The sequence below is a fragment of the Aplidium turbinatum genome, chromosome 10, assembly GCF_918807975.1.
Source record: "Aplidium turbinatum chromosome 10, kaAplTurb1.1, whole genome shotgun sequence".
NCBI classification, from domain to species: Eukaryota; Metazoa; Chordata; class Ascidiacea; order Aplousobranchia; family Polyclinidae; genus Aplidium; species Aplidium turbinatum.
This window is the reverse complement of record NC_137481.1, coordinates 978,749-1,039,696: the sequence shown is the minus strand read 5'-3', so window position 1 is coordinate 1,039,696 and position 60,948 is coordinate 978,749. Positions and strand designations below refer to the sequence as shown.

The 60,948-nt window shown below is 39.5% G+C and overlaps 1 protein-coding gene across 1 annotated transcript; it reads left to right on the top strand.

Moving 5' to 3' along the window:
- Positions 1 to 3,951: 3,951 nt before the first annotated feature.
- Positions 3,952 to 36,865, top strand: LOC145778074 (cell adhesion molecule 3-like). Its single transcript, XM_082589484.1, has 6 exons — positions 3,952 to 4,136; positions 10,700 to 10,901; positions 14,546 to 14,771; positions 15,037 to 15,271; positions 18,453 to 18,530; positions 35,641 to 36,865. The coding sequence occupies exons 1-6, from the start codon at positions 4,034 to 4,036 to the stop codon at positions 36,012 to 36,014; spliced, it is 1,218 nt and encodes a 405-aa protein (XP_082445610.1). The 5' UTR covers positions 3,952 to 4,033; the 3' UTR covers positions 36,015 to 36,865.
- The last annotated feature ends 24,083 nt before the right edge of the window (positions 36,866 to 60,948 follow it).

The window sequence follows — 60,948 nt, the reverse complement described above, 5'->3', positions numbered from 1 at the left end:
ATTCACTTTTTTGGTTAGATCTATGCTTGTGCTTTTCAACGGTAGCAAATCTGTTGAAATTGAGCAAGAAATGAATAAATGGGAGACAATTAATTATCGTGAACACGCAGGGCGTGAACTGAAAGACGATCGATTCGCCATTGAAATGCATTGGGAAAAAGCTTCGTTGGGGGGCTGTCTTCGAACAACGATTGCTCGCATATTAAGTAAGATATAAAAATGAAAGTTAGCCCTTCAATAAACAGTAATATGATCTTTTAATTGGTTGTCGTTAAATGTTTTTATCATTGCAAATAAACTTTTGATAATGGTTTGAATTTGGTCAAGTTTAGGTGGCCACTAGATGGAGCTAGTAGTATTTTGGGACTTGATATTAACTTAGTTGGTTAGATCTATGCTTGTGCTTTTCAACGATAGCAAATCTGTTGAAATTGAGCAAGAAATGAATAAATGGGAGACAATTAATTATCGTGAACACGCAGGGCGTGAACTGAAAGACGATCGATTCGCCATTGAAATGCATTGGGAAAAAGCTTCGTTGGGGGGCTGTCTTCGAACAACGATTGCTCGCATATTAAATAAGAATTAAATAAGATATAAAAATGAAAGTTAGCCCTTCAATAAACAGTGACATGTTCTTTTAATTGGATTTGATTTAGATTGTTTATCATTTAAAATGAAGTTTTGGTGATGGTTTGCATTTGGTCAAGTTTAGGTGGCCACTAGATGGAGCTAGTAGTTTTTTGGGACTTGATATTAACTTAGTTGGTTAGATCTATACTTGTGCTTTTCAACGATAGCAAATCTGTTGAAATTGAGCAAGAAATGAACAAATGGGAGACAATTAATTATCGTGAACACGCAGGGCGTGAACTGAAAGACGATCGATTCGCCATTGAAATGCATTGGGAAAAAGCTTCGTTGGGGGGCTGTCTTCGAACAACGATTGCTCCTATATTAAATAAGATAAAAAAATGAAGGTTAGCCCTTCAATAAACAGTGACATGTTCTTTTAATTGGATTTGATTTAGATTGTTTATCATTTAAAATGAAGTTTTGGTGATGGTTTGCATTTGGTCAAGTTTAGGTGGCCACTAGATGGAGCTAGTAGTATTTTGGGACTTGATATTAACTTAGTTGGTTAGATCTATGCCTGTGCTTTTCAACGATAGCAAATCTGTTGCAATTGAGCAAGAAATGAATAAATGGGAGACAATTAATTATCGTGAACACGCAGGGCGTGAACTGAAAGACGATCGATTCGCCATTGAAATGCATTGGGCAAAAGCTTCGTTGGGGGGCTGTCTTCGAACAACGATTGCTCGCATATTAAATAAGATATAAAAATGAAAGTTAGTACTTCAATACACAGTAACATGTTCTTTTAATTGGATTTGATTTAGATTGTTTATGATTTAAAATGAAGTTTTGGTGAAGTTTTGGTTGAAGTTTTGATGGTCAAGTTTAGGTGACCACTAGATGGAGCTGGTAGTATTTTGGGACTTGGTATTAACTTAGTTGGTTAGATCTATGCTTGTGCTTTCCTACGATAGCAAATTTGTTGAAATTGAACAACAAATCAATAAATGGGAGACAATTTCTTTCCGGTGTGTTTCAGTGCATTTCCACCCCGCTCTTCCTCTTTCATAATAGTCTATTCCAATATGTGTGACGTCATCATTTTTTCCGGTTGACCAACAGGGCGTCTTGTGCAAGAGCACCGAAATTTTTACATACCGAGTGACAATGCCCTTCCTTAAATGAGTGGAACGAGCAAACCAGGATTTGTTAATTGACATCTTTTTTCAGCTCTGCAGTGACTTTGCTGAAAAAAGACACATACCCTCCGGGACTACCATGTAGAATGGACGCATGTGAAAATGGAAGACAATGCTCTACAAAGCGATCTTGATCATCTTCTTCTTGGAGAGATGCGCATCCAGGCTGGAAAAGGAGTAGAACTGCAGTGCAAGCGTGAGTGTTGGGATGTTGATCTTAATGCGGCTTGAGCAACCACTCTCCATACACTGGTATCAGACAAACGAAAAAACCTGCCGACAAACAACTTGAATGCAGAGAGGTACTTGGCCAAGTTTGGTTATCTTGCTTCACAATCAGCCAAACACTCAAACAAGATGTTCAAGGCAAAGAGGATCAAAGATTATCTTAAGCTATCAGAAAGACAAATCAATGAAGTTGAGCAGTCAACCACTACTATTCGCAAACAACTAAATTTAATGGAGGTGACCTAGAGCAACAAGCAGAAACAGAAGAAAAAGCAAAGGTTGAAAGAAAATTTGCAAAAGAAAGCGAGAGCCAGTGATTTATTGACCAACTCCTTGTGAAATGTAAACAACATGGGGGGTTTATATCTGTCCATGAAGTAAAAACTCTTGCTTCTAAAAAGCCACCTGAGCTAACGACATTCTTAAGGCAAGAAATCCAATATCAGAAAGTCACCCACCAACATGATGCAGATGTCCCCAGAGATCTTTACCAGGTCAACAAGGTATCCCAAGAGGAGATGATTGAGAACCTCAATGTACTCCTTGGAGATGATTTCCAAGTTGAGGAAGCAGTGGTCTTCCCTTGTGAAGAAGAAATAATACAAACACTTGTAACAGGAGCTAAACAGACAGAGGGTTAGGATAAGGTAGGCATAGTGTTCCAGCCAAACCAGTCACTTGCCGTCATATGGGATGTGGGAGAAAACAAAAGTTGGTACATTGGGTTTTACCTCAATGATGGGGATGAATGGAACATTTCGAGTGGACCATCTGACGTGTGCTGGCAGAGGAGATAAAACTTGGCCGCGACCACCTGGCCCTGATGACAATCAGGACACTATAGAGCAACAGATTGTCCCTGTGACAGTTTCAGGAACTTGGGTCTTTTATCGGAGAAAACGATGTTACATTTTAAACAATGCTCTGGAAATTGAAACTGTGTTTAAAGAAATATAATAACCCAATAAAGGTGAAAGTTCAGTTCAGTTGTTTTTATTTCTGACCATCATATCAAAACAATACACGTCAACATAGCAAAGGTCGAGAAAAAGGTAGAAGCGACAAAACGTGAACGTTAAAACGTGCTTGAGACCGAAGTAAGTTATTGATTTGAAAGAAATTTGGCACGGTCGCAACACCTTCAGAAAAATTTAAGATATAAAGGGAAAATAAAAAAAGAAAAATGTTACAAAAAAACAATTAAACAACATATATTTAGGCTATAGCTTTATTAGCCCACATACGTAGCTTTAGCTGATATATTTAAGATTTGTATGGACAGTTGCTATGAAGATCGGCCATGGTGCGTTACTGCGTTATCAAGAGTGCTGATGGGATGTTGATCTATTTGGTTGATATATTTGGTAACAATTAGTATTAAGTCAACCTCCAATTGTCAGGGACTTTTCTAATATGCACTAACAGATTGCCTGACCCCACAAACATAGGGTTGGACACCAGAACCAGTGAAAACAACCCCAAAATAGTAAAGTTATTGCTAAAAATGTGATTTTTCATAGAAAATAGCGGCCATTTTGGATTTTTGCTCTGCACACTTTTTTCTTGGGTACAAGATTAAAAATTTTGTCATTTTATGTTGAGATAGGTTAAATGGAATAGAAAAAAACTGTCCCGAGTGGAAAATAACAAAAAAAGTATTTTTGGCCCATGTATAGCCCACTCCTACTAGTAGCATGTTACTTTTCATTGATTGGTAGGAGGTAGCAGTAGTGATAGCATGCTACTTTCAAAGTAGAAAATGTCCACCTCTACTGCCAATAATGACTTGCTATGCCACCTTTTGCAATGTATATACTCCATAACTACAGATTGTCCAGGTAGCAATTGAGGGAACAGCCAGTTCGCTAATATCTTAAGCACCCTGTAAATAGGTTTGAAATGTAGTGTTGCTCTGGTTTATCATATTAACATTTGTTTTAGGTTGATCGCTTGGCTTTATATGAAATTTATATATACATATGAAATAATGAAATTTTAGTGTAAGCACATAAAAAGAATAAATCTGTATGCCTTTAAATTTCCCAAATTATTTCAACTTGACTTTCAGTGCCATGAGTTGGGGGATCTGTGTTTTCAAACTGGTCCTATTGGTTACTTTGTGGAAAGGAGGTAAGAGTTTTGTTTGTTTGGTGTTTTGAAAAAGTTTTTGTTTAATGTCAGTGGTTGCTTTTTGCATTGCAATCAACCCGGCTTAATTGGGCCATTTTGTTTTGTTTCCAATGTGGTTCATTTAAGTCTGGAGCACAAATTTCTATTAATTTTGTTTTATTTTTTGTACGTAACTATTTATATATCATAATATTTAATTGGTTAGCGCCATTTAATGTCAGTTACCATACTGTTAGATTCTCGTCTACATTGTTAAGTGCTAAGCTAGTCAGAAGTACCGTACTGTGCAGTTTTTTCTTTCTTTTTTGATGAATCAAATATTTAATGGCATGCTAAATGAAATTTTTAAACAAGAATTAAGCATTAAAATGTGTATCATAAACTGAACATTCAAGAATACATTTAAAAAAAAATTACAGAACAAAATTTGTTTTCAATGGCACTGGCAAGGCCCAAAGTCCAATGTCTCATTTATTTTTAGTTTTTTCAAAATGACCAAAAATTGGAAACACTGCTACTGCTCGAGAATATGTCACTATCGACAGCAATAACAAAAGCCACGTTGCCACATCTGATGTTTTAACATGATACCAGTACACTGATACCAGTGTACATACATAGCTTACAGTTAAATCGCCCGCAGTAACAACTATTGCTCGATCAGCTGATTGCTAGTCTTTAGTGACGTAGACTGTACAGTCACACGCTTCGCTGCTCATGCCCATTCTCGTTTTCAAAACACTGACAAAAGCACGCACGTAATGTTGATCAGACCGCAATGGGGCAAAATTCTATTGAAAATGGTTTTATGGTAGCATGTTAAATACAAAAAACGTGTACAATCGCCAAGTCAGGTTTTTCCTTTAGTATCCCTTTAACCGCTGTATTTTGTTCAGATGTTGATATAATTAAGTATGTGATATTATTGTTATTCTTGAAGAGGACATCTTGTGATGTCGGAAACGTTTGATGTGAAATTTGTTTCAATGTAATTTTTGTTTTCTGAAAATGTTAAAATGCAAGTAAATGTGATACACCTGGCTATTTTACTCGGCTTCATGTGTTTAAGGTACATTATTATGATCAATTGATAATATTCCATAAGGATTGCAGGACTGCACGACTGCACGTCATTAACATCTTGCTTACATGCCTCCAATTAATATTTCACTGTTTGTGGGTGGGACAATGTCAGGAAGTTATTGACTTGATAGCTTCCTGAATACTTATTTTTATTCTCTATATAGATGTATTGGCAATGTACAAACAAAAAGAAAAATGCAACTGTTTTAATTTGTACATAATACATTTCTTGTACTCGCTAAAGTCACTAATTTTCACAGTATCGTGTAAGTAGGCTAAATAGGTTATACAGCGATCCCTTTTCAGTTCGACTCGAGGCTACAGTTTTTGTTTTATTTAAGTTAGGGCTTGCAATCCAAAAACATAGTTTTGTTTTTCTTTCACTTCTTTGTTTGAACCTTATTTGCTACTCCCAGGGTCGAGGAGCTCTGCCTTTACTACCCTTGGGCAGTGGCAGAGACTATGTCTAGATGTTTGGGCAGGTGCCGAGCAGCCACTAAATTGATTCGTCATCCGGTTCACGCAGACCACTCACACCATTTGGCGCAGTTACAGATGGTGTGTAGGCCTCGAAATTCCGGTGGTCATGGCGGACATGACCTCCGGAATGACCTCGAATGTCTGCCGAAGCCGACTCATTGGTCGGTCATAAATGACCGCCGCAAAATTCTTGACAAAAATAGAGCTAATGCAGCAAAAATATATTTTAAATTTGAATTGTTATAATTGTTTGTTTAACGCGAACAAATACGGAGCTGAAGCAATAATAGTACAAGCAATTGCTTTAAAGATCACATTATTTAGAGTGACGAGGTTAACAAGCTGATGGCAAAAGTAGCCATTTTTACATCATTTCAACGCCTTGCAATGTTGCCTTGAAATAAAGTTGTCTGAACTTTTCGGCAGGATATGTATTCTAATTTTAACAATGAGGATTATTGCGTTACATTGATCGTTTGTTAAAAAGAAACGTCACAGAGAAGCAAGTCTCAGCTGGGTTCCGCACGTGCTTAGGCGAATGTGGCGACCTTATTCACGCTGATACTGATAGAAATAGAATTTCTGCACAGAAGGGAGGGTGTTAGACTAAAACACTATTGTGTTAGTTAGTTAACACTAACACTATTGAGGGCTAACACTATTGAGTCACTAATACGCATTTGTCTCGACGGTCCTGAGCTGTAGATTTACGACCCCGCGCCGGCAGTAATCGCTTGGCACAATGATTCTATAACGCGAAAACCACGGAATAAGTGATCGTAGTTGCTTTTGTAATAAGGAAATTTGGATTGTTGTTTTCAATTGTGTTTATTGCGTCATTACACGACTGTCATTAACGCACTGATTTATTTGCAAGCGATATACTTCAGGGTCGGTTAATTTAGCCATCAACCATTGCAGAGTTATTCTGTTGTAGAAAATCTTCTACAAACACGACTACACAATACTGTAGTGTGATGTTGTGCAAAATCTACATGCAAAAAATATGTCCGGTTGAGATATTAAATGTCCGCTGAAAGGGCCAGTCCGGTAGGACATGCTTGACCGCCGGAAAAAAGTACAAATTTTGAGGCTAGGGTGTGGTCTGCGGTTTTTTCTTTCGTGCCACCCTCACAGATCGCGGATGGAGCCATCTCCATATTTGTGCATAGAGTGGAATAGTTTGAAGCCAGTACGCCGGCGGTTGAGTTGCACCCAGGGAAAATGCATTCCGGTTGAGTGGGTGCTGGTGTGAGAGATGAAACTTTGGAGTCTTGAGTTCTTTTTCCACCTCGAGCTCCATTGGTGGTCTGCCCACTGCCCAGGTAGCCGCACTGATGGATCGGTCTTCAGCGGTTTTCATTAGAAGTTATGCAGCAGTAGCCGGGTTTGCTCGCTTACAGGCTCATAGAGACTTGAGTGGAGAAAGTGCTTGGGGTTCGTAGCATGGCGAGAAAGAGACAGGATGGCTTCTTCGCGACGAAGCTCAGCTGGTTGGATGCCTGCAAGGATAGGGAGATTGTCTGATGGTATTGATCACAGGCATCCTGTTTATGGCAGTGTCAATTTGATGGCAGTGGGCACTGCGGCTCGACAGGGGCACGGTTCCTTTCACTTGTCTTAGTATATAGTGATATTGACCACGACAATTACAAAATGAAAACTTTGTGACATCGTAGATTGGTAGTTGGAGAAGTTACTGTATAAGTGTATAGCCTCGTATGGAACAGAAACCCTAAGAATGTTATTAAACCATCGCATAGTTTTGGTTGAAATTCTATACATTGTGACAACTCCAGTGTAGCTGATCATTCTGTTCTAAGTTTATGGCAAAACCATGCACCTGCAATATGCATTTTAACAAACTTTGTCACTTTTATAAGCCGTTTCTTTTATTAACTTTAAGAATTCACTCACTGACTAATTGCAAACATTGGAATTTGACCCATCTGTCACTTTGTGCATATGTGTAGCGTTTATTTTTGTGATTGTTTTATCCGTTCATTGACGTTTTTTTCCACAAACCTTTCACTTCAGCTAAAGAAGTGCAAAAATATTTTAACTTGAAAAGTTCGGTTTTTACAGGGTTGATAGATTTAAACTGGGCAGTTTTGACCACCTATTCAGCCCTCGAAATTAGCTTCCATCTACTACGGCAAAAACATTGCCGTCGCCAAATGAAAAAACCTTGGATTGCGGCGGCAATTGCCGTATGCTTTAATCAAACAAATTTGTTTTTGCCCTTTTCCATCGTGTTACATGGCAGTAACCCAGAGCATTATGCAAGCTATTTAAGCTATTTTATGCGCTGACAATGCTCTTGTGAACTGTAAACAGTTTGCAACCTTATAAATAGGCTACTGGCTTAATTGTTACGCAAAAGTTATTCTTTCATCGAATGCTTATTTTTTACCGGTGTTGTTGCGAATATAAAAAGTGATACAAAATTAGATAAATGGTTCTTCGGTAGTAAAGAAAAATAATCCGTCCGATCATATGGCATCGCGCGTTCATGAACAGGCAGTTTTGCGTCTTCAAGTATTCCAGTGACGACGCGACAACCTCTTCCTCCGATACAGCATCCGATGATTCCGACTAGTTCTTTATCCAACAGACTTCGTGTTGCTCGCAGTATCCTAATTGTGCCGAAATTATGTTAGTGTACTGTATACGTAAATCGAGGCAATCTTCTATTGATGTGTTACTGGTGTCTGATTGAGCAATTAACGTTATTTCATGATAATTCAACATCGCTAGATGTCGAATTAATGTAAAAGAAACATAAATTTCTTATTCGGCATTGTTGTTACGCGATATAACCCGCCGGGAAAATTAAATCGATTTGTGCTGACTCGAACGTTGAATCAACCCAAAATTAACTTACTTTCCCCCCCCCAATGAGTTATTTAACGTGAATCACCGTAACAGCGTGCGTATCGCGTTGATCACTTTATCGCTACTTTTGGTATTATTACATCACAACAAATCAAACAGTGCGGTCGTGATAGACTATTCGATTATATTTTTCTCTTCTCGTTTAACATGTTTTGGTACAATTTTTTCGTAATAAACGTTCACAGCAATGTATCCAGCATATCCACTCTCAATGTCCCAATCATACAACGCCTACCATCACGGTGCCCATTTGTAAGACATGCTGCAAAACTCCAGCTCGCTGATTTCAGCACGTCAGATGCCTGGTCCGAGGAATTGAGCACTGTGCCAAAAATAAAGTCTCGCCTCGTTCTATTAGATGTCTCTCCTGCCTCTTCACTCGTACTTGATTCTGAACTTCAGAGAAGGGAGTGGGTGACACTGAACCGAATAAGAACAGGAGAACAGGAGAACCGCTTCAATGCTTGCTTGACACGCTGGGGCATAAGGGACTCTGCTGCTTGTCAGTGAGGTGCGACGGAGCAAACAGCCAACCAAATCATCTTTGGGTGTCCCATCTATTCCCCTCCCAATGGAATAACAGGCCTCCGCACATTTGACGATCTGACGAAAAGTTGGCTCCAAGTCCTTCCATTCGGCTGACCACAAACTTTCTGCTTCATACGAACGACGACGACAGCAATTTCAACTTTTGCCGTTTGGCCTTGTCAACGTTTTTGCGAAGTAAAAATATGCTAATTTTGAAGACTGCGTGAGTGCTCACAGCAAGTAAAATAGTCCGAGGTGAGGCCTTGGTGCGATGTTTTTGCTGATTAAACTCCCGCTGCGAGTAAACAAAACAGGAAAAAATTTTGAACAATTTTTGTCCAAATTAAGTGCTCATTTTGCAACGGCATTTTTATTGCCGTAGCAGAATGACCATTATGACGTTAGCAGCGGCATTTACCACGGCCATTGCCGTGTGCCGCCGCTAATTTCGAGGACTGTCTATTACTGGTCAAAACTCCTTTAGTGTATGAATCAAGTTGCTTTTCAATTGAACTAAAAATATTACCCTCCATGTTTAGTATTGATGTTCAACTATATTTTGTTTTGATCAACAATAACCTAAATGTTGGATTTGGAACAAAAAATATTCAATTTCTCTGTTTATTTTTGATATTTCAACCAGTTGGTTATTTTAATAATTGAGAAAATTCAAATCTAAAAATAAGATTCTGATGAACCAAAAAATGCTTGGTAGAACGATGAACAATTTGCACAGCCAACTGAAGTACAAGAATTTATTACAACAAATTTTTTTTTATGAAAAACATTTGCCATCAAATTTTGCCTGACAGGTCGGTATTGGCGGCCATTAATGAAAGTTCAGGCGGCCATGGCTGCCAGCTATTTCGAGGCCTGCATATCAAAATGGTCACAACTCACAACTGCTTTTATATTTCCTAAATAGCCCATAGCCCAGGTAGCCGACCATTCACAACATAAAAATATTTTTCTGGGTTTTGACCGGTTTAAACCTAGTTTTCACCGGTTAAAACCAGGTTTAAACCGCTTAGTGGTCAAAACCAGTTTTGACCACTTAGAGATCAACCCTGGGTTTTTACAACATGACATGTCACTAGTCACTACCAACCATGCGATGGCGTTAGTCACTTTTAGTATTTGTCTCCGCTGGCAATGACATAATAATAATAATGTTTGTTTTTATATAGCACTGTATCCATCGCGGAATATGTTTCTCCTCAGTGCTTTACAAAGCAGGCAGTGCAAATGCAGCCGTATAGAGGTGCAACTGATTACATTATTACCCGAATCCATTCCATTGCTCAGCGCCAAGCAAGAACTAGATTCAGTACCATTTTTAAAAAGTCTTTGGTATGACCCGACAAGGTATCGAACCCATGCCTACCGATTCAGAGGCTGACGCACTGACCACTAAGCCACCGAGACATGACTGAAATGAATTGCTGAGTTTGTAAAACACCTCGCCAATGACTAGAGGTTAACATCGAAAGAATTCTGATTATAATTTTATTTTTAGTGCTTTTTTAGAAAGCCTTAGATCTTGCAGTGGGTGACCATCAACCAATCTCCTATTTCAGGACATTGCGGCCGAGAACAGCAGGTACTGGCACCCAAGTACATCGTGTCAGGGGAGTCTGTCGAGCTCCCTTGCACCCTTCCTGCCATCAACGATCTCTTGAAGTGGAAGTTTCAAGCGAACGGATCAAATATTGTTGTTGATGTTGCCATGTACTTCCCGGGAGGTCTCACCACCATATTTGGCCAATTCGATGTCCCACCGTAAGCACGAGATTGTTTTTTCCTCAAGGCTTGATAGCCTTTTGGTTTTGTTTGTTTTGCAGTCATGGTTAGTGGTTACAGACAGTCACTGTCGCACTTCATTGATGGCTACGATCGTCTTCAGCATGGAGCATTATGACGCTTTGGTGAATGCTAAACTTTAGTTCAGTGGTTCCCAACCTGGGGTTTGCGGACCCCTTGGGGTCCGTGAGAAGGCATTTGGGGGTCCGTGATTACCTTGATGAATTTTGGAAAAAAAAACTTTGTTCTATATGCACGGATGGAGCACCAGCTATGCTCGGGAACAAATCCAGATTTGCTGGTTTAGTAAAAAACGAAGCTCCTCGGGTGGTTGTTACCCATTGCTTCTTGCACAGGTAGGCCACGCCTTAGCAGCAAAAACTTTACTAGCAAGTCTCAAAGAAATTCTGACGAATTGTGTGAAAGTCGTTAATTTCATCAAAAGCAGAGCTGTAAACCACCGTACTTTTAAAGTGCTCTGTCAAGAAGTGGGGTCAGATTACGGAGTACTTTTGTATCATTCTGAGGTAGCCTACGTTGGTTATCTAGAGAAGTTTTAAAACGACTGCAGCAGCTAAAAATGAGGTATCCACTCTTTTGAAAGGAAAAGGAAGTCCCCTCTCAACTTTGTTCAAGAGTAAAAGTTTTCTATATGGCAATGGCATGGCCTAGGCTACTTAGCCGATATTTTCGGTCATATTAACAATGTTAATCGTGGCATTCAAGGACCAGGTGTGACAATAATTGATGTGCAGCTGAAAAACTGAAAGCGTTTTTAGCCAAGTTGCCGGTTTGGAAACGCAGATTGAAAGCAGGTAATTACTCTAACTTTCCATTGTTAGAAGATCTTATCTTGATGGATGAAACTCAAAGAGAATGTACTCTTTTGATTTCTATGAGAGAAAAAGTTTGCGCACACTTGAAACCCTGCAAATCTCATTTCAACATTATTTTAATATAGAACACCTGCCGAACGGAGTAGAAACATGGATTCGAAATCCTTTTCTTTTTGACTTGAACAACATTAGCGATGACGATCTCAGAAAAGATGACCTAATTGATTTGAGATCAAAAGAGTTATTACGCATTGAATTTCATTCAAAAACTGTGGAAGATTTTTGGTGCTCACAACTGCAAACCTACCCATTCTTGGCAAAGCAAGCGATTATTGTTTTGTTACCATTCATAACCACTTAACCTTTGCGAGGCAGGATTCTCAGCTCTTGTTACAATAAAAGCAACATTGAAATCACCTGGACAGTAGACGTTGAAGATGACATGCGTGTTGCATTGTCAAAAACTCAACCGCAGTTCAGTCGTTTACAACCATCTCATTAAATTTGCTTACGTTGAAAAAGTTTCGGCATGGCACTTTGGGTCACCTTAATATTCAAATACTGCTGACATTTCTTGAACAATTCATTCATTTTCTTATTTGAGCGACTGTTTAACCTGATATTTGCTGCAGGAGTCACAGCGGCAATGCAATATGACACCGTACAGTAGTTGAATTGAGTAGCATAATTATTATAATACAATAGGCCTAGTCAATAGTACTGTGATTGAACTGACTCGTGTGAAAATAAATTTCTTTGCTATAGTCAATAGTATTTTAATTGAGTTTCAGGCTAAATTTAGGTAGGGGTCCGCAGAATTAATAATTTGTCTAAAGGGGTCCGTGACAACAAAAAGGTTGGGAACCACTAGTTGAACGCATTTTTAATGATGTCATTATCTTTGTAGTTGTTGTTGTGTATAACTAGATGCACCAATGCTGCAATACACTGTGTGTCAATGAAAAAGTGAAATACGGGCAAATAAAAGAATAGCTTCAATATCTTCAACACTTTAATTTCCACTCATCGTTTATACAATCTCTAGTCGCTAGAGATTGTATATGTACATTATATGATACATAAACGATGAAGCAGCTACAATTGCGCATAATGTCACGCAAATTAGAAACAAAAATGTTGCGCTAGTCTCAAGTGCAACATTTTTGTTTTTAATTTACCTGACATCATCCGCAATTGTAGCTGCTTTCAACCAGCTGGTTGTTTGAGGCTGTGGCCATTGACCGTGACGATACAGTTCACGGTGGTATCTCTGTATTTCGTTCTCTGTATGTCACGCCATGGATTCTTTTGTTGTGACGTCATTCAAGGCTTTGTTGTTCGCTTAGTTGGTGAAATGTTATTTCGTCTTTGGCTCATGTGGTTGTGTGAAACAAGGTTTGTTGCTGTGCTATGGTGGGCTATGTGTATTGTGCAATTGTGCGCCTTCACAATTACATTTGTTACATCACAGTCCATGTCTTTATAACAAATCAATGCATTAAACTCAGGCACATTGTGGCCAGAGTGAGAGCAAAGGGTGGTTGTTATTTGTTGATCTGGTCAATACAAGTTGGCATGCTGGTTTAAAAGATCAATCTAGTGTCCAACAAGTCGCTGGTGAATATATGAATTGTATGGAACAATCTCACACGGTCAATCTGGGCCTGCGTCAGTAATTTTAGCCTCTAGCCTCTAGTCCACAAGTATGCAAAGCTGCCAGGGTTAAGCCCTCAGCTAGTCAGAAGTACCGTGCAGTTTTTGTCTTTTCCTGTTTATAGATTTAGTTAACCATTGTATTTTATTCAGATGTAGTTAAGTTGTATGTATATTATTCTTGAAGAGGACATCTTGTGATGTCGAAAACGTTCGATACTTAATTTGTTGCGTAGTTTTGTGTTTCTATATGTAATAAACTTGAAGACGTTAAACTTGATCGCGTTACTCGGCTTCGTACGCCAATGGTTCAAAGACAAACTCTCTACTCTATTAATCTCATTTTGCTCCTAAGCAAACTGTTTGTCATCGTCTCTTTGATTTCGTGATTGATATGACGTCATAGCCAGGTGGGTTATATGAAGCATCGGCCAGTTGTCACGTTGACTGATGACATCACAAACACCGCGGCTATAGCGATTCATGAAATGAAATAGTAGCCTGCTGGTTGCTTGAGAGGTTTCGGGGTGAACCACGTTCGCTTGGAGTCAAGTTACACACTGGATGGTCAGTCTGTGCGCTGGTTGTTTTGTGATGTTCGCGGCTGAGTTGACTTTTATTACTTTTGAATTCGACTTTTTGATTCCATCTAACACTCTAACCTAACTGATCACAATGCTTGCTCTCGCTGCAAGTTAGCACGAGATGGATCCAGAACCCTTCTGGTGTCCGCGTCGGATGAAACCGCTTCGTCTTCATTTCATATCCGGTCATCTTGCGCTGTTGCTGTAGGAGTGTCAAATTTATTGTTGTTCAGTAGATTGAGTTTCGCTTTCAGCAGCATTTGCACTAGCTTTCGGAACACAGTTCCCTAGTCATATGCTATGGCGAATGGTGTTGAAGCCAGCGTGTCGTTGTTTTATGCGTTTCTATTGTTTGGCTTGAGGCTGCTGTCTTGAATGCTGTCTGTTGAGTTGATGTTTTGTCAAACATTCCAGGTACGGTAGTTTCAAATTTTTCGAGTGCCTTTGGGTAGATGCCACTTGACTTGCAGCTTTTCAAATACCAGATTTGAGAATATTATTTATTGATTTATTGACAGATTTTATTGTTGCAACTGATATGACATCACAGGGCCCGATCGACGCTAATTGGAGGGTCCTTAACCATCACAAAGGTTGTCGTCCCAGACGAGGGGCAATATTGGTGCGAGATTGTTCAGCCTGGAGTGCCTATACTTCTCAGTGACAAGCACCCCATAGTGGTGTGGGTGACCCCTAGGACCCCTACTATCATTCCAGAAGGAAATGGCACAGTGTTGGAATACACCAAAACATCGGTGGCCCGGTGCAGCAGCTCGGTGAGTGCCGTGAGTGTTCAACACCATCAAGTTCATAAAGTTGTTCCTGTTTTTCATCTTGATTCTTAAATTTTTTGCTCTCATCGAACAAGCGCGTGCTGCGATGAGCACAACGCGTCATAGACAGCATCCTCTCTTGCTGTATCACCATGGCAACAATGCACAGTCATCCAAGTTTCTTCCGATAAATTTCTTTTGGCGTCATTTTAATCATTTAGTATTTGTGATGTGCATTGTACGTTATAAAGAAACTGATCATTCACAGGGAGGAAAGCCAGTGTCTCAACTATCGTGGTGGAACGGTAGCGAACCCCTCCCAAGCAGCGCCGTGCCTGTGGTGTCCAAGAATCCCTTTAGTGACAAGCTGTGGGACGTCACGTTGGACTTGGTGCTGGAGTATCCAACCAGATTCGACCACAAACGCAAATTCACTTGCCTCGTTGAACACCCCGCTTACAAAGGAACACTGAAATCACGCAACCATTCAGTCAAGGTTCTATGTAAGTAGCTAGTGGTTGATTTTTTGTGTTTTTGCATATGTCTCCGTACTTTGAGAGGGTTAGAGCAAAATGTTTGGTCTAACCCCCCCCCCCCCCCTATTGGTAGCTGGTCGTTGTATGGCTTGCCTATAATTAGGGGGGACGAGTAATCAGCTTTTTTTAATCCAACTTTAGCCGTGGGTTTGGAATACAACAGAACGTTCTATGACCTCTAGAAAAAAAATTGCGTTTAATTTCCTAATATTGTATAATATGGACGTCACTTTTTGTTGATGGCATGTAAAGTTCAAATATTATTTGCTACTGCGAGTCTGCGATTAAACACATTACATAGACAGAGGTGGGCAGTAGCGCGCTACTTTTGTAGCGGTGCTACTAGCGGCGCTACTTTTTTGGTGAAAGTAGCGGTAGCGGCGCTACTTTTTAGCTGAAGTAGCAGCTGCAGTAGCGGCGCTATTTTTTTTTTCCAAAGTAGCAGTAGCGGGAGAGGCGCTACTTTTTTTCAGTCGCACTCCCGCTATCCGCTACTTTTTAATTTAAATTGAAAAAAATGCTTGTTTTTTTTGCAATACTGGCGTGGTCAAGCAGCCATATAATCGGCTTGGTTGCAAAGTTTCGGTCTTTTCTAGCTGACGTCAACTTCTTCGGCGAATATCTCCGTGTGATGAAGCCTATCTGCCAGGCTTTAGACATTCTTCAGGGCAAGTCCAAGACATATTACGGAGTCTTGCTTCCAACCATCACAATTTGCGAGAAGAAGTTGACCGAGATCAGTGATCTTGTGACCTGTGAGGAGTTGAAAGTGAAAGTCCTTGAAGGGGTGAAAAAACGATTCAACAAGTACTTCAACAACATGAAATGCGTTATGGCATCATATCTTCATCCCTCCTTCAAGACGTCGTGGCTACAATTTCTGCACTACGTTTCCACGGATGATGCTGACGCACTGCGAGAAAAAGTCAAGACAGATGTAATTCGACTGTTGCGGGAGACATCCAGCCAGGTTGATACCGAGAAGAGTGACACCAACACCAGTCATGACTCCGAGGATGTATTTTTTGGAGTGTTTGCGCCATCCCGTGAAACGGCGGTGCAGAAGGAAGCAGCAATTGTGGACGCCTTTTTTTCGGACAAGAGCAACTCCTTGAGCTTTTCGAATACCGAGTTAAAACGTATCTGTTCATTAATATAACACCCCCATTGCTTCCAGTGCTGCGGTGGAGAAACTTTTCTCTGTTGGAAAAGATGTGCTTAAGCGAAAGCGGGCAGGACTTAGTGACTCTCATTTTGAAATGCTCGTGTTTTTGAAAGATGCGTAACAATAAATTTCCCTTAAAATGTGTTTTCTATAACGACGTTAAAATGACAGCGTAAACGAATGATAACATTCGTTTTCAAGGTCATTTTTGCGTCACTAGGGACTTGAGTGTTTCCTAGTGTCATTTAGACAAAAGTAGCGGAAGAAGTAGCGGTAGCGCTCGCTACTTTGGCCCGAGTAGCGGTAGCGGGTAGCGCGATACTTTTGTAAATTGGTAGCGGGTAGCGGTAGCGCGCGCTACTTTGGCCCAAGTAGCGGTAGCGGGTAGCGCGCTACTTTAAAAGTAGCGGGTGCCCACCTCTGTACATAGATAATTATGTTGCAAGACTACCACAAACATTTTTCTGGTTTTGGTTTCATCGTAAAACACAGAAAGTGGTAATTTCGCTTTGTGCGCATGACTACACGCATGCGCAAAAGCGTGAAATTAATGCAAACAGTTTGTATGATTGATTGATTTTTTTATTTTGTTGCGAATATAAACACAGATTCACTAAGCAAAGTTAAATAAACAAACAATCGAACAAACGTAGAATGTGTGGATACTGCAACGGGTGGCTGCAAAGTGACTTGGAAGGTCTTCTAGTCAAGCAGCCACCCTCAACAAAAGAAAAGGAACATATTAAACATAGAAGGAGCAACCAAAGAGCGAAGCAAATAAATTGAAGCATAAGTTTATAGTGTAGTTGCTTGAATGAACATAAATAATACTCGTTAGCTAATAAGAAATTTGCATAGGCCATCAACATCAGTAATACGATAGTACAAGATTTTTATAATGACATTTAAATGAGTTAGGTGAATTTTTTCTTATTTCCAGCCGGATTGAGTTCCAAATTTCCACACCTTTATATTTGAAGCTACGTTGGAGTTTTGAAGATGAGTATTGAGGAACGTAAAAATTATCCATGTCAATTGTATTTTTAGTATTGCAAAAATGAATCTTTTTTGCCTTTTTAAAATAATTAGAAAAAGTACATGGTAGTGATATCGGGTACCATAGCCTAATTATCATTGCCGCTTTTACATCGTTTTAAGGTCGCTAAACGTTCAAATAACCCCATAACCCGTAACCCCCTAACCCTTATCCCCCTAACCCTTAACCCCCTAACCCTTAACCCCCTAACCCTTAAACCCCCTAACCCTTAACCCCCTAACCTTTAACCCCCTAACCCTTAACCCCCTAACCCTTAAACCCTTAACCCCCTAACCCTTAACCCCCTAACTCCAACCCTAACCTCTAACCCTAAAACGGCAATGATAATTAGGCTACGGTACCCAATAATTTAAAAAAAATATAATCTAAAAATCGCCGAATAGGAAACTCGCCGAAAAGGGCTCTCGCCGAATAAGGCACTCGCCGAATCGGACTAGCCGAATTGGACTCGCCGATTCGGAATCGCCGAAACGGGCCATTCCGATTGGCATTGCCATGTTTGTTTTCAACTAAAACCGTGTTAGTCAAAACGTATTGCCCTTCCTTGTCTTCGGAAAGTTTATTTTTGAGATAAACTTTATTCTGCTTTTAAGTTGCTGCGTGAAATTGTTCATAAACTATCTGATATTTTCTAACGCCACTTGCCTTGCCTTAGTTTTGATTGACAGGCTGACAGTGCACCAATGCATGATATGTGAGCAGAACTTCTTCTGGGAGAGCTGCAATTCATGTATTTCAATACGACAAATGTTCAACATTGAAATATAATTAAATGAATGCGAAATAGTTGAATAAGAAGATTTGCCCTATGATATGAAGCTCAAGAAGCTTTTGATTTGAAGATTTGCCGCTGCAATAACTTCGGCTTTGTCGGATTGTTGCCTTTGTTCATCTTAATTCTTATTTCAAAATTTATCTTTTTTCAGACAAAAATATATGCGCTCCATGTGGAACAGAATTGCAGTTAGACACATTACATGACAATTACTGTGCGAGTGAATTCGGTAAGTCGATGGTCGTTTTGACTTCTTTACGATTATTTCATATAGAAAAGCCCAAGAGAACAGGGCTGACATATGAGAAAGACAAGTGGGCTACTGTGTTTACATGGGAATCTTTTGCATTCTCCAGTATCAAACAAACAAGCAGTCAATCATTCAATCACTCAATCACCAATCAAGCAATTAATCAATCTACAACCAATTTGCAAAAATTGGATGTAAGTACAGTAATACACAAAGAATTGAAATTACTTTAAGCCCCTTGTTCATGTGGTCTTATCTCAATATAAGCCCGACTTAGCACATACGACCAAGAATTGATAGGTCTCGTGTGGAAGGGCATCTCAAAATATCAATATACGGTGCAAGGGTTTTTAAGATCATGGTACACAAATATTACATGATAATGGTATCTTTATACTACCTTTAAACGGTGATAAGCGGATAAATGTCCGATAGTGATCTTAATTTCAAAGACTATTAACAAGCGTAGCTGCCAAATCAAGAAAAAATCATAGCTTTAGACAACTGTTCACTTCAGACCAACAGGTATCAGAATTTTGTTTCTCGGCAGCCGATTTGTAGCAAGAATTGACAGCGATAGACACGTGTTTCGCCCATGAGGCTGGGCTCATCAGTATCGCACCGTATTCTGCCACAAATTTATTCGACCGCCGCTTTACCAGTCAGTTTAACTCTTATCTTTGTGGAAACAAAGAAAGAGCCAACAAAACCAGCAGGCGCCAGGGCAGAGGACATTGTGAAGAAAGGGGCGTTCTTCCCGGCTATCAGCACAAGGCTGAGCACTCACTAGTACAGCGAGCAGCTGCGATTCGCCAACCATAACGGTGTAGCTTCCACGCTAAGCCATTCAGACCATCCAATCAACAATATGTTTCTCGGCAGCCGATTTGTAGCAAGAATTGACAGCGATAGACACGTGTTTCGCCCATGAGGCTGGGCTCATCAGTATCGCACCGTATTCTGCCACAAATTTATTCGACCGCCGCTTTACCAGTCAGTTTAACTCTTATCTTTGTGGAAACAAAGAAAGAGCCAACAAAACCAGCAGGCGCCAGGGCAGAGGACATTGTGAAGAAAGGGGCGTTCTTCCCGGCTATAGTGAGTGCTCAGCCTTGTGCTGATAGCCGGGAAGAACGCCCCTTTCTTCACAATGTCCTCTGCCCTGGCGCCTGCTGGTTTTGTTGGCTCTTTCTTTGTTTCCACAAAGATAAGAGTTAAACTGACTGGTAAAGCGGCGGTCGAATAAATTTGTGGCAGAATACGGTGCGATACTGATGAGCCCAGCCTCATGGGCGAAACACGTGTCTATCGCTGTCAATTCTTGCTACAAATCGGCTGCCGAGAAACATATTGTTGATTGGATGGTCTGAATGGCTTAGCGTGGAAGCTACACCGTTATGGTTGGCGAATCGCAGCTGCTCGCTGTACTAGTGAGTGCTCAGCCTTGTGCTGATAGCCGGGAAGAACGCCCCTTTCTTCACAATGTCCTCTGCCCTGGCGCCTGCTGGTTTTGTTGGCTCTTTCTTTGTTTCCACAAAGATAAGAGTTAAACTGACTGGTAAAGCGGCGGTCGAATAAATTTGTGGCAGAATACGGTGCGATACTGATGAGCCCAGCCTCATGGGCGAAACACGTGTCTATCGCTGTCAATTCTTGCTACAAATCGGCTGCCGAGAAACATATTGTTGATTGGATGGTCTGAATGGCTTAGCGTGGAAGCTACACCGTTATGGTTGGCGAATCGCAGCTGCTCGCTGTACTAGTGAGTGCTCAGCCTTGTGCTGATAGCCGGGAAGAACGCCCCTTTCTTCACAAGGTATCAGAATTGTTATCATAAATATCGGTAATCTTATTTCACAATTTTTTTTAGAAACATTATAAAGTGAAAGATAGCTTCTCAAGATATTGTGTTTGTTCAGGGATGGAACGTAAAAATGAGTTAAAGTAAAAGTACTTGCTGCACTATTTCACTGGGAATGAAATATACAATTTTGATTCTGTCATACTATAATAAAACGTTAGCTAAAATAATTTTAAGGTAAAACTTCTATAGCCGACGTAAAAAATAAAGAAGCATTTTGAATTTTTCAGATCATTTTTACATCTTGTTATGTACGTATTTCGTGGGCTATGTACTGGGTCTTAATTGCAGACAAATATTTGTTGTAAAGATAAATTAGCTGTAGGATCGACCAAACTTCTTTCAACTCAATAAGTTACTTCGGTCACAAGCACGTTTTAACGTTCGCGTTTTGTCGCTTCTACCTTTTTCTACACCTTTGCTATGTTGACGTGAATTGTTTTTGATATCATGATCAGAAATAAAAACAACTGAACTGACATGACGAATTCAAGCACGTTTTAACGTTCGCATTTTGTCGCTTCTACCTTTGCTATGTTGACGTGTATTGTTTTTGATATGATGGTCAAAAATAAAAATAACTGAACTGACATCACGAATTTTATTTAATGGTCATTCCATGTCAAGTGATCCAGAAAAATGGGATTTTGTAACCCACCCTCTCAGATTTTAATGAAAATTCACACACTGATAAAACTTTTCTTCCTGATTTCAAAAAACTAATTTTTTTTTTAAATCGGTCAACTAAAACAAAAGTTACGGCCACTTAACGTTGACTGCTTTTTGTGATCGCTGAAGCGTAAAATCCATTTTGCTTTCACAAGTTTAACTATAGGAAGATATTTCTCAGCTTGTAAGAAATTGTACTGATTGATATTTTCAGGCCTATTGTAGGACATATACTTAAGCCATATCACTCAAAACTAAAGCTCTTGACCATCACCTTTGACCTTTAACCTCATGTTTATTAGTAGCCCCAGTTGTGCTCAATCATGCGGAACATAATTTTTGATCATAAATAACTCATGGTGCTCACTAGTTACAATCACATGCAATGCATCATTTTAAAGGTATTTTCAAGGAGAATTGATATCAGAAATAAAATTAATGACTTATTGAGTATTTCACCTCACAAAGTGAAAACAAAAGCTTGTGTCTGAAAATCAGTACTATTTTTAATTGCAAGTGTGCTATGCCTAGTTACCCTAATGATGTTTTGTATATTTATAATTTAAAATAGGCTCATTAAATATTATAATTGAAGAAGATTGTGCCAAAAAATGCAAAACCACCCTCTACACCTCCAAGACACCCATTTGAATGCCCCAAGCTCCCCTGGACACAACCACCCTATGGACGAATCCCACAAAAGCGACCAAGCTTGTGGCTGTGTGGGAGAGGCCATGGCTTGACCACTAAACAACTTGGAATGGCTCCTCCTCAATGACTTTGAGGGAGAGGAGCCAACAACAAGATTGTGCCAAAAATTTATGTTTTTAAACTAATATGGTTCCTGCTACTTAAACGTTTTAAGCCATAGATCCATCTGAGCAACAATGATAAATTCTAAATTCCAGAACAACATTTTGTCACTTCGGGTACATACTTTTTCTTGACCTATTTTTCCACAACAAAACTAACACATCAAAAATATCATACAACAATACACTGAATAATAACATAAGAGTTCACAAATGGTTATCTAAGGGTTGGAATCGGGTAATTGGACAGCGAAATAACAATTAAATGTATATAAAGATTAAGAAATTTAGAAAGAGACTCAGTCAGAACATCTAGCAATAATGCAGGCGTTATATATGAAGACACATACTGCACACATGCATATAAGTTGCATGTGTGCATACTGTACATATATTACCTGCCATTGATGGTCCGCTATATACATACTGTCCAATGTTGATGCTTTGTGCAGTAGTGTTTTGTTTTGATGGGTTGATATCAACTACTAGTGCTAATTCTCTGTCATTGCTGATGTGTTTCATGCCCAGTTGGGTTGCAGTAACAGGTTCAAAGTAATGGAAGGCACGAGTTCCTTTTATTGTAACTGCATTTTGATATAGCTTCCAATTTAATCCGTTGTTTGGCTAGATCTTCATGAGACAATTTGAAGAATGTAATTTTAGTAAGAGATTATGAGCAGTATGCCATCATTGCATCAACGGTGAGAAACTGATCACTGAAAGGACGTCAAAGACTCTCCATTGCAGTAGATCTCTTTACTGTTCCACCAATACCATCACACGGAGACTTGCCGTGGCTGGTAGCGAAAAATGACCATGATCCTTTTACACTAAGCTCTTTTTCATGAAAATGATTTTCATTGGACAGTATGTTTCAGCTTTGTATGACAAAAATCGGTACATTGGCATAGTACAACAGGTTGAAAAAACAAATGAAGATATTTTCCTAGAATTTATGCATCCCAAAGGACCATCATCTTCATTTCTTTGGCCAGAAAGGCAAGATACATGTTGGGTACCATTTCAAGATATACTCTGCACAATCACTCAACCAACACTTGTGAATTCGCGTGGACCAGACCAAGTGCCTGTACAATCAATTCTTCTTCTTCTTGCTTATGAAGCAGCAATTCAGGTGACATCTCTCAATTGGTATATGAAGACACTGCAACCAGAGCAGTGTCTTCATATCAGGGTCTATGAGATTCACATGTTCTTCAGTTCGAAACACAGGACAGTGATTTATGATGTGCTGTGCTGTTTGACAGTCACCACAAACACAGGCTGGTGAGTCACACAATCCCCAGGTAAACATATTGTGCTTGAAGCGACCAACACCAGTACGGAGGCGATTCAGAGACCCATTCTTTTCTTGGCAGGTCTGAGCCAGGTGGTACCGTAGTGTCTGGTGTGACTTGGAACTGGTTGGGCCGTGAGATGGTTTCCCAGCGGTCTCTCCATGACTTCATCAGGTCGAAGTGACCTTCATGAAGCACCAGAATGTGTCGAGAAAAAAGGCGCCTGGAAGGCAGGCGTTGACGTGTGAGCTGTTGTGCGTCAAGGACTACATTGTGGAGGAGATGGCGATCATTGACCTCTGCCTTTAATGCGAGCCGTATGGTAGAATTCTCTCTGCGTAGTTTTGGTGGGGCGATGCCTGAAAGCACTTGTAGTAAGTCTGTACAATCAATTGAAAGGATAACTCAGGCTTCCTTATATCATTGTAAGCATTAATGGCTCCATTTTACGCGTCTGCTACTATTTGGTGAGTCCGATTCGGTGAGTTCCTAACCCCTAACCCTAATCTCTAACCCTAAAACGGCAATGATAGTTAGGCTACGGTACCCGATAATTTAAAAACAAATAAAAAAAATCCCCTGTTAAGGGATCGGACTCACCGAAACGGGCCATTCTGCCATTTTACTACAACTTTTCTTATGCTACAGCAAGACCAATTTATTGTGATCATCGATACTATAGAACTTCTAGTTTAAATTCATATTTAATTAAAGGATTCTTGTTGCATTGCTTGAAAGTTATAATGCTAACTTTTATTGAGAAATTTAATAGTTCAAACATTTTATTTTTATTCTTTTCTGCACGATTTCAACGTTTAGCGACGTTATAAAAACGGCAATTGTAATTGTAAAAACGGCAATTGTAATTAGGCTACGGTACCCGATAATTTCCTTTTAAAAATTTCAAAAACTCGCCGGATAGGGCACTCGCCGAAAAAGGCTCTCGCCGAATAGGGAACTCGCCGAATCGGACTAGTCGAATCGGACTCGCCGAAACGGGCCATTCCGAGGCTACTATGTCTGTAGTTAGCACGACCACAAAACCCAAAAAAACAAAGAGAAGCACACATATAGTAATGAATGACAGCCTAATGAAAAGTGTTGTGGATTGAATTTGCCAGTTCCAATATTGATGTGGATGAGCACTTTGAGCAGTCTTCAGTAATAATAATAGGACGGAGAAAGAAAACCGGACGTAAAAGAAACCCATCCTCAGGCAAAAGCCCATTTCGATGTGGCCCAGGAGAACAGGTGTTGAGCTCTTTCTATGGTCAGACTGCACATCACACAGTAGCCTACGACGATTGAGGTTTGAGATCCAGTTTAAGTTATCGTTTCTTGTCCTGGTGGGTGACGGAATGGATGAGCTGGTAGATAAGATAATGATGTCCTGATGGTGTTGATGAAGCTCTCATCCCCTTCTGTGCTGGTATCGTGTTGGTTATGGAGTGTTGCGTTTGCTGTTAATATATACAAACGTAAAACTACAGCACACGCAGTCGACATTACTGTTAGGTAGGCCTAATCTTTTGTAAATTATTTCGGATTTTAACTGAAATCTTCACAAGAATGCAAAACTACGTTGTCTTTCTATTGCGTATGCGTTTTGCTTAAATGTTGTTTTAGTTTGTGGACAAAAAGTGACTTTGCAGGGGTCGATCTTAACTTCTTTTTACTAGCCCACCGACAGGGTTGGCCAAGGAGGTTTCCCCCACTTTAGTTTTACCCGGGTAAAACCCTGGGGGAAACTGGGAAAAACCTTTTGGGGGAAACTGGGAAAAACTGGGGGAAACTGGGTAAAACTTGAGTTGTTGAAATTTGCAAATGTGAATGACTAATAATGATTACTCCTCGTAGTTAATGTTTATTACCATCAATCCATCATATTTTGAATCAACCTATAAGATTTCCTGTGCTCATCTTACAAAAAAAGAAAAATACTGTGATTTACTAATATCTAATAATACATAGGTCCAATCATTAGTTTACATAGATGAACATACGTATGATACCAGTATGTTATCAAGTTAGATGCTCACCTGTGCCTAACATGCAGTCAGCGAACAAAATTGTAAACATTGAACAACAAAAGCCAAAGAAAGAAAGATTAAGAGCCGGTATAATCTCAGTCATTGATAACATGTCGGCAGTCTTCATTGTCGACATTGAACAGCTCTTCATCTGGGGTTTCAGATTCTTTCCATCCGAAGTGTCTATAAACATGCACTAATTTGGCAACCCTCTCATTGCCCAGTCTATTTTTTTGCTTTGTGTAGATTAAAGCCATGCCACTGAACAAGCGTTCTATTCCAGCACTGGATGGTGGGCATGATGATATTGCAATCATCAATGAACAAAACTTCTTTACTGACTCATTGTTTGCAACTTTTCTTATGTATTGCCAATATTTAAGCACTTGGTGACAATGTTTTCATTGATTTGATAAGAGATGTTTGGAAAAATAGATGTATCCTTAGTCCTTAGTTTCATATCCTGCCAGTAGGAGAATAAATTGTCATCTTTTTCAAAAACAAAGTTGCGTGCAGTTTCTTGCTCATCTGCAGATAAAGTCATATATTTTTGAAACTGATCAACATTGTCTCCTTCATTTTTCTTCTCACTTTTCTCCTTCCCTGAGAGTAGCACACTAGACATCGTTTTTGAGGCCTTTCGTTTTTTTTCTGTGCGAAAAAGCGTTTTAGGAAAGTGCTTACCACTGAGGGACTCGGACTGGGAAGGCTATGTGGACGACCTTTACTGCTTTCTGGCAAAGTGCTGGAAGATATCAGTTGGTTCGCAAGCTGCAATTTAAACTGAAGCAATTAGTCACAACAGCACAACACTGACTGGCGTGGTCTTTGGGCTGGAGGTAGATCATCTGAATTCAATAAGAAATTACTATTGGTAGTTTGGTACTGCCAGCAGACAGTGGGTCAGTACGCATTGAGAAAGTGTCAAAAGGAAAACCTGAAATATCACTCTGTGATGATCCGAAGCTTTATTTATTTTATCTAAGTATTGATGCAATTCAATTGGAAAATGTCATGAGATAACAGCTAAACAGCTGGCTAGTCATTATATTGCATAAGAAACTCCGCAAACAACACATTTAGAAGTTTTAAGGGTTTCCCCCAGTTTTCCCCAGTTTCCCCCAGTTTTACCCAGTTTCCCCCAGTTTTACCCGGTTTCCCCCAGTTTTACCCGGGGGAAACTGGGAAAAACCTTCCAGAGGTTTTACCCAACCAACCCTGCCACCGGACTAGTTGCTCCCCGTTTTCACTAGTCCGACCAGTTTACTTACTTTTCACTTGTCTGATGACGCTTTAAGATAAGTGTTTTGACTTGGACTGAAACTAACTAAAGTAAATTAAGACTTTCAGATTTCAGTACGCACAAGAGAGCAACAATACGCACAAAAACACCTTCTCGTACTACAGACGCAAACAATGCAATTTTAAAACATAAAAAATAAATGTGGCATGCGGTGTGTGCTTAATATTTATTTATGTTGTAATATTACATTGTGTGCATCTGTAGTACGAGATGACACGCCACTCGCCAGGGTGGTACAACATATAATATTCGTTCACTGTCAAAAGAAGTGGACCATTGGATGGATTGCATTTGGTTAGGCCTCTACCGTCAGACCTGTCAGGCTTGTTGGGTCAGCATAACTCTTTAGGTCACGGAGGCACACGAGCTCTTTAACTAGTACTACGACAAGATAGCAATCCAAAGAAGAAAACAACGAAAAAAGTAGTCACGTGCTCAGTTGACCGACTTTCCAGCCTTCTTCATGCAATTTTGCCTCTGGCAAGCAAATTTTTGCAGTATTTCAGAGTGACGTCGCCAATTGCCATTTTGTAAACCAAAACTTTTCACCGGCGAATATTTTCACTAGCCAATCGGACTAGTACTGCAACATTTCTACTAATCCGCGCAAATTTTCACTAGCCATTGGCTAGCGGACTAGCGTTAAGATCGAACCCTGCTTTGTATCAGTCTTACTAATTTAAGAAGGAAGTTCGTTCCATGTTTTCGCACCTGTGAATTCTATTGAATGCTGAGTAAGCGTTTTTGAGAAGTGTGGAATGTTTAGAAAATCATTATGGTTTTTTGTAGAAAGGCTGTGAACCTCTTTGACAGATTTAAAAAGTTGGAAAAGCAATCTGGTAGTAAATTGTTGTGAAATTTAAACACGAAATCACCAATTTCCAGTTTGAACAATTGCTCAATTGATATCGGGATCTTGCTACAACTGATTGTCGGGACGGAAGATACGATGAATTCAAAGCAAACTTTTTCTCCTAATTGACAAGTAACAAGGAAGTGTCCAACAGGATAGTGACAATCTAGCCTATACATTGGTTAGAATTATTTGCAGTCACATATACATACATACATATAAGCACTGCTTTGTAAATAGTTAGCAGTTTTAACAAATTAGATAGGCTATTATAGGCCTAACCCAAAACATTAAAAGATTAATTAATCAGTACTTAATTTTAGGATGTCTTCTGAGGATTTGAGTATGTGTGTCTGACTGTCTGTGAATTAATAAATACAAAAATGTTGCCATTGATTGTCCAGACATTTCTTTTCCCGAATTGGTGTTTTGCATCATTGATGAGTTGAACTCTCCGCTTAGTGAGTGACTCAGTTAAGGCCATAGATGATCCAGCAAAGTTTTTCTTTCGCTGAAATACAAGATTTCTTACTGTTTGTCAGACAAATTTTATTTTGATGGGTTATTTTATTACTATGAATAACAAATAAACAAAAGACACAAAATTCCTACACTGCATGGTGCACATGCACTATGCAGGCAATAACTCGGGTGGATAAAAAGGTAAACAGTGGGATAGGCTAAACTACAAAACATAAGTTACTTACAAATAAACTGCTCCATGTCAACCGGAACAAAGCTTATTTTTAGACAAAATCCATTCTTCTTGACTTCTTGTTTTCTTTTGAGCAAAAAGGTTAATGACTTTGTCTTTAATATCTGGGGGACTGTTGAAGAATTTTTTCTTTATTGAAATGACGGCAAGAGCATTTAGCCTTTCTTGATTCACGGTACTCCTCAGAAAAGTTTTGATTCTTTTCAATGTTGAAAAGCAGCGTTCAGGCTCTGCTGTGATCATAGGAATGATTAGGAAGATTTTTAACAGTTTGGAAACTTCACTGAGAGCATCATTTAAATTATTTTTCTGAATAAATGTCAACAATTCAAATAACGTGGAATGTTGTTGTATTGTTTTTGTTTCAATTTATGTATAGGCCTACTTCGAAAGCATCTTTTGTCCATATTGCATCACCACTAAACAACAAACAAGGAAAACAAAATAATGCTCTGATTATTATACTTTGCAGCTACAGAGCCAACCTTTTCTTTGGTACCATTCTGTATTAAAGCCACGAATGTACTTCTTGCTATGGCTTATTGCATATTATTCTTGAATCCTGTCTTTTCTATTGGAAGATCAGGTGTAGGACAGCCTCCTCTCTTTATAGCAACTTTATCCTGAAGGGACAGGTGTGAAAAATTAAGTTGTAGCAGTCGACGCACTGTTGCAGAACTTGCTTCTTGGGAAAGTATGGTTGTCATGACTCATGACTTCCAATTCTTTTGCACAATAGTAATACTCTTTTAAAAAAATCACTGAATACAAAATGGTAGGCTAGTCTAAGTAAAGTATGAAATCAACACAAATCTACAATTTATACATACCATTAAGGTTTGATCTGGCACAATGGATTTGATGTACCATAAATGCAGTTTACAGATGCATAGCCTATTCACTGTTGGCATATACCGGTATGGTACTGTGCGGTACTGTAGTTCAGGTTACTTTTCATCATTAACGTGTCTGGAATGAAAATAGTTGTGCAAGCTACAATAGGCCTACCATCAATATATGAACATGCCAATAAACAGGAAAAGGTGACAAAACCACGGCGGTTCAAAACATGTCATGCAATAGCTGGCTACTGTATGAACGGTACGGTAGCCTATACAACTATAGCCAGCACGGCTGTCAGCTACTAAACCGGTTAAGCCTATACATATAGGTCTATCTATGCTGATAAAGTTAAAAAAAAATATTTTTTTTGTTTATTTGCATCAGACTCAAGGTGGTAGCCTATGCTTTCTGTATGCATCTATTCTTAGTCCAGCATCAACATCATAATTGTCCGAAACAGTGACGTCTAACTCTACAAAAATACTTAATTTATACTGATCTAACTCTAGACTAGACAACTCAAAAAGCACTGTAAGTTAGTAAGGGAAAACACGCAGACGCTTGCCTGCCTTGCTAACTTGAATAGCTTCGACTGACCAGGGTTGCCAATAGGTATATCACTGGCACATAGTCCAGCAGTTTCTGTCGTAACGAAAATTTCAAGACTACAACATGGCAACATGGTACTGCGAAATTTGCAGTCCCTCTCTCAGCCAAAATCGCCGCACCCAAAAGTTTCGCGCATGCGCACTACAGCACAAACAAGCCGAAACTGGGACTGCAGGTGACTGCAGTACCAGAGTTTTCGTGTCAGAATTTGTTTAATACAGTGATTTGTGCTATTGTTTTCTAGATATGACGATTGGTTTGAGAAGAATTTCAAGAAATACACATACATTAGGTTCTTCAATAAAGGTTAGGTTATACATTAGGTTATATGTGTAACAGGTGAAATTACGCCAGGGGGTGCTGCAGTACCGCAGCACCTTCTGACGAGCCGCCACTGCTCTCGAAGAGTTTGTAGTCGCTAAAATTGAAATCAAGCTTTGAAGGAAGACTGTTTTTTTCATTCATCGTAGCTTCAACAATTCTTCTTATTAATCAAGCAATGCGTTTATATTTAACTACGTCAAGCCCGCCTCTATTTGTTCACATACCGCCCAGATAGCAAATCCGTCGTTAAATACGTTGATTCAACCTCTGCAGACGTTGAATTAATGTAAAACACACGACTGATTTGCTGTCTGAGCAGCTGGACGAAATACAAGCACATTTGTCTTAATCTCAGCAGGACGTCAACTATGTCTGCTTTTCACAGCAGCGCTTTATATGAATCACCTTAGACTTGTAGAGAGAGTTAAACACCATTCATGAAACAATACTTGTCAGTGCACCAAGAATCTCAACCAAACAAATTTGTAGCATTTGAGTTGAGCTTAACCCTGAGGAAAGTGTACCAGCAGTCTTGCAACTGTTAGGCTAACTGGGTTCTTGGAACAAATCGAAGGGCTTCTGTAAATGTTTCTCAGTTTCAACGTATCCTAGTCAGCAAACGTTCCCTTTTCTACACGATTTCAACGTTTAGCGACGTTAAAACGATAGGCCACACAATACATTTGGTTATCTGTTAATACAATGTAAAAATGAACTGTTAGGCTAACAGGGTTCTTGGAACAAATTTTTGCTGGTCGGGATAACTAGGCTACGGTACCCTATAATTTCCTTTCAATCCTAGCTGTAGGCCACACATTTGTTGATCCAAACTAATCATTTTAACTATTCAAAAGTACTAACTTATAGACATGAACATGATTTATTTTTTTTGTTTGTAACATCTTCTTTTTTTGATTTTTCCTTCATATCTTAAATTTTTCTGAAAGTGTTGCGACCGTGCCAAATTTCTTTCAACTCAATAACTTACGGTACTTCGGTCACAAGCACGTCGTTTTGTCTACATTTTGTATGTTTTCTACACCTTTGCTATGTTGACGTATTGTTTTTGATATCATGATCATAAAGAAAAACAACTGAACAGACATGACGAATTCAAGCACGTTTTAACGTTCGCGTTTTGTCGCTTCTACCTTTGCTATGTTGACGTGTATTGTTTTTGATATGATGGTCAGAAATAAAAACAACTTAACTGAACTGGCGAATTTTCATTTAATTGTTCAAACATTTTATTTCTATTTTTTCTGCACGATTTCAACGTTTAGCGACGTTAAAACGATGTAAAAACGGCAATGATAATTAGGCTACGGTACCCGATAATTTTGTAAAAATTTCAAAAAATTGCCGAATAGGGAACTCGCCAAATCGGACTCTCCGAATCGGACTCGCCGAATAGTAGCAGACCCTTCAATAGCAAACCAAACTTCCTTAATATAAAGTGCTAATTTGCTCAGTGATTAAAACTTGATACAGGAAACATGTACACTGGATGAATTGTTGTATCATCTGTTGACATGCCCTGGAGTTCAAAGCGGTCACCATAAAACAGGGGTTCTTAAACTAGGGTCCGTGGACCCCCAAGGGGTGCGCGGACTAGTTTTAGGGGGTCCATGAAGGCAAATGGAAATCTTAGTGTATAATTTCAAAAATGAATTGTTGTTTTGTTGTCTTTGCCACATTGTTGTTTTTATCGCTATTTGAACATTGCGAAATTTTATCAGTTGCAGCTAAGCTAGACGTCAACTAGGCTCGGTTAAGATTGTGAAAGGTTTTTGGTAAAGAGAGCCATGGCTGCTATAAGGTAGCCACTTTAACAAGTCGAAATTCTGCCACTGAAATTGACTAAAATGAAACCACCAACCAATCATAAGCTATGGTTTAAGTGACGTAAAAATGACGAAAAGAAGATCATAGAAAGCAAATTAAGTGATGGATTTTTTGTCAGCTGGTTGGCTTAGGGGATAGGGTTAGGGCTAGAAAGTAGTCATTTCATTGATGCGTGTTCGATTCTCACCACTGCTATTGCTCTTTTTCTTCTGTAATTACCAAATAAAGTTCAAAACAAGCATTAACTCTCTGGATGAATGTTAGAAGGGTCACAATTGGACGGTAGCCTCTTATAACACGTTCTGATTGGTTGGCGGTTGCATTGTAGTCAATTTCAGTGGCAGAATTTCGACTTGTTAAAGTGGCTACCCTGCTATAATCCCTTTTGCAACTACATATTTATGTGAGTCTGGATTTTCATCCTTGGTAACTATCAAAACAAAGAGTCGAAACCGATTGGATGCAAAGGATGATATGCGTGTTGCCTTATCAAAGACGAAGGCACAATTTCATGTTTTTGTTGAAGACGAACAGCAGCATCCTTCAAATTAAAGAAATTAAATCAAAGATATTGAAAAACAATCTGCATTCGCTATTTCTTAAATTTAATGAAACATAAATTTTGTTACCTCAAATCAAAGATAGTTACTACTCTCTTCACCCTAAAAGGAGGATCATCAGAAGGTCCTAATTCAAATAGAAATAAATTTTGTTACCAATTCATTTCAATTTTATTGGGTTATGTCCAATTCATGCTGATCAAAAAAGTTTCTCGGACTAGGCCATAAAGGGGGTCCACACAAACCAATTTTGTTTTAAGGGGTCCGCATTAAAAACAGTTTAAGAACCCCTGCCATAAAAGAATGCTGAAATGACTGGCCGTTAGCCATCGAGAAAAGGAATATCTTGCTTAAGTAATTGGGCCATTTATTGTCTATGTGCGAAATCCAAAAAATTGATTGATATGGGAAAACGGACCTATGTACATAGCAATTATAATAAACGTGTCCACTGGAACAAAGGAAACGCAGTTAATCAAGTCTATAACATTTAGATTATATTTCTTCAAGGACTTCCCTTTAAAACAGTCCTCTTAACTTACTGTAGGCTACAAAAAATGACTACACGAAACAAGATTTTTGAATTTCCGTTGCAATGTTATGGTTTGTTGTCATATCCATGATGAGAATTCGCATCATCACCGCCTGCTTTCCTCTCGTCGAGGGTTACAAGTAATGAAGCAAATTTGTCTGTTGTGAAAATTTTAATTGCAGTTTTATAATCAAATCCTGTCCGGTCTCTTATGTCTTTAGTCTTGGCGGTTTGCTTATATTTCTTTATCAATATGTATTCCTTTTCATGTTGCTTTTGTATAGAATCAAGTCGGATCATGTAGCCAATCTAAAATATCTCAGCATTCATGTTCAGGTCGTTTTGCAGATATTTGCAGCCAAAAACAACTTTTAACCTATCGTGAGTAGATTTTACAGTCGTAGGGTTTCTTGTTTCAAGAGAAAAACATTAACATGTTGACCTTGACCTTACCAGTACCATTATCTGTAGATTCAACAGAGGTACAATGTCAGATATTTTATGCTTTAGGAACTTTTTAAGTGCCCTGTTTATTTTCTCCTTAGTTTGAGAATATCAAGAATCCCACCTTGCTTGATTTAGCTTAATTTAACCTACACACCTGTAATTGCAAGAAGACAAATAGAATATTTTAGAATACAGAGCCCAACTTGGTTTGGCTTTAAAGTGAGTTGATTTGTATATAAAGTTGGGTTAAAATTCCCTTTCTTTGAGCTAATTGGCTTCCATTTAATCGGAGCATGACAAAGGAGCATGACATGGCATAACTTATTTTGACGTTTTGACATGGCGTGTGTCACGGTTGTCATCCATTAAAGTTTAAACTGTTAAAAGTCAATCTTTGTGGGTTAGCTGAGATTTCTTTGCATTTCCGGGAAAGGAGCACTTCAGGTATGAATTGCGGCGAACAACTCGATCTGAAATTTTATACTTAAGGTGCGTCTACACGAGAAAGTGTTCTTGCTTAAGCTAGTTTTTAAGCTCGTTTCGTCTACACTCACAATCTCGAAAAAAAAATTTCCTTGCTTGAACCGCGGTCACGTGAGTATTTCAACCGCAATGACGAAGTATGGCAAGTGGTGACAGAAAATCACAGTTCTCTACTTTGTTGAGATGACCTTGTACGGTAATGAAGCGCATCGTGATTCACCGCAGCTCAAGTGCGGCGCATGCTTCGAAAAAGAATGTAAAGAAATCCACATTTTGAGTGCATGGTAAAAAATTCACAGAAAAAAAACAATAGAAAAAGTTTGAATTATGATGACAATGTGATACAATGATACTTAAAACATTTGTGTAGGACCAAGCATACCATCAAGCACTGATGTGTGAATTTTTACTGTTGGGTAAACTTTAAGCTACTAGTTGATTGTAAAACCTAATCGAAAAAAAGGTTTTCAACATTTCCTTCGTATAATGAACTGTCTTATTAAGCTGTTATTGGACCAAAAATTGCTTAAATGCTGATAAGCCTCGGGCGGCTGGAAAGGTATTTATTGTTGAGACAAAGGTTTTAGGCGCGATCAAGATTTTAAATCAAGAAAGTTTATTTTTAAAGACGAGATCAACTTTTAAAGTCTAGTATGCATTTGCTAGCAATCAGCATACGAATCGGTTGATAGTTTTTGTATTAGTCCACGCTGGTAGTACATACATTCATACTATTAACTGCAAATTACATGAGAATTTTAGAATACCCCACGTCTTTCTTGTTTAATCAAAACACACTTTAAAGCAGTGGTTTTAAACCTTTTGCCTTGTCGGCACCATCTTGAAATTACCAACCAGTTCTCGCATCTCCCCTAGGATTGGCTAAAAAGAAATAGTTGCCTACAGTTCGAAATTTTTGTTGAAACCTGGTAAAAACAAATTTGCTTCTTACGTCGTATTATGGTAAACCTTAATAATTCAGCATCCCCGCACCGCCTAGGAACAGGTCTCACACCCCTTAGTGGTGTGTGCACCCTTGGTTAAGAACCCCTGCTTTAAAGCAAGTTAAAACGTCATTGTCCAATGCTGCTGTAGTTGTCTTGAAGCTTGCAGGAAACTTTTTCCCAAAAGATCCACTTACCATACTGGGTAGGAATGGGGGTTCTAGATGATTCAAAAGTTTCCGGCAGAATAGTCGAGAAACTGTTGTGTCTTCATTGATTTTTGTTGGGAGCCTACAGAAGAACGCTTGATAAAGTCGCTTTTATTTAATGCAAATCTTGCTCACTGGATTTCGTAACTTGTGTTTGAAGAAAATGTTCTCCAATCAGATTGTAAAACCTTCCGTTTTCTTTGATTTTACCATAACTGAATATTGTATATAGATAGCCCATGTGTTGTCTGGTAGCCACTTTAACAAGTCGAAATTCTGCCACTGAAATTGACTAGAATGAAACCGCCAACCAATCATAAGCTACGGTTTAAGTGACGTAAAAAATAGCGAAAAGAAGATCATAGAAAGCAAATTAAGTGATGGATTTTTTGTCAGCTGGTTGGCTTAGGGGTTAGGGCTAGAAAGTAGTCATTTCATTGACGCGTGTTCGATTCTCACCACTGCTATTGCTCTTTTTCTTCTGTAATTACCAAATAAAGTTCAAAACAAGCATTAACTCTCTGGATGAGTGCTAGAAGGGTCACAATTGGACGGTAGCCTCTTATAACACGTTCTGATTGGTTGGCGATTGCATTGTAGTCAATTTCAGTGGCAGAATTTCGACTTGTTAAAGTGGCTACCATGTTGTCTTTTGACAATATGTCAATTCAGCGTAGCAATTTGTTTTTGATTTTTGTTGCTTTAAACTTAGTGCTCTTAAAATAGTACTTTTACATCTTTGTTTTTTGCAGTTCTCAAAGTTAAAGCAAAAAAAGTGAAAACCAAAAAAGGCAAAGGGGTTCGTGAATTGGTGGCAAACCGGAAACGCCGTGTTATATATAAAACAGGCCCTCTATCTAAAAGGGATTTAAAACGCATGAAATTAATTGTCCGTGGAACAAGAAAATGCACCTGTCCTCCATTAGATTCAAAGCCTTCCAGCAAATCCATATCCAAGAAAAAAAGAAAAGAAAAGAAAGGAAAAAGAAATAAAGCATTCTACCTAGTTATGGGCCGTAAATATGGCAAAAAGTTGCTTGTCACGGTGCTACATAGCTGGCCGAGGAAAAACAAAATACTGAAACAAGCAGATAAAACCAACTTCAACGCGAGAGATTGCCCATAATTTGGAAACACAAATATGCCTTGAAAAGTTGAACTTTTTTTCATAAAAAACCTATTAAATTTACCCAGTGAAACAATCGTATCTTCACTTTAATTCTACTGCGGTGCACAGGTCACCTACTTCCAGAGTGCTCTGCTAACTCAAAACTGATACAAAGTTATATAAACAAAATGCTTTCAAAACTTCATTGTAGTTATTGTGTAGGACATTGGACAGGGTTGTTGGCGAAGGACATTTTGTGAGTCATCAGTAAAATTACTTTAAAACATTACACTTTTTACTTGACGAGATATGTGTGTGAAGTTTCAAACATTATTATCAATTTTTAAAATTGACAAGCAAACTATTGTTTTTACGTTCAAAGTATGTTTATGCGCCATCAGAATGTTTTGATATCTTTTGTAATTAACGTTGAATATTTGTAAAGTATGTCGAATGAATCAATTAGCTCCTCTTTCCAATTGTTGGCTGGCGACACGCGCTTGAATAGAAAATGTTTGCTTGTTATGAAATGATTGGTTCGTTTCATGTTGACAAGTAACTCTCGCTAAAATTGCTGTATTAAAAGTTGCGTTTGTATTTAACAAAATGAAAATGCTTGATGTTTCTGAAGTAAAACACGGTGGTTTGCACATATCCACTCGGTCATCTCTCTTGTTAACATTTCCAGAAGAGCGTCCACAAGAAGAATCAAACTAAAAACTTTTTGAGTAAGAAAAGAAGCACAACTGCGACCTGTAGCCTATGCTACAAAGAAATTTTCTTTTCTAATAGAACTTGACTTTGATGGAAATTTTGTCACATTTTATATTGCAGTTTTAAAGCTAGGCGATTCTGTTTGGTCATTTCAGATTACGATAGGCTACTATTTATACTATAGTAAAGGGCACAGGAAGATAAATGGGCAAGCTAAATAAAAAAAACTTGGTTATTAACACAGTCTGCTTGCAATTTTCTCCATGCTTGCAGTTAAGCGAAAAATTTTTAAATAAAATTGCATTATCAATGTTTTTGCTAAACCTTTCATCTTAGACCTGGCTGATTTCTGTCTTCTACGAAGTTTAGATTTCTTCAATCTATCCTTTTCATTGCATTCTAATAGTCGTAAGAACGATTTACTTATCAAGCTTTGGCCTATAACATTCTATCTGGCCTTAAAAGTATGTCGGTTCAACCATCGCGAACATATAACCAGAGCCGGATTTAGCTGATGGGGGGCCCGGGGCACTTTTAGATCGGGGGGCCCCCATGCAAAAAATTTTTTCAAGCCTACGGCGCGAAAAACCACCTCTACGTCTTCAGTAGCATCAGTCCAGTACTGCACAGCATTTTGCAGAAACTTTAAAGGCCAAAAGGAAAAAATAACACAAAATCACATTTTTTTCCACATAGGGGGCCCTTCAAAAGTCGGGGGGTCCGGGGCAACTGCCCCCTCTGCCCCCCCCCCTAAATCCGGGCCTGCATATAACTGCATGTCTTGGAAATTCTCAATGATGTGTTTTGAAGGTTGGCATAAAAATAAACTAGGCGTTCCGGTTAATATATCCGAACATATCATCCACCAGGTATGAGCTTACGGATGACAAAAAGCTGGTTTGTGTTACCATGCCCACAATGTAGCCCAGTAGCGTAGCCAAGAATCTTGAAAGGGAGGGGGTTGACGACCCAGGGGGGGGGTATGGGGGACCTCCCCCAGAAAATTTTGAAAAATTACTTTGAATTTGGTGCATTCTGAGAGCATTTTCAACAAAAATGTGGGTATGAATATTCTTGTAAATTGGTGCTATCCGGTGGCATAGTAAAAGGATAAGATCATGTTTTCTTCGGCATTTTTCGGAAATAAAGCTAAGTCTCTATGTTTTCTTGTTGCTAATTCCTGGCTGAGATGTTTGGTATTGGCAAAACTCGCTCTTTTAATGCAGGTTTAAAATTAGGCAAATTTTTTTTTAGACTGAAAGCATCATTTTCGAGCATAAAGAGACTGAAAGCATCATTCCCAAGCATAAAGAGACTGAAAGCATCATTCCCAATATCGTGACGTCACACGCGTGCCAAAAAGGGGGTTGTAACCCCCAAAGCCCCCCCCCTTTGGCTACGCCACTGATGTAGCCTCCAATCAAGTTTAATATTTACTATTATTCCACACAAACAAATACTAAATTGCTGAAGCGGTTGCAAAGGACTTTGATGTTTTTATATATTTTTCATAAAGTGCATGCGCCTCGTCATCATGGGATGCTACGTGACGTCATATTTCGTGAGTTAGCCTAAATATGTCCATGCATTTGGTTTTTGAACTGTTGTCAAGTATGATCAATGGATCATATTTAACACTCTCAGGTATGCAGTGTTTCTGCATACCGGAAACTAAGCTCAAGCCACAAATATGAAACGCATCCATCAAAGGCAGAATAGCTCGTTCTGCAACACATCTCAAAAACTAACCTCCTGATTAAAGTTTGTTTTTGCTGGTTACTGAGCAATGCATAATTAGTTGAAAATGGAACACTGCACTTAAGCCAAAACTTTTTTGTTTTTTGTACTTCGAACACAACAGCTAAGTGTTTTCTCATAGAACATTTTCGTTTTTGCTTTTCAGTTACAATATACAGCATGTAAGTAGTAGCATTTCTTCGCAGCTTTAACCCTATAGCCTATGGTATTCGTCTCAAAGACGCGCGAAAAGCACGAGACGTGACCATTTGGCCACGCCCTGATTATTGGTTTATAACTCAGTCGCTAAATATCGCACATTTGAGAAAATCGGCATGCACATAGTCAAATGCTTTTATTTTATATTTTAATTATTTGTTTTCAAAACAAATGTTTAGTTTGTGCATTCTGAAAACATATGTTGCAAAAAAGCTCTAAAAACGCAAATTTTGCTGGCATTTAGTCATTTTATGTCCGATTTTGTTCGTTCGAATATTAATTTTAATGATTTGTGAACATTAAACAACAATATTTTGAAACTAATTATTTTTTCCTGCAGTAAATGCAGTATTTTTCATATTCATACTACATCAAGCGGTTTTGAGGTTATTGTGATGAATTGCTTCTCCGCAGGTGGTCATGGCTGCTTAGTATAGTAGTATCTCTCATGACAAATCAAGATGAATGAAAGCATAAAATAGTTGTAGCAATCCCAGCCAGCAAATCATTTTTTTCACATTGATTCAACGTTGGCAGATTGTATTTCTAGTTGAAATAACTCTAGTTTATCACATTCTTTCCTAGCCAGCAAAATTGGTCCTTTTTACATTTATTTAACGTCTGCAGACGTCGAATCATTGTTGAAAGTGGTTGATTTACTGGCTGGATTAGAAGTATAGGTAACACGATTTCCAATCAGCTGTTTTGTCAGGCGTTTCATTTCATAGAGTGTAGCTTTCATTTCAACCTGCCAAATGTTTTAGAATCAAAGAAAAAAAAACTTCGTTTTTATACTTTTCAATGTAGCTAAACGTTGAAACGATATAAAAGCCAACTTTTCTGCCTGGGCTGCCTGCTTTTTGCTAAATTTTCCAGATAGCAAAACTCGTCATTTTTCAGACGTTGAATCAATCTAAAAATGATGGGTTTTTCTGTCTGGATTGTTTAACTTGAGTCTGGCAATGTCGAGACAATGTAAGAAAAGTTAATTTTACTTTTCAAGATTTAAAATGAAATCTAGGCTACCACAATTCTGGATCAACACACATCGAATGATCGTTGAGTTATGAAAAATTCAGTTTAGGGAACGTTCAAATATTACGTAACGCTTTTTTTCCGAATTTATGACCCCCCCCCTCCCCCATGTAACGCCAACGTAACGCTTTTTTCAATCCCCCCCTCCCCCATGTAACGCTTTTTCACTACGAATTCAGCACAAAAAACTACCATTCCGTAGGCTACTCGAAAGCGTTACATAACGTTTTGCTTGAACCCCCTCCCCCCCGATGTGACGCTAACGTAACGCTTTGCATAAACCCCCCCTCCCCCTCGAAGGCGTTACGTAATATTTGAACGTTCCCTTAGCGAAACACAATGCTCGCTGTTCTGTCGTGAGCAGTCAGGTAGTGCTGACGCCAGGAATATCGCTCCTTCTCAACTGTAGGCTACATGTCATGAATGGCAATAACATACATACTGTAGTTTCAACATGTGCTTGGTGCAAAAAGGCATGTTGCATTTGAAGCTACGATGAGGAATTTTGCCGAGATTATTTCTTTTTTTGGAATAATCTGTTCCTCTGATGTCGTCTACACATATGGTACAAAACGCTTTTTGGATGGCTGTGGTTGATGATTTGGTTGTGATTAGCTCTGTTTTTTTTTTTCAAAAGTAGCAAAGTGTAAATACTAAACTAAAGTAACAGATCTTTACTAGTTGCTAAAGTTTGCTTTTCATGTTGTGAACACGTTTTATTAGTTGGCAAATGGTTGTTTTGCGACGAAACGCCGACCGCGACCGTTGGCCAACGATCAGCCGACATTGTTTGCTGTGCGGGATATTATAAGCTTTACCTATTGCACACATGATTGTCAACAGATATAGCAACAACAAAGAAAATTTCATCTAGAGATTGCATCACTTTGTTAAAGAAGGTTCGAAGCAACTGTGTACTTATCTTTTCAATTGGCACCAGGCACACAACATCTTTATATTTTTTGCATACTTCTTCTTCGTCGTATGAGCTGTTCTTCTGGAGTGGACTATATGTTTGGGCATGATGTCATCAGCCACTCTACAGTCTTGTCATCCAGGGCCTTCAGTCCAAGCGCTCCATGTGGTGGTTGATGGATTGGGCAGTCATGGACGACATGATCTACTGTCTGGTCTGTGGCGCCACACTCGCATCCCGGTGAAGGAGCCAGGCCCCATTTGCACATGTCTGAACGAAAGCGACCGACGCCGGTTCGTAGGCGGTTAAGCCGGACCCACGCAAGTCTTGCGAGGAACATTCCCGGAGGGTGGGGATCGACGTCGGGTAGGAAATCACGGAGTCGGGAGGTGTTGTTTTGCCACTCCATGTTCCATGTGTAGTTCGTCCAGTGTGCCGCACTTATTCCAAGATCTTCAACGTTGTTCAGAAGCTGTCGTGCGGCGGGCACAAATGGGCGTCTTGATTTCAGTCGCTGCTGTCCTCCAGGTAGGCGCTGGACTGTACTGTGGAGGAGGTGGTCGGGGTCCAGTGCGCGACGAGCAAGGGAAATCATGGCTCCTTTACGGCGGAGCTCAGCAGGTTGGATGCCTGCAAGGATGGGAAGGCAGTCCGTTGGAGTGGGACGCAGGCATCCAGTCACAGTGCGTAGTGCGTCATTGATGGCGGTGTCAATGTGGTGGGTGTGAGAGCTGCGGCACCACACTGGTGCGCAGTACTCAGCGGTAGAATGGACAAGGGCCAAGGTAGCTGTGCGAAGGGTTTTCGCATCAGCTCCCCAGTCGGAACCCGCCAGCCGCCTCAAAAGTGCAACGCGCGCAGATAGTTTTTTGCGCAGTGACTCCAGGTGTCGTCGGTACGTGAGTGACCTGTCCAGGGTTACGCCGAGGTAGGTGGGTTCGGCGCAGTAGGGGAGGTGTTCGTCATCGGTGGTAATGTTGATCTCACGTTTTACTTCCTTGTTGTTTAGGTGGAAGGCCGCCGACACTGTCTTTGCCTTGCTGAGCTGTAGCTTCCATTTCTGGAGATATGTTGATATAGTGGACATGTCCTGGCTTAGGTTCCTCTCCATTGACTGCCAATCTCCGGCTGGATGCAGGAGAGCCAGATCGTCTGCGTAAGCATACTTCCTGGAGATGGTGTCAGGCAGGTCATAGATGTAAGTGTTAAAGAGGAGGGGAGCTGTTGTAGTATTTGCAATAATATGCTGGAAGCACTGCTTGTTGCAATCAGCGCGAGGAATGTCCGATTCTCCAGAAGCTACATTCTTGCGTTGACTGCAACGTGTTTATGTTAAGTTTAATCAGTTCGACTTATGCACTGGTAGAGAGCACACGTGTAATTCTTTTCCCTCAGTTTTCACAAATAAAAGGTATCAAACATGGCGCTGCGAACAGGATAAAGATCCTTTTAAAAAATAAAGTGAAATGGCTTACACGTTTAGAAAAAGCGACGTCCCTAGCCTAGACCTGGAAGTTGACAGAGGCGCTTCCTTCAACGCTTGGGAGGAAGAATGGAACGCTTATGTAGCAGTGTCTGGGTTAGCCGCCAAAGATAATCTTACAGTTTACAATGTACTAAGACTTTCGTTCTCAAGAGAAACCGCCAACGTCGTTAGCAACTTGGGGTTGAGAGAAGACGAAGAGAAAAACTCTAGACGTATCATAGAAGCATTGAAAGCCTATGTAAAGGGGTCTATAAACGAAACTGTGGAGCGCAGAAATTTAAAAAAACGCCTGCAGGGACCGCAAGAGTCTTTCGATGACTATTTAGTATCGTTACGTGACTTAGTGAAAACCTGTAATTACTGCAATGAAGAGTGCGCAAACAAAGCCTTGAGAGATCAAATCGTGGAAGGAACTCACGCTGAAGAGACCGTTGAAGAGTTATTGAGAGAGAAGCCGTTAACATTGGACAGATGCGTAGTAATTTGTCGAGCTCGCGAATCTGCCCGTCGGCAAAGAGCAGATCTTACAGTCGATCGAGTAAACCACGCTTCGGCCTACAAGTGGAACAAAAGAAATTTTACTCAGACCGCTAAAAGGACAATGGCGAGTAAAGAAAGCTTAACTTGTAGCATGTGTGGCCGCCCGTGGCATAAAACTTTAAAAGACTGTCCAGCTCGGAATAAAACCTGCTTTAAGTGCGGCAAACTTAACCATTTCTCGGCTCAATGTAAGAACCACAACGCAAGATCTGGTGATAAATTGCAGTTACTAAACACTGATAGTAATAAGGCTGATAAAGCACTAAAATTGATGACGTTTCAAGAAACGACGCGTTCACTACGTGGAATCGGTAGCGCACCACGAGTAAATTTGGAAGTTAGATCACCTAATGGATCGGCGAAAATCACTGTGCTGCCGGACTCAGGAGCAGATATCTCGGCCGCCGATGAAACGACCTTACGTTTGCTCGGAGAAGACGCACGGAACATGGGCCGTGCCACAGCACCAAGAACTATGTACACAGTCGATGGATCACCACTGAAGGAGATTGGACAGCTCAAGGTACAGCTGACGCTGGGTGAGATAACTACTGAAGACATTTTACACATTTTTCCTTCTATTCCAGGCGGCATGTTAATCTCGTGGAGAACAGCTAAAACTTTACGAATTCTCCCATCGTTTTATCCTAAGCAGATTAATAATGTATCACGGAAAGAAACGACGAGCGCTACACTGGAACACTTGGTCGAGGAATTTCCAACCGTCTTTGATGGAAAGATCCGGGTAATGAAAGGATTATGGATTATGGATTATGAAAGGAAACTATTGCCTTTAAGACCCCTGCTTAGCAGTAAAAACGAATTTATCTGGACTCCGGAATTTACTGAAAGTTTTAAACAAGCGAGAAAAGCGTTGTCTGAAATCCCACTTCTTGCCTTTTACGACGTTAACAAACCAACGCGATTACAGACTGACAGCTCGAACAGTGGTCTAGGCTTTTTACTACAACAATGCAGTGACAGCACCTGGCGTACGGTTCAAGCCGGATCGCGCTTTCTGACGGATAGGCTACAGAAACTAGGTATGCCACAGTCGAAAAAGAAATGCTGGGTGTCACCTGGGCGATAAAAAAATGCCACAAATTTCTTGCAGGCCTGCCTCATTTTGACGTCATAACTGATCATAATCCTTTAATTTCGATTTTAAACCACAAGCGTTTAGACGAAATCGAGAATCCACGGTTACAGCGCATGAGGATGAAGGTCATGGAATACAACTTCACTGCTCACTGGCAAAAAGGTGCATCGAATCAAGCCGCTGACGCCCTGTCTCGAAGCCCCGTGTCGGACCCTACACCAGATGATGAAATAGCAGAAAACGGTATCCAATCTATGCACAGGTTTGCAGAACTCAACGCTTGCGTAGATTTAAATTTAAGGCTTGTTAATCTCAAGGAAGTCGCATCAAACGATCAATGTTATTGCCAACTAAAGCAGATCATCGTTGATGGATTCCCCAATTATAAATCTCAATTGTCTAATACAGGGGTGGGGAACGTTTTTAGTATTGCGGGCCACATAAAATGAGAAATAACACAGGCGGGCCACTAAAAATTTCGAAATTTTATTTACAGATAAAACATGCAGCGAAGTAGACAATGATTTATTTCACTTTCACAGCTAGTGGGATGGCTGAAAGTTTTTCTTTTTGGTGAGTCGTGTGATGTCTGCTGACACGGAAGATGTTGCAACTCTCAACTGCATCTCCACGTTTTTATCAGTCAGTCTGGAGCGAAGCCGACTTTTTGTTAGATTCAATTTGGAAAAAAGTGCTCGCAACGGTATGTGCTTCCAAACAGAGACACATATTTCAAAGCATGTTTCCGCATAACTGGAAAATCATCAGCATTTAATGTAGCGTTGATAAAAGTTGAGCAGTGGAATGTTTTGGTAAACTTACATCGCTTTCAACGTACCGTCACTCTGGGGCTCTACTATTTCATGTTGGAAGTTACTAGGAACATCAGTTGCAACCACATTGAAAAGAGAGGCAAAAATATCTAAAATATTTTTGAACTGTTGTTTCAATATATTTTGGGTAAAGACATTTTGACGTGGGCCACATGGAACAGTCACGCGGGCCGCAGGTTCCCCACCCCTAGTCTAATACGTTAAAACCCTTTTGGAAGATACGACATGAATTGTCAGTTGACAATGACTTTATTGTGTATGGTGGTCGATTATTCATTCCGAAAAAACTTAGAAGTGAGATACTTGCTAATTTACACGACTCTCACCAAGGCGTTACCCGTACCAGGGAACGCGCTCGTTTGGCCGTTTATTGGCCCGGCATAGACCATGACATTGAAACCGTAATTTTATCGTGTCAAAAATGTCAAGATGACCTCCCCTCGTTGTGCAAAGAGCCAATGGTGTTGAGAAATCAACCCATTCGCCCTTTTCAGGAACTAGCAATTGACTTAGCTGAATTTAATGGACAACACTATCTAATTATGGTAGATTGTTTTACAGACTGGCCGTCAATTTATTTCATGAGGCATAACACTACGTCTATTGTGATCATCAAAGCTTTACGTGACTATTTTACTCGCACTGCAATACCAGATGTTATTTGGTCTGACAACGGACCCCAATTCAAGTCTGAGAAATTCTCCAAATTTCTTCATGAATGGGGCGTGCGGCATCGTACTTCTACTCCAACCTATCCGCAATCTAATGGGAAAGTTGAAGCAACCGTAAAGAGCATGAAAAAGTTAATTCGTCGTTCATGGACGCATCGCTACCTCGACGAAGATCAACTAGCAAAAGCTTTGATGCAGTATCGAAATACGCCATGCAGGAAAGACGGAATGTCACCTGCTCAGAAACTGTACGGACGACCGACTCAAGATACCCTTCCAGTACATCATCGGGCCTTCTCTCATAAATGGAAGAGCGAGATGCAACAAGCTGAAACGCGAAAAGAGATGTCGATTGAAGACACCAAAGCCTACTACGACAATCGTGCTCATCGTCTTCCTGAATTACCGATCGGAACTCACGTCGCAGTACAAAATGCGAACACCGGACTGTGGGACATTTATGGGAAAATAGTCGCTGTGGACGACTACCGGAAATACACTGTTAAAACTGCTAGCGGCCGATTGTTAATTAGAAACCGCAGATTCATTCGACGGAGAGTATCTGCGTCTATCCCCTGGCCCATCGAGCCGCCGGACAATGTCAGACCTTCCTCTAGTGTCCACGTGGACTTGCCTGCTCGACCGCGCAGACAGGTTAAGAGACCGAATCGACTTATTGAAGATCCGAGTTGGCTTTAACCTGCCTGGTGGAATGTATTAGTTTTGGTGTTGTATTTTGTAGTGTCATTGAACTTAAGGGGAAGGTGTTGTAGTATTTGCAATAATATGCTGGAAGCACTGCTTGTTGCAATCAGCGTGAGGAATGTCCGATTCTCCCGAAGCTGCATTCTTGCGCTGACTGCAACGTGTTTATGTTAAGTTTAATCGGTTCGACTTATGCACTGGTAGAGAGCACACGTGTAGTTCTTTTCCCTCAGTTTTCACAAATAAAAGGTATCAAACAGGAGCCAGGACAGAGCCCTGTGGGACGCCGTTCCTGAGTCGACGTAGTCTACTTCGTCGGCCGCTACCGGTGGAAAGGGTAAAGCTGCGGTTTTGCACAAGTTCCATAATCATATGGACCATGTGCCTGTCAGGAAGGAGACGGAGTAGTTTGCAGGTAAGGCCGCTGTGCCATACAGTGTCGTAGGCAGCCGTGAGATCGACAAACACGGCGCCAGCCTTCTTTTTTGCCGAGAAGCTCCTCGATGTCTTGGGTCATCAGAGTGACCTGGTCTACAGTTGATCTTCCGTGGCGAAAGCCGGCTTGTTCCCGAGGGAGCTGAGGGTCTATTACCGGTTCGACACGGGCGTAGATAAGTCTTTCGAGTATCTTGAAGGGGATACAGAGCAGAGAGATGGGGCGGTAGCTCTTCGGATCCCCTGGGGGCTTCTTCGGCTTTGGGACTGCAACCACTATGGCTCTTCTCCAGATTCTTGGGATGCGCAGGTGACGCAAGCAGCAGGAAAGGAATTCTTTTAACCAGGACCTCATAGAGGAGGCAGCTTGGAGTATTAGTTCCGGGCATAGGTGGTCAAGGCCCGGGGATTTGCCTGGCTTTAGGTGCTGGAGGGCGGAGGCAAATTCTTCTGGGGTAAACTCACCAGAGATGTTGCCCTCGACAGGTGTTGGGACCTTCCAGAGGTCCGTCATTTCCTTGAGGACGGACTTGTCTGATTCACGGTCTCTCGTTCTGCGCACTCCATTTTTCACAAGTTGTGAGGCGATGGCATTTGCTGAAATAGGGCATTGGCGACGAGAGGCACGTGATCTGCCAGTGAGGTTGTTGAGTGTACTCCAAGCTGTGCGGCTGGAGTGCGTGAAGTCGATTGAGTCTATGGCTTCTGTCCAGCGCTTCTTCCTCTTTGAATCCAATCTTGCCAGCAGGGCTGTTGCTGAGTTGGTGGTGGCGGTACCCTGGGGGGAACGGAGGAAGTCGCGGTAAAGCCTGTCGCACTCCACATCCCAGCAAGGTATGTAGTTTTTCCGTCGACCTCGCGGGACGGAGTCTTTTGCCGCAGATATAGTTTTGCATACTGATTGCACCATAAATGTCAACACAGTTTTCGCTCGTTGGCCTTCCTCTGTTAATCCAATGAAAGCGCCATTGCAATATTCAACCCTCTGTGCAGTGTATACCTCATCAATAAGCAAAGTTACCAGTTTTTCTGCTTCAGATAAGTCGACAGTTCGTTGCTTCAGGTATTGCAAATCTATAGATTTAGTCTCTAGATTACAATCACTTGAAACTTGCTGGAGTATTCTCACTGATGGCAGTATAAAAAACTCACTACCGGTAAGTTTTTTTGTATAGTGAGTTGCTAGTAAGCTGTCACAGTTCAGTTCAGTTCAGTTGTTTTTTTATTTCTGACCATCATATCAAAACAATACACATCAACATAGCAAAGGTCAAGAAAAAGGTAGAAGCGACAAAACGCGAACGTTAAAACGTGCTTGTGATCGAAGTAAGTTATTGAGTTGAAAAAAATTTGGCACGGTCGCAACACCTTCAGAAAAATTTAAGATATAAAGGGGAAAAAAAAATAAAAAATGTTACAAAACAAATAAACATATATAGGCTACAACTTAATTAGCCTACACAACTTTAGCTGATATATTGAAGATTTGTATGGACAGTTGCTATGAAGATCGGCCATGGTGCGTTATCAAGAGTGCTGATGGTCGTAAGGGGAACACGTCTTGATGCGTTTAGCTCATAGCAAAGAGCAAGGCAGGCAAAGAAAACCCCACAAAGAAATCCTACCACGGGCAAAGCCATTTCAAGCGCAACGCACCAGGCCTTGCACGACTCACAAAATAGATAGGCTATAACTTGACGACATGAAACAATGACAAAAAAACAAATAAAACAAACTAGCAAAAAACAACATCATCATCTTGCGGAAATTCAATTATACCCAGGGAAGTTATGTCTTAAAGATATCAAGCGTGCTTTGATAAAAGTTGCGTTGATAAAGCGATAATTTTAGACCCCTGTCAGCTAAACTCGCCACTTCCACACCGATCCAACGTTGGCTAACGTTGAATTAATGCAAAAATGACAGTCATCGCCAGCTGGGATGTAGTAGTGGTATGTCCCAGTAATATGATAAATTTGGGTTACCGTATGTTTTACACGTTAAACCATATTAAAGTGACAAAAAATATCCAATTTGGCATATTACGTTAAAAAAAATAGATAAACAATCAGACAATAGCATGACGATCCAGTCCAAGATATTGAAATAAAACAACTGGTTGGAGCACATGGCCACCGCTTCACCGAAAGATGGAGATTGGTCAAAAAGGATGGAAAAACTTCTGCAGACTCTGTAGAACTTCTGTGGGCAAAAAAACACAAGAACCAGAAGGCCAGTAGGAGTAGGCTACTTACAATCTTACTATTTTGCTAATAAATCTACACACATTGGCTAATAATTGCTGGGCAATAAAAAAAAAAAAAAAATATTAGTATGTTTGGTGCATGATGTAATACTTAGATGGGATTATTTCAAGGAAGATTTAGCTTGTTTATTTTTGATTTAAAGCCTTTTACAGTTTTACATTCATTTCTTATAGTAGTTGGAAGCTTGTTCCAAACTGTTGGCCCCGTGTACCGTATTGATTGTTTGCAAGTGTTAATTCTGCAATATATAGGAATATAAGGAGAATTACTTCTTGTTGTTAGGCTACTTGATTGTTTACACATAAGTATATCATTGAATGTTGTAGGAAGCAGCTTTTTTGAATATTTAAACATGAAAGTTGCAATCTCTGTAGTTTTCATGTGGTTAATTGACTTTAAATTATTGAGTTCCATTACACCTTTTATGCTTTCTCTGCGGTCAATGTCAAATACAGTACGAAGAAAGTTATTGCATGTAGGCTACGTTGTAGCTTTTGCAATGTAGTTTTGTTTTCATGACACCACGTTGAGATACAATATAATATCTGACTCTCAACTAGAGAATGGTAAATGGAGAGAAGTGCTTGTTTGTTTAGGAAAGGCTTAATTTTTTTTGTCACGCAGAGTGTTGATCTTATTTTTTGAAGCAAGATTTCCATATGAGATTTCCATGACAAATGCTCGTTTACAATTATTCCCAGAAACTTTATTGAGGCAACTTGTTCTATGTTGCTTTTTCGAATATTCAAGGGTGGGTGGTATGATAGTGTCTTGCTTCCTTGACTTGAAAATAATATATGTTTGGTTTTGGTGACATTTAGAGACAATCGATTTGTTGATAGCCATTGATCTATGCATACAAGCTCTTGATTTGCCGTATCATATACTGTAGAAACGGTTTTATTTTTATATATAATGGTGGTGTCATCTGCAAACATAATTGCAGTTCCGTGTTGAAGGCAGTTAGGAAAGTCATTTACATAAATCAGGAATAGAAGAGGGCCTAAGATAGACCCTTGTGGGACACCCAAAGATATGTTGTTAACATTGGAAGATAGTGTGCCATTGAAAACCACTCTTTGTTTTCTACTACTCAGGTAACTCATGAACCAATCATAGGCCACGCCTCTTATTCCGAAATGATATAATGATATAAACGACATGGTTAGCAACCTGGACCTGGGTGAATACCGTCGGCTATTTTTATCAATGTACAACAACTGAAGTTGCTCAGACGCAAATTGAATTAGGGGTAAACCTTCATCTTGGCTTTCGTTTTCTTCCAGGTTTGCCTTGCATTGCTCAAGCGCTGCAACAGCCGACTTGGCAAAAGTCTTACTATTGTTACCGCTTGGTGATTCTAGAAGGTTTTTGCAGAATGCCAGAATATTGCAAAGCTCTGATACTTTGCTTAATGAATCAGAGCTCATCAGATGCTGAAATGTTTCTTGTGGGCTGTGGCACAGAAATAGAACATACAAATGCATGCACATTGCACATCTAAACTTTCCCCTACCACCAAAGATGCCGTTAACTTAGGAGAAATGTGGCTGCCATTGTTATATGTTACAGTATAAAGTGGAATTCCAAAGAAGATTCTTTTAACAATTTGATATATCTAGATAAAATAACCACTTCATTGAGTTTATCTTTTAAATAACCCAAATCACAACAAAAGTCTTGCAACAGAAATTCTTCATTTTGATCCTGAAGTTTAGCTTTGTCTTTTTTCAGTCTTTCTGTGACAGTTGCAGCAGAAGTTGAGTGCTAAACTGGAGATTTTGTCAGATAGTGAGACAGGTCAGCAAAAATGCGAGGCACTGCTGATGGCTTCAACCGTGGCTGATTAAGTTTCACAGACTTTCTGCGTTGTTGGCGATCTAAGTGGCTATCAGTTAATGTTGTTTCAAAATCATCTCCATAGAAATGCTTACCACAAATTCTTGTGTATGGTGTCACAGTTAAATTTTCCCTGGATATTGCTCTAATCCAAGCCTTAAACATTTCAGTATCTGCTGGAAATGGAAACATTGAAACTTTTCCCCAGTTCTTTTAAACCCACGATTACCAACTTTGCACCCTGGAGCACAACAATAGCCTAGTATATCCCATATTGTTATTGCATAAAAAATCTTATAATGCTGGAGCAGAATTTCACCTTGAACTGTAATATTGTACAAGTAAAAAAGCTACAAATAAAAAGAATTACTGTTTTAGGGAGTTACAGTTCAGTTAGGGTGCAATGGGGTAAGCAAAATTGTATGTTTGGTTAATAAATAGCATTAATAGTTTCTATTCTGCAGCATATGAAATAAATGTGTTTTGCAAAGGATGCAACCTATTTCGTCCCCTGAACAATTCGTACTCCGATTTTGTCCCCTGAAATCGGGGTACGAAATAGGTTGCACCCTTTTGCAAAGCTTTATATTTGGCAGCAATTGCCGAGTGGTTAGCGCGTTGGGCTCACAATCGAAAGCCTGCATGTTCGACTCCAGCCACCCGCACTTGCTGTTGTTTCTCTAGGCAAGAAACTTTACGATAATTGCCTCTACCCAGTGATCGATTTCGAGTAATGGGTAGTAGGGGAGATGCAGGACCTATTATACATTTTTTTCTTTTTTGCTCTCATTTCTTCAGCTCACATCAAAATTAGACAAGTTTTTTACAGAATACGGCCAAGGTCAATGGTTATTGACTGTATAAATATCTTGATAATCGAATTTAACTTTGTGAAGTTAGAGCTTATACAAACTTGTTTGAAGAGTGTATAATAGGTCCTGCCCCTGCAGGACCTATTATACACAAGCGAACATTGAAAAACAAAACATGCTTTTTCACTTTCATATCAAAAACAAAACATGCTTTTTCACTTTCATATCAAAAACAAGCACATACAAATGTGAAATAATAATACTTAGTGTTTATAAACACTTTAATTGCCAAAGTAAGATTGATTAGCATTACATCAATAGCTCTTAATTGGGGGAGAGGCGTCTTCATAAAGGGGGTGTTAAACTCTTTTCCACCACGGCCAAAATTCACTATTTTTGTTGAAATGACTTTTGGAGCTTACGTGTAATATAATGTTGCTAGAAAAGTAAGGCTTAATTTTAAAACATACAAAAGTTAATTCTTCAAGTGCCTTAACTCATTGTATAATAGGTCCTGGACGTTACTGTATAATAGGTCCTTCAAGGAATCATTTTTATTTCTTAGTTAATACAAAAGTATCTACACAAGCAATCACTCTGAAATTTTGTGACAACCTAGCTTAATCACCACACAACCGTAAATAAATGCAAACTTTTGCAAAGAGCTTTAATAACAAAATTTATTGCCTTATTGCTGAACTTCCAAAAATTTACATTTTGACCCCAAAATGGAAAATCCTATGTTTCTCTTGAACCGAAAGCTTTTATCACACGAAACTTCATACAACTTAGTTGGACTAAAATCTCGATTCAAAACCATAAAAACCGAAAACATTTATTTTGAAGTAAAGAAAATACAGCACTGTATAATAGGTCCTTCTGTATAACAGGTCCTGCATCTCCCCTACCAAATTTCAGTCATAAATAGAGTAGACAACCGGAAACAGACATTGCAGTCGGCTGCAGCGTGGGTCAGGTGTACGTCGGAAGGCGTACACCGATGCATAGCGCTCAAGTCCGCTTTCCCGCAATGCAGGATAAAGATAAACAAACAAACAAAACAAAACTATAGTAGCCTATATAGCCTACAGTAGTACATATGATTAAAATATAGTAAGCAGTCATTTTTTAATGCCAGATTAACCTCAATTGTCTCTTTGCAAAATTGGACAGTTAGGCCTGACACCACTACACAACTGTTTTCATGTGCCACTTATCAGTAACTTTTGGAAAGAGTTAGGCTTTATGCATAAAAAGGTCAGTTAGGGTCAGGTAATCTACTCCTTCTTGAATAATACTGATTTTAGCACTAACCACACAGTGAACACCCTTATAAACCAATTGTAATATTAAAATATATTTTTACTCACAGGCTGCAATGTCTTGTAAATTAGCTTTACTACAATTAAACTAAACTATACAGTAGCCCACAGATCAGGTTAATCACCGATAACCGTAGTCTACTGATTTCCTGTGCTCACTGATTGCTGACCAGTGCTGACTACTGTACAAATGTGCCATCACTGCCATGTATAAGTGTACCACCAGTTGGCGTCAAAAATGAACACTAGGGGCGTAGTTGCGCATCCCGTACTAGTTAAGGTATCCCTGGTAGACCGTATGGTCGTCTCGTTGTCTCCCTGTCGGTATGGGAACTTGTGTAACTTTTGCATTGTGTATATTAATTGCATATTTCAAACATGTACTTATGTTCCTGTTACTGACAAATAAAACATTGATTGATTGATTGAATTGAACCTTGCCTGATTCCACAGCCCTGATTAAAATTCTTTTTTACTGGCAGCACTGTAATTGACCAAAAAAATCAGTCAAGCGCGAAACAGTCTATTTTACAGCTACTCCACCAAGAAAACAATACGGTAATTTGGGAAGGGACAAAGAAATGTACGGTAATCGGCAATGAGTAGAAAAAAAAAATTCTGTAAAGTTGCATAGATATTGTCATAACTTTTGCAGGACATATTCACATTATAAATGTAGAGATGGATCAGCTTAAGAAAATAAATCGACAGTTTTTTTTCAAGTCTAAACCTTAAACCATTTGCCCAGGTTAACACTCACAATAGCATTTCAAAGAATTTTTTTTTTAAATATAATTTATGTTGTGGAACCGGTTTTCTTCCATTAGGAGTCGTCAGCACAACTGAATCGAAACAAAAATATTACAGTAGCAGGGAAATATCAGCACAACTAGCCCAAAAAAAAAAAATTTTTTTACCGTAGGCTACATATTAAATAAATAAAAGTCACTGAATGTTCAAACCCTTCATTTCTTTGCTTTATTCTTTTTCATTTTCATTTCTTTTTTTTCTTTATAGTAGCCTACTGCTAAATAGGCCAAATATAGAAAATATATATTGCAACAACCAAATACGGTAACTTACTAAAACTGTCCGTACACGTCCCGTCCGTACACGCAGCAGTAAAAGGTAGAAAAGCTGACTTGAAAAAAAAACTATTGATTTATTTTCTTAATGATTGCTTTCTGTGTTAGGTAGATCGCCTATTTGAGGATGTGTCATAGTACCAGATCACTTTTTCCAGTTAGTTACTCACTCGACACGCGCCATCACTATTCGACAAACGCCGTGCCTTACGAAAAAAAAAACGAAAATAAAAAAGAAAAAAAAACTGAAAGAGGACTAAACGTCGTCAGGTCGAGGAACAATCGGGAGGGGGGCATCACGTGATGCAATCATAAAAGTGCTGACTTACGTAAACTCTTGCGCCAGGTACTTCAAAGCAAGGTCTAAAAGCGACGCTTCACACGAGAAACTCCCATAACGTCAGCGGCGCCATTTTGAACACTGCGGGAGAATGCTTTGATCGAAGTTCCAACGCCTGGCATCAAACATTTCGCCACACACGTTTTGTGCTATTCGACACAACGGATTTTTCTTTTATAGATAAAATAACCGAAGTAGGCTACTTTAATTGTCAACGTGTTTGCAAGTTTGGATTTATGTCTGACTTATGCACTTGTTGTTCCAAGATTGCAGAAATGTTTGCAATGTGAATAAACAATAGTAGACAGATAAACACGGTTGCAACTTGACTTCCATCCACTAAAAGGGTTTCTGTGATTACGTAATGGGCGATTTTGCATTTGCATTCACAAAAGCACACAACCCAGCTGGCAAAACCCGTCGTTTTTACACTGAAAAAACGAGAACCGAAAAATATACTAGAGTAGTCTATCTGATGTTTGATTTGTAGTGATGTAATAATACCAAAAGTAGCGATACGCACGCTATTACGTTAAATCACGTTAAATAACTCAGGGGGAAAAGTAAGTTAATTTTGGGTTGATTCAACGTTTGAGTCAGCACAAATCTATTTAATTTTCCTGGCGGGTTACATTGCGTACCCAGACAGCAAAAATCATCATTTTTACATTGATTCAACGTCTACAGACGTGAAGTCAACGCAAAAATAACAAAAGCTGGCAAAACCCGTCGTTTTTACATTGATTCAACGTCTGCAGGCGTTGAATCGAAAAAACGAGAAGCGAAAAATATACTAGAGTAGTCTATCACGAGTCACGACCGCACTGTTTGATTTGTAGTGATGTAATAATACCAAAAGTAGCGATACGCACGCTGTTACGTAAATAGCGCGTTGGGCTCGTTGGGCTCGCAGTCGAGAGCCTGCGTGTTCGACTCCAGCCACCCGCACTTGCTGTTGTTTCTCTGGGCAAGAAACTTTACGATAATTGCCTCTACCCAGTGATCGATTTCGAGTAATGGGTAGTTCCAAATTTAAGTCATAAGCAGAGTAGACAACCGGAAATTGACATTGCCGTCGGCTGCAGCGTGGGTCAGGTGTACGTCGGAAGGCGTACACCGATGCATAGCGCTCAAGTCCGCTTTCCCGCAATGCAGGATAAAGATAAACAAACAAACAAACTCAGGGGGAAAAGTAAGTTAATTTTGGGTTGATTCAACGTTCGAGTCAGCACAAATCTATTTAATTTTTTTAGCGGGTTACATTGCGTAGGCTACCCAGACAGCAAAAATCATTATTTTTACATTGATTCAACGTCTACAGACGTGAAGTCAACGCAAAAATAACGAATTTTGCTGCCTGCGTAACAAGGCCTAAGAAGAAATTTGCGTTTGTTTTACATTAATTCGGCATCTAGCGACTTTGAATTATCATAAAATAACGTTAATTGTTCAACCAGGTTCCGGTAACAAATTAATATCTCACTGCGAGATGATTGCCTTGATTTACGTTTACTTTTTTAACTTGACCCCGTAGCTTTTCTAATTCCGATTTGTTTCCGTCATAAAAGTTTTTACAAATTTTGCAAAATACCACACTAACTTTTCTTTCTTTTTGATAATCTATAGCAGGTAAATTCCACTTTTTAACTGTATCTTCTTTCACGATGATTTATATTCGCAACGACACCGGTAAACAATAAGCATTCGATGAAACAATAACTTTTGCGTAACAATAAGCCGGTATTTATAAGGTTGCAAACTTTTTACAGTTCACAAGAGCATTGTCAGCGTATAAAATAGCTTGTGTGATGCTCTGGACTACCGCCGTGTGACACGCGATGAAGAAGCGCATAAAATTTCGTTTGATTAAACATTAAAGCAAAGGGCAATTGTTGCAGCAATCCAAGGTGTGTTGATTTGGCGACGGCAATGCTTTTGCCGTCGTAGATGGAATTACTCAACCAGCGTGCGATTAAAAGCTTAAGTAAGTGACTCTGATACCACACAACTTGTGCGGTGACTCGCGGCCAAACGCTTATAATCTGACTCTTGTGACGTCTTATTAATATTCGACAAACAAGCGTAGAATTTTTGGTCGTTCAACAAGAAAGAAAAAATTGCAGCCCTGCTACCGTATATAGCAGTGGTTCCCAACCTGGGGTTGGCGGACCCCTTGGGGGTCCGTGAGAAAGCATTTGGGGATCCTTGATTACCTTGATGAATTTTGGAAAAAAAAAACGAAAAGCGATCTTTTTACTTTTATTCCTCCGTTTAAATGCAAATGTGTCAAGCTCAAGCCCGCGAGAATAAACTGTACCGGCATGCATTAAAATAAATCTATCCAACTGCCTACAGTGTGTACAATGTACATTGACCTTAAACTACATCTACCACAGGCACAGTCCACAACGCATGCCGATTACAGTCAAATCAAGATTGGCTCTTTGTTCCAGACAATTGTTCACCTAATCAAACGTCATATAAAACCGTTCAGGTCTACTGAATCTTACGTCATGGAATTTTTCCTAAAAATGAGCCAAAATTGCACCATCGTTCGTAAGACTTGTGTCAAACCTGTTTAAACATGAAATATTGCATCATCACCTTTGAACACCTGTTTGAATTGCGTGACAATGTCTTTCACTATTACGTCACAGTACTGCGTACGTGAGTTTGAGATATTGATATCTATTCTGGTCATTCATTTTAAAATTGTTGCTTGAAGAGGTTGGTCGCATGTTTAACTGTTTTGCTTAGTGCTTGCTAGCTGGACAAAAATTCCGTCTTTATCCAAGTAATCTGTTCTGTAGTGACAGGTTTTAGTGGTGTACGGCGTTGCATCCCATTTTTGACAGCCAGGTGACTAATTTTACAGAAATACAAATTTGAATAGACGTTTCAAAGGAGTGTTTCTTTTTCGGTCATTACATGCAGACGAACGGATTCGGGAATCTTACGTTACAATTTTCCCACGAAGAGATTATGGTTTACCTCTGTGACCACTCGTCTATTACGTAATAGAAAGCATGCGATGCAACCAAAGTTAGATAGTCAATAGTATGTTAATTGAGTTTCTGCAAAATTTAGGTGGGGGTCCGCAGAATTAATAATTTGTCTAAAGGGGTCCGTGACAACAAAAAGGTTGGGAACCAGTGGTATATAGGCATAGGTTGGATACAGATTAACAGGCCTAACAGGGTCAGCATCTTGCTCTTCAATTCTGAAATAAAACTAGGTAGCCTATTTAGATCAAATTGAAAAAAACTTTAATAAGAAGAGTCAGAAAGGTCTTGTTAGGAAATAAGCAACTAACACACAGTTCTTATTTTGCTTGCACACAAGTAATAACAAATTTACACTGATTGATTGAGAAAATCTTTATTGACAAAGGGAAATCGTCCCGGACGCGTTAATGACAAAAAATAAAATGATTGATTGATTGAAAGATTTGTCACTTTTTTTCCCCAATATTAGGAGTTTTGCAGTGGTTTAAAATTTAGTAATCAGACCTTGGCAATTGTCACAATCAATGTGCAAGGCCTTGCGTCGGGCTGCTTTGCGTCTTGACAGAATGTGCTGTTTTCATTATGGAATTTTGAGCGATGTGTTATTATCGGGTATTGACCTGAAGTAACCTTTGAATGAGAAATCTGTATTATGTAACGCATTTCTAGAATCGTCTGTAAGTATGCAATTCTGGAATGTTCTGTTGTTTTTCATGATTTCTGAGCGTCGTTTGTCATGACGTCATAAGGATGTTATCAGTAAATGTCCGATTGCGAAATATTTATTATGTAAGAATCTTCTACACCACGTGATATTCTTTAAACTTCTTTGAGTTTCTGCTTGTTTACATTTTATGCAACTTGTCAGAACATTGAGTGATGTAATTTTGCGTAACCTTCTCGAAGTTAGCCTACTATACCGAGAAACCTTCTATAAATAGTGGTGTAATTTGCGTAATGATTATTATGGGAGTTGTATTATTATGAGTTGATTATGAGAGTTGTGTTATGGGTTGTGGATTGGTAGTTGGTGCAGAAATTATTGTTGATTGAGAGTTGAAGTAATCGAATACAAGTAGATGAGAATTGGTGCTGATATAAATTGTGTTCGAAATTAGAGTTATTTGAGAAGCCGTTCGTTAAAGTCCTTCAAGAAGTTAGATTATCATTTCACTAGTAGAACCATTCGACATTTAATTGACTGCTTTTCGGTTTGACCCATTAAACTACGTCATTGAACCTTTCCAAGACTTTTTCCTGGTAAGAGATAGAAAGAAATCGTGACAGCAATTTAGATTCTTTAACTGTCATTTCAAAACGATATAAAGTAAATTTAGACTTTAAAGTCGGACTTTCATCAGCCTCCAGTTTGCATGTTGATAATCCCGGGTGCAACCTATTTCGTCCCCTGAACTCTTCGTACCGGTACCCCTATTTCGTACCCTGAAAAGATTGAGAAAAAAATACAACAGAACTGAAGTCGCTGATCGGAGTTGCCACAAACATTTCAAAATTTCTCTTGATCTTTTCAGGGGACGAAATAGCTTGCAGGCCTTAAAGGGGACCTGAAATGAAAAATTAAAATTTTTTTGGTGATTCTTTAGTGTTTAAGTATTATATTTTTCAAAAATTTTTTTTGATAGGCCTTTTTGTTTGGGAGATATAACCAAATGAAAATCAGCCACCTGATGGCGCTATGTGTCTTGTGACGTCATCGGCTGGCAACCAAGTAAACAGTTTCATGCATTTGCCTTAGAAACGTCGCATAGGTCATTGTATATTGAGCATAAACAAGATTGTCTGAAACAAGACAAGGATTTCTCTTTGAACCAAAAAGATGGCGACTTGACAGCGAAGAACATCGTTCTGATTCGTGCTCTGACAACACCAGTTCAGACAGCAGTCGGATGAAAAATTTGCATTGAAAAAAATGCAGGAAAATAATTTGCTTGAACCAAGTGGTTTATATCAACTAAAAGTAGCCTATGTATTCAGAGTTGCTTAATATGCCTTTGCCTACCCTGCCAATGTTTTACTGTCCTACTGACCTGTTTCAAAGTCTTGTTGTTTTCTCGCTTTGTTATTCGATCCAAACGCCCGATCGTACTCACAGACCTGTACCTAGGTCGATCGAGTTTTGTGGGTACTGTACTGAGTGTACTGTATTGACAGTGGCTTTCACATATCTTGAAAAATCAAAGACAGAAGAAACAGCTTCAGGGATGAGCAGGTGTTTGGACTTGGTGCCTTGTAGCTCTGCCTGTAGATCGCGTTGGTAATCGCTGGCCAGAAAATGATTGCTGCACACACGGCAGTGCTTGTTTACAGGTGGGTTTTTGAGTTTCATCGCTGAGATCCATTTATTCAGCTTGTCGTCATTATTCAGAGGTAAACGATGAAAGATTTGACGATTTCCCGGTTAGTACAACCGGGAGCCGTACAAGTATAGCCACCATTTTAAGGGTGTAAAAACTCCCTTAGCACAAAATTGTTCACTGTTTCGGTAGCCTACGCGATTTGTTCCTTGTGTTTGTACGCAAAACAATAGACCTTGGATGCCGCTTTGCCAGCCAATGACGTCATCAAAAATTTTGACCAATCAGAATCATTCAATTCAAAAAAGGTTTTTTTAGGTTTTTTAATTAATGGTAACACAAAAAATAAAAAAATTGTTGAAAAACGTTTTATTTCATAAAGATCTACAAATACAAAAGCTATGTATTTTCGTTGCAGTGCACCTTTAAAATTTGATTTTGTTGACAGCAGACAAATGTGTCGGGTCTGAGCAGATATCTCGGCAGACAAATTACCGTAAGTCTCACGGCGGACACACCGGTTGTAACGTCAATCGTCATGCTTAATTACTTTATCTTAAACTGTATCTACGGTTCAGAAGACTTTTTAAGATTTCAGCGAAATCACTCTGAAAGGCTTTCATCAGACCAACGACCTGCGCTTGAAAAGTCAAATGTTTCACTAGGCTTTGTTTTTGTGTGTCATGTGAGCGAAGGTGATGAAGAGCAAGTAGGTTCATTGTCCTCAATCTCACTCATAGAATGTTTGGTTCTCCCACTGAATCGGCCGCCTTGGTCATTGACGTCATCACTCATCAGACGATGTGACGTCACACAAAAAGGCGCAACAACTTTTAGAAAGAAGGAAAAGGGTGAAAAACTGCGGAAAAAGTGATCAAGCGGAATGGATGTAGATTTTTAAAACTTTCATAGTGCCTCCACCAAATGTGACCACCGTCATTCTGGCAGAATAATTTTTCAGCTTTCCGCCTAAAAAAGTTATCCGTGAATAAGTGCGAGGCATAAAATGCGACTAGACATACATTCGAAAAATCTTAAATAAAACTATAATCTGCAACACGTGCCACTTAAATTTTACATGCATCGGATTCAGTATTAAATTACCTTTCCAGGGATGTGCACCAATAGGTGCGCATTTGGAAGGAACTCCCAGCAGAACGCTTCAAAGATAGAGGATATATTTACGATAAACATTAAAATAACACGATTTTTGCATAATAAACACCACTCAAACATCTTGGAATAAAACTATAATCCGCAATACGTGCTACTTAAATTTTACATGCATCGAATTCAGTATTAAATTACCTTTCCAGGGATGTGCACCAATAGGTGCGCATTTGGAAGGAACTCCCAGCAGAACGCTTCAAAGATGGAGGATATATTTACGATAAACATTAAAATAATACGATTTTTGCATAATAAACACCACTCAAACATCTTGGAATAAAACTATAATCCGCAACACGTGCCACTTAAATTTTACATGCATCGGATTCAGTATTAAATTACCTTTCCAGGGATGTGCACCAATAGGTGCGCATTTAGAAGGAACTCCCAGCAGAATGCTTCAAAGA

What these genes read in the sequence shown, in the direction of transcription:
- LOC145778074 (XM_082589484.1), top strand. Translation starts at nt 4,034, where the DNA reads ATGCCTTTAAATTTCCCAAATTATTTCAACTTGACTTTCAGTGCCATG. An exon ending in GGCCAATTCGATGTCCCACC is followed by an intron (nt 10,902 to 14,545) that starts GTAAGCACGAGA and finishes ATGACATCACAG; the next exon opens with GGCCCGATCGACGCTAATTG. An exon ending in TGGCCCGGTGCAGCAGCTCG is followed by an intron (nt 14,772 to 15,036) that starts GTGAGTGCCGTG and finishes GATCATTCACAG; the next exon opens with GGAGGAAAGCCAGTGTCTCA.